This window comes from Trematomus bernacchii, unplaced genomic scaffold, assembly GCF_902827165.1.
Source record: "Trematomus bernacchii unplaced genomic scaffold, fTreBer1.1, whole genome shotgun sequence".
In the NCBI taxonomy this organism is placed as follows: Eukaryota; Metazoa; Chordata; class Actinopteri; order Perciformes; family Nototheniidae; genus Trematomus; species Trematomus bernacchii.
Window position 1 is genome coordinate 9,045,067 of NW_022987582.1, and position 72,089 is coordinate 9,117,155.

The following is a 72,089-nucleotide window of genomic DNA, read 5'->3' on the forward strand; positions in this document are numbered from 1 at the left end:
TATGACAGCCGGAGAAGCGTCATGTCGTTCTCCAGTGCAGTCCTCCCACACTCCTTCACATCTCTTCAGGAAAGCATGCATGTCTTCTCCCGGTTCTTTTCTCAGGCTGTTGAGGCCGTGTAAATTGCGTGTTGTTGGGTAGATGTTACGAATAGCCGCCCAATACCTAGACCTGATTTGGTTGAACGAAATGTCATCTGGAGAGTTGGTGCATTTGGCCTTGGAATCTACTGTTCTTGCCTCTAGTCTTCCTTCTATCCGTCCAAGCAGTGCCCTTATGTCTCCCAGGCACAGGTGGTCTTGGACAGTATATTTCTCCAGATCATTCACCCACTTCTGTCCTCCTTGGGTGAGTGGCGGTAGCTTTGCCACTAACGACTCCATGTCCCTGTGTGTCCATGGTTGGTAGTCAAATCCTCCTCTTCCAGCCGCTATCAATGGCATGGAGGTATGAACACGGGTCTTGGTTCTTACAGGTTTGGGGCATGTGTCAGGGTGCTGTTGCTCGATTTCGTCACTACTACTGTTCTCTGGGGAAGATACAATACTGCTTTGCTGGTGTAACTGTTCTTGGTATGGGGAGTGTCTACTGGTTACAGACTGTGCACTGCCGCCGTCCTGTTCTTGTCCTTTGGAATAATCTTTGTCAGGAGAGTAGTTTGTTCGGCGTGATGTTTGAGCTTCTTCCCATTTGTTAGTTACTCGTTTTCTTTCTTTCTTTTCTCTGTCTTGCCCATGTTTGTTTTGTCTTTCTTCCATCATCATTTCTTGGGATCTTTCATTCTCTCGACGTCTTCGCACCTGACTTTCTTGGTAATCCTCTTCTTTTCTTTGTCTTACTGCCCTCCTGTCATTATATGCCTCCTCTTGCTTTCGTCTTTCTTCTGCAGCTTGTCTGTGTTCCTGTTGATCTATGAACTTTTCCTGTGCGTCTCTCCCTGCCGCTGTTGGTAGTAGTAGAGAGAAAGACGGCATGCCTAAACCTGCCGGCGATAATGCCTCAGCACTGAGAGGTTGGTTGCTGGGCTGGAATGACATGGGTGTTCGCAATGTGCTTTGCTGATCTCTTTGATCTCTAGTCATGTCCTTTATCTCTTGCATGTTTTGTTCGAGGTGGTCAGACTTACTGTTTAGCATTCTTACTTCATACTCTAACTCTTTAACCTGTTCCACTCTGAGCCTGTTTTTCAGGTCTCAGGCTCGAAAATGACATTCCCAGAACAAATGACCATATCTTCCCTTCTAAAAGGGTTAAATTAATAATCTTTTCTCAAAGTAATGATAAACCTGTGAGTTGGATGTAGAAGTGTCAGAATCAATATAAATGTTTTTTATTTTAAAGAAAATTCAGATTTTACATAGTAAAAAACTGTAAATTATAGTGTCCGTCCAAAAATTATTTTTTACAGATAGTGAAAACTACCCTTGGATGATGGGTTAGTAGACTAAAAGCTTTAGGAATCCAAAGTACAACATATAATAAGTACCCTGTATCAAGATTGATGCAAAACAAGTGAAATTTGACCTTTTTAGAGAGATTTAGCCAAAAACTGGGCCATCTGGGGTCATTTGGGTGGATTTGACCTATCTCTGGCCCCCCTTGCTCGATCTGGTTGGTTGACATACCCTTGTGACCGTTAGAGCCAATAGAATCGAAGGAGGAGACTCACATAGACATACATTGTAAAGAAAAAATGTTGCCGCTTCGCGTGTGGAAAGCGAAACTAAACTGGAGGAATGTCTCCTTCTGGAGTTTGGAAACTAAAACGCAGTTGTATTGCTTATGGATTATCAGAAATAATTTCAAAGAAGGCACAGACACATAGGATGAACCTATGGATTAACTGCAGCATCGTTTTTTTATCGTTTTAATGCCATTGAAGACCACTTTTGACCAAGGTGAGCCATATTTACATGTTTAGCTTCTTGGCTCCACATGTGATGATGTACGCTTTCGTTGATAGCGTCGCGAATGTTTATCACTGAGTGTTGAGGTGGGCACCGTTAGATTCAGTGTCTCCAGGACACCAAAAAATAGTGTTTGGTTGTGCATCTAGGATAAGTAATAAGGGAGTTCTGAGTGAGTTTATGTGCCTTTGTCGGTCCCGTTTTTTCGATCGAGGCTAATTCAGAGGCTGAGTGCTAGCATTGTGGGTTTTTTTTGAAAAAAAAAATTAAAAAGATCAGTTAGCTGAGTTTCTTCCCGTTACATGGATATAACACATTCATAGTTTTATTCAATATTAAGATTCCTTAGACGTTGTTTCCTGCAAATGACGCGTTTATCCGCCCGGTACCGGGGGGAAGGCGTGAAACAGGTTAACACTTCTTTCCGTAGGGACCTCGTCCAACTTCAATATTCCTCCTGAGACATTAAACGTTGGGGCTCGTATTGAGGTATGAGAGAAAAGATCTGTTCCTGTCATGTAAGGAGGAGGTGGCTCAGACAGGCTTGGGTAGAGCCTTGGAGTTTGGATCACTGGAACATCTTCTGTTTTGTCTGCTGTGTCTTCCTTTGCTGGCAGACCTGCTTCTTGAATCACATACATGCTGTTTGTCGATTCTTGGCTGACATATTTCAGATGGAGTATCAGAATTGTAACGGTTGTTTTCCTGTTTTCCGCTTTTTTGATAGCGCTTTTTCCAGACTTATGCCAAGAAATTCGTCCTGCTTTCTCCCAATTGTCTTGCTGAAGTAGGTATTCTCCATTTTCATAGTCAACTACAGCTTTTCTATGGGCTTTTGTTGGGCCAGGTTGATCATCTGCTGGAATCAATCCTCTCGTCTGCCATTGATCAAACAATTCCTGTATCTGTTTCCAGATCTTTTGTCTGTCTGATGCATGTGTTGTGGCATCTGATCTGACATGTACCTTTTCCTTGATGTCTGCAGTTGACCCTGGCTCTGCGGGTGCTCCTAACTTAGTGTATTTTGGCGACATATTTCTTAAGTAGTTGGATATAGTTATTAAATGTATCAAAGATGAATCACTAATCTACTGAATAGTACCTTCGCTCCTGATAAAAAATATCCTATGTCATCCGAACTTAACTTCAATATCTGGGATTCTTTTTTTTTTTTTTTTTTTTTTTTTTAAAGTAAATAAAAAATATGCAATTTTTTTTTTTTCAGATTTTTTTTAATAAAACTTGTACAGTGGCTTGGCTTTGAAATATGCAAAATAGAAATCTTGTAAAAATCTAACTTTACTGTGTATAGTGTATTCTAAAGTGCATGAAATTATGCTAATGTCATAAACTATGTTTTTACTTCAATTGTGTGGTGTTTAGATATTCTACAGTCTAGGTTGAAAGACTATTATGTAAGGTTTCTTATCTGAATATCAGGAACCACCTGTGATTCTATCTATGTGTGATGAAGTACGTGTTCATCTATAACACTTGAAAGTAAACTTTAGCATAATTATAATCAATTGGTGTTGTATTTATACGTTTTTCTTTTTACCCCTATTTTTTGTGCAACAATTCTGTACAACCAGCAGAGTGCGCTGCTGTAATTTTTCAGCTTTTTCCACCCTTGGTAGCTCTTCTAAAAACGGACTTCTTTTTAACAAGAAGCTTATTTTCTTAATAACTACCTTTGATATGGGAAAGAAATTCACTTTATGATTAAACAGTCAAACTTAAACCAGCGAATACACTTGCAATCACAATTTTTAGGATTAATGGACAAAGCATAAAACAGCCATCAGCACACACAATTTTTAGGATTAATCAACAAAGCATATCCCAGCCAAACCACATTGCACAGTATAAGCATAAGCAGGTAAAACTCCTTTGCAAGGACTAATATTTCAAAAATCAGATTTGAGCTTTTTAGAAAATACAATAATCCTTTTCTTGAAAAACCAAACTCCAACGGTATAGATAACCTGATTCAGCAAAATGGAATATCTAATTCCAACTTTGACTCAAGAAGAAGGATTTTTTCTACACACTATGGAGGTCATGAATATTGAATTAGCCTCATGTGAGTGAAACTGAATGGATTTCAAAAAAGACAACAACTGGTCCTCTGAATTTGCATTTCACAGAATGGCGACTGCCATGTCATTGTTTGTCAACATGAGGTCAAAACAAGATGGCAACTGATTTCAAATGCTGACCTGGAGAACAAAGAGTTTTTTGCAAGAAGAATGGCTGTCTCTGATGCGTTGAAATCCTGAGGTGTTGATCTCAACAAGGAGACCTCATTCCAGGCTAAACTTCAGAGCAGTATAACAGCACGACGCTCTCAATATGCTATACAATTTAAACAAGTTAATACAAAATAGTTAGAGACCATCAAAACTATTTTTGACGACTATGGTCGTCTGGGCAACTCTCACGCTATTGTGCGACCAAATGGGAAGCCAGTCAAACACTATTAGAAGAATATCGTCTATCTAACGCACGAATTCCGCATTTCTTTCCGTAATGCACACGCAATGATTAAAGAGTATACTTCAGACTTCCACAGACTCTTATCACCAATTAAACAAGAGACCATCTCACTTATTTGGGACAATGAAACAAGACGATTCCATCTGATCTTGAGACTAAAAACGAGACGATACCATCAACTCTCTTTAACAAGAAGAGTCCATCTTTAACTTGCTAATAAAAACGAGAAAAGATACCATCTATTTCTCTGTCAAGAAGATACCATCTGTCTTGAGAATATACAAAACGAGAAGAGTCCATCTATTTCTCGTCAAACACAATATAATATATAAATACCGGCTTAAAAGCACATTAATATATATCCGGCTTGGAAAACACACACATTATAATCATGCAGTTGGTTTAAAAAAACATGCAGTTGGTTAATGAATCAAAGAAAGGAAAATAGACTCACCCTGCTTGCTCTAAAACAACGCCACGTGGTTTGGTTTAAATTTAGATATTTAACATTAAATTAACAGCTGTTCTCAGGATGTCCTGCTCGCCCCAAAACACACACATCTAAATGGTTCTATATAAGCTATTGAAGAATTTGATATAACTGGCTTCTTCTCACCTCTTGTATCTGGGCCCTGTGTGTCTCGTGGTCAGCAGAATCTCCGTCAAAACTAGCGATTCCTCTCCCAGTGTCGATATCACGTCGGGGTCACCAGTTGTTGATAAATCGTGATCTTCTCGCTCCCAGGAAAGAAACTTAAAATAACGAGACTAATGGAGTCTCTGAAAAGGTTCAAATGGGTAGTTTAATTAAGTAACGTGGTTAAAGAACAAGCATGGGTAATGGAGAGACAAAGCCGGTGATGTCTTCAGGGTGGGCTGCAGCGAAGGAAAGAGACTGAGTTGTCTTCCGTCCTCTCTTTTTATCCACGTCTCGTTGTCTCCCGCTGTGCAGATAGTGGGCCATCCCCTTCTCATCTGCTGGTTCGATATCGCGAGAGAACAGATGATTTCGACATTGGTATTCTCTGCCTACTTCCTTAAGCCTTTTCTCCTCCTTATCTCTGTGATGACTTTCTATTTAATACCTTATAAACAGCTGTAATACTTAGTTTAGAAGTTCTAGCAACACTTACGGCACAGTTCTCATTTATGGTAACTCCCTCTGACGTCATAGCTACTCACGTAATGTGTAAACACTCTATGATCAATTGTACCTTCATTTAATATTCAGCAGTAATAATATCTCAACGTCTATCGATGTAGTGTTAAAGTCCGTACGTTTTGGTGTATAACACTCCAAGTCATTTTCACTTTACATTCAGAAAACGTAATATTTAGTCACATGCTAACCGGATAAAGGATTTTCAGAATAAAAGCTTGGCATTGATTTCCTGAGAACTTCCGGGTTTTTCCACAATAAAACAGCTTTAAACTGACGATATGTTTTAGACTGAATTATGCTATTTAACATTGATTTTAATTTCTAACAACGTGCAGTAAATATACATAATAAGGGTGTTATGAGCAGAGATGGGGTCATTACTAAAAAAAAGTAATATATTACATATTACATATTACTTTAAAAAAAAGTAATATATTACACTACTTCGTTACTCTCTACATAAAGTAACTCGTTACTTTACTCGTTACTTTACTCGTTACTTTACTCGTTACTTTACTCGCAGGGCCGGCCCGCCCCTCCCTACAGGCAGATCACGCAGACTGCTAAAGTTTCAAATGTTCTCTTTAGTTCAGTTTTCATTGTCGCATAAGACTGATCCAGATAGCTCTGACTATGGCTGTCCTCTGTCTCCTGCTATCTGTATTTTGCGCAGTATATCTCTGAACGATGCGATGGTGATTCCACTGTGCAAATGGGCAACATTACCTCTACTATGAAGGATGCTACAAGCCTGTCCATCTCTGCTTTGGTTACCGGTCCTCCAAATTCTAATTTGTGCCGCTTCGGAGTCGGCGGCGGCGACTCACAACATCCTCACTCTGGGTTTGGGGGTCCGGTCCTTAGCTATTATCTTCACCTTAGCATGTGTTCTTTGCAGGTGTTTGTTGAGGTTTGACGTGGTGTTTGCAGCAGTGTATAACAGCTTCTGGCCTGGACACAGTTTGCACCTCACCGTCACATTCCTGTCTATTCTTCGGACGAACTCAAAATAATGGGCATACCTCCACCCCTCGAAAGTTATCGCTGACTCTGCCATGTTTATGCAGCACTGCACGTGGATATGTGGACGCGCAAGTCGCGCAGATTACGTACATATAAACCTGCGGCGGAAACCCCTCTTGTCTGTCAGTGTGATTATGACTGATTTTATAAAAGTAACGAAGTAACGCGTGTCGGGGCAATGTTAGTAACTGTAGTGTGATTACTGAATTATAAAAGTAACGCGTTACACTACTCCGTTACCGACAAAAGTAATATTATTACAGTAACGTTACTTTGTAACGCGTTACACCCAACTCTGCGTTACTTTGTAACGCGTTACACCCAACTCTGGTTATGAGTGAGTTTCTGTGCCAAACGCAGTTAGCATTTTTTCGCTCGAGGCTAATTCATAGGCCCAGCGCTAGCTTTGTGGGTTTTTTTGAAAGAAAAAGAAAAAAAGATCAGTTAGCTGAGTTTCTTCCCGTTACATGGATATAAAACATTCATAGTTTATTGAATATTAAGATGCCCTCAGGCGCTGTTTCCTGCAGATGACGCGTTTTCCCCCCGGTGTCGGGGGTGCGGTGTAGAAGAGGTTAAATTAATAATGGCTCAAACAGAGAGCATAACATGTTCGGCACCACCAACAACTATTGGATGCAATCAGTGTTTATGTTTCCTGGTAGTCACTAAAAGACTGGTGAATACAAATTCAGCATGATATAGCCCTGCTTTCACTTAACTGCAGTGTACTAAATTAAAGATGACAGGCGTACAGTACACACACACACACACACACACACACACACACACACACACACACACACACACACACACACACACACACACACACACACACACTCACACACACACACACACACACACACACACACACACACACACACACACACACACACACACAGCAACCATTATGCTGTGCACTTCTCTGAGTTTCTCTGAGCAACCTATAATCCCTGAGGACAAAGGCCAGCGTACTATAAATACAGATAAGGATTCAGTAGTAGAGGTTAATTCTTAGCACCTGATTACTGGTCAACAGTATTGGCCTGTTCACTTACTTCAAAAGTGGCTGTATACAAGAAGATCTTTATAGTTTTTGTTTTGAGTATTTTGCTTTAACTGTAAAACACTTACAATCGTGCAGCTGGTTGAGAAAATGCCAGGAGACAAGTTCTTAAGGACTGTCTGCTCAGACAAACTGTAAACTAGGGTGATGGCACACATGGGATATAACAATGCTATTACAGGGGTGCAAGTTCAAATGCTTGTGTGAGTGCTCTTGGCCATATAAATAAAATATGTGCTTTTGCGAGACGCTCTGTTTGCATTGGTTATTGAGTGAGATGTCAGTGCTTAAATGCACACAGAGAGATACAAGTAAAGGGATTTCTTTTTTTGCAGGTTTCTTTTGCAAATTATTTTTCTCAAAGCATTGCTTTGGGAACAGTCAAATTCATCAGTGTGGTACACATGCTCAATGTGGTACACACTTGTATTTTTAAGGCCTCAATAATTCTACATAGTATATCTTGTTGACGTCAGTATAAATGTGGTCTACAGTAGGCTATATATGACGATATCATTTTCCAATAAAAAACAGCTTGTCAGAATAACAAAATAATGAGTATACTCAGTTTGAGGCATCACTTTAGTTGAGGGTGCAAAAAGAGATACTAGTGATCAAGTAATGAATAATGAATAAGTAGTTAGTACTCATTAGCAACTATGCCGGTCAGCGAAAGTGGACGACATTCTAAATTACAGACATTTAAAAATGAGTGCCTTAAGGTTCTTGTCATTCATCATTATCTACTATTAGTTCAACTCACACTTGTGTGCACTTTGTGTACTGTGTTTGTCTACTTTATTGTTGCTCTTCCTCAATGTAATGCAATCTTTTTGCAATGATTGCCTGGAGTTGGAACTGCTCAGTTTGCCCACAAGAGCTCGCCATTACACATGTTTCCCAGAGAAATGCTGCCACAACTGCTGTCAACTGACATTCACACCGTTGTCATTGGATGACCCGAATCAGCACACTGATGATAAAGGCACCAATTGATGACTAATAGATTAGTGCCTGCCCTCTGCATGTCCAATATGTCTCTTCTAGACAAAATACACTGCATACAATGCAATGTAATCTTACTGTTTTGGTTTACTTTCACCATTCTCGTGACACAGCACTAAACAGCAGACAGACACAGTGAGCGACAATCTTGTGAGCATTTGGCACGACTGACTAATGGACTTGCTTTCATCTGGTTGTCAGAAAAACGAATGAATGCTTATGTTGTTCAGTATCTGCTAGACGTGTGAATAGGCTTCTGTTTACTTACAGTACCGTGTCAACTTAAAAGGTGATGTTGGTGTCAGTGTTGTGTTCCAAACTTGTGGCATGAAAGTCAATATGTGTGACAGAGAGTATCACTGATGATTAGATTGAAACCAGGAAGAATATGGGACCATTTGCGGCAATAAGAAAAGTATATTGTGTCCATTACTGGCACCCAATTTAGCTTTGGGCCAACTCTGAATCTTGGCTCTTTGCTGTATTAAATGTCCTCTAACGTCCTTGCCTTTCATTTGACTCTCCACGCTTTCACTAACTGATCAATTTAGCTGAAGTGCATAATAAATAAATATAATGTATTAAACAAATTATTACTGACTGATTATGATTGTCTCATCATATCAATCTATCATGAATCAGTCAATAGGTCCAAATGCAATTTTGAAAGAATAACCCTCCGTTTCAAAGTATAATAAAAAAAAGTGTACGTAAGTGTACTGTACTGAATTTAATTAAATGTATTATGTCAACACATTTCACACAACTGTATTATGTTAGTTGAAAGCAATAATATTAAGTTGAACCTAATATTTTACAAAGTGATGTGAAATCTGTTGAGATAATACATTTAAATAAAGTCAACGTTTTTTTTTTCTGTGTACAAGTAGTAGTAAGTATAATCTGTGTTTTGTTAATGAAGGATTGCATGAGAAATGTTCCCCTGCAAGTTTGAGAACCCCTGTTTTAAACACTAAACTGTGTACACAATCATTCATGGTGGACAAAAAACAATTCTGACCCAATCTTTTCAGGTGCTGAAAAGTCCCATTGAGCCTGGATGATGCACGAGGCGTTATTGGACTCCCAGTGTTACAGTGGAGTCCAACACATGATTTCCGCTCCACTGTTTGCTTGGCACAAGCAACAGCAGCTTTCAAACATTTATCATATATGAGGTTACTGGTTGAATGCTTGCCACAGACATATTTCCTGGGGATGTCTCTCTGTAATATCACTGGCGGATCTGAGAGAGTGTTTTCTATATTATGTAAAGGCCACGTCATAACCATAAAGAGAGTTTGCCACTGTATTGAGTTGGGTTTGAGGTATAGGGAGCAGGGCTAATGTTGATGCAATAAAAAGGGGTTTGGATTTAAAGTGCACAAGCCCACACATTACAAACATACACAGAGGCATGATGGATTACTTTCCTTCATCATGGCAGGGCAGAATGCTTCAGTATGTATAATGTGTGTGCTCATATCATTTTTTTCACATTTAGACGTTAAAAGATTACAAGGATAAAGACATCCTTTTGCTTATAAACTGTGACTTGAGTGGCTTTTTATAAAGAGTATAATACCTTTGATAACATTGCAATGAGTTTGATAGAAGCCTCATGATAATTACAGTGAATACTTTTCAATACCAGGGCCCCCCAGACAAATATATTTTTGCATGTCCTACAATTAAGAAATACATTGAACAAAGTACATTGCATGTTGATTGTGATTAAGAAGTAAAGTGTGTAATATACAAAAGACCCGCACAGTGAAGGCGTTTGACAAATGTTGAGCATGAGTCAGAAAGAAAGTATACACATAGAGATGGATGCAAACCCCATTATCAGCCGTGGCTCAAATTGAGATATTTGAATAGCAGACGGGGTCTTTCTGCGGATCTGAAGTGCATCTGTCCTCTAATTGATCTGGCTGCAACACCACCACAACATTTCCTGGGCTGTGGCGGAGATTCCTGGGGATGTTTGCTGTACTGTATGTTGAAAGCTCAGAATAGAATGAGACACAGACAATTAGTGAGAACTCCTCTGGGCAGCTCTTCAAATCCCATCGGACTAGTAACAGCCTTAATGCAGTTGGTAATGAGCTGTGAGGCGGATGGAGCTGCACTTGGTTGTTAAGACGACTACATCTTACTATAGTTAAATCTTTAATAAAAACACTTGGAAGTATGAATTATTATATGATTTTTTTCTCAGAAAAGCACACGTTTTTCTTACGGTAAGGAAAATGTTTCATTATTTTTCTTAAAAGGATTGACACAAAATAATGCCCAATTATTGATTATCTGGCAGTACATTTAATACTGGTGATAACTTTAACATTTACGACCAGACAATATAGAATATACAATTCATGTAATAGAAGTAACTTATTAAATAACAATAGGCAACTCAGACCTAGCTTTACTGTTTATAATAAGTATATAATGGAGTAGCTTTAAAGGATATTACAGCTTTACTGCCTAGATTTTATTAATAGGAGTCTGAAGCATTGGGCCGGTGTCCATAGCATCTGAATAAAAAACCTCCCCTGTGCAGATTGATTTATGTGTTGATAATAATGTACAGTGAAAATCCTTGTTATTTGTTTAATGTGTGTATAATTTCATATTTGTTACACATGAGTTCCGTCAGGAATACCAGCTGTCGCTTATTTCCCTTTGCTGGTGGATTTTCTTTTGTTGTTTTGCTAAAATGTTCTTAGACATAGATATCTTTCAACAGGCTTTGAGGTGAATGACATTACTTTGTGTTCCAGCACAATATAACAACTGCATTCAACAAAGATATTGCTCTCACCTGTCTTGTGAAAGAACTTCCCAAAGTTGATCCCCTCATCTTCTTTCTTACTTCTGTTTGTTAATTCTCAAATTAGTACAAGTACAGAGCAGTTTTCAAATAAATGTCAGCAATACAAGAAAGGACACACCTCTGTATCTAACAGGTTTGAAGTACTACAGAAATGTAATGCAATCTATATTCAGGAGGCGTGAAGCACATCAAGTTAAGTAGGAGCTCTCTGTCTCTCTTCTATTTCCTCTCTCTGTACAAATCCAATTTTCAGCGTCCTGTCCGTCCGCTTCATTCAGACCAGCAGGTTTCAGGTCTCACTTTGGGCAGCTAAAAATACTTTATCTTCACTCTCTGAGAACTGAATCAGACATGTAATTCACTTATGACTGGCCCCATAAGTGTGTTCTTTGTAGACAGTCCAGATAACCAGTAGACCACCGACGTGCTGAAATGTTTAGGAATTCACCAGAAATATAGAGCAGCCACATCGATAGGAAGCACTGCAGCAACTTAAAGTCATTGTAAAAGCAAATATGACAAATACAAAATATGACATGGGCCAAGTACAGGATCGAGCACCAGATGTTCACATTCCTAGTTTACTCTCAACTCAGAGGAGCAGTTAACACACAGCTGAGCCTTTGGATACCTGGGTGAACAATATGACCGACTGAGCTCAGTCTAAGCTATTTCATTTAGATCCCTGTGGAGCCTGAGCTTGAGTGTGTGAATGCAATAGCTACACCCACTAAGAATAACATTCAAATGCAAACTATTGCATTAATGAAAAACATTTAAAAATCAAACCTAATTGAACATTAACACAAAAAATATATATATACTGTATGCTCTATTTTTCATACGGGACATTCACAAAGAGTTTGTCTCCAATAAAATGTTAATTCATTGCAACTGAAGCTGGGTTAGGTTTCATTATTGTATTAACGTTTATTACAGCAATTACCTTGTTAAGAGTGCCCTCCAGGTCTTTAGCGTTACTCCCATGATTTTGAAAAAGAAATGTCAAAAGCAGCCCCTGAGGCTGATATATCCTGCCTTTTGGTACCTTTTTACCAAAGTTTTAAATTGGACCCTTTCTGCCTGGTAAACTTTTGTAGCTTTAAAACGTCATGCTTCATTCTTGAAGTGTAGTCTCCAAGCTGACTCCAAGCTGACATGCTTAGGTTGATTTTTACTTGAGTTATTTTCCTCGATGCACTAAGTTCTTCCAGAGCCTCAGTAGAAATGGTTTTCAGAGGCTGGGTATGATCCTCTCGTGACTAGTACATTTACTTTGACATGTATAATTGGTGGAGTGCCTCTTGGAAGTTAGCAGAACATTGTGGTCATGGTAACATTGACAGGTTTTTGTGGCGCCTTAAGAACGTTAATACTTCCTGTATTAGCCTGTGAAAATAAAGCATAAAAGACAAGGTTGGAAACTATGGGGTATGTAAAGAAAAGAGTGAAATAGTGAACGCTATATTGGATAACATACATTTAAATAGAGTGTTTTGTAAAATAGAATGTATGATTGTTTAGATATGATGTCGAAACTGGTTGAAGTTGTTTTGGCCAACAATCTGGATTTTGAAGGGTGATGCATTTAGAGGACCCTCCACCTCCTTACAGTATGTGATTTTGACTAAAAAGTCAAATCCAGCATGTTTTGATAAAATATAAAAAAATATAGTCACATCCCTGCGTGCAAATACAACTACTCACACACGCACAGACACAATGAAAATTACACTATTGGTTATTTACTGTCGGCCGCTGTAAGCAAAAAAAACACTGGATTACAGCACAATCATCCATTCATTTGCAAAATGAATGACTCATGGATTTTACTGTGAGAACTTGAGTTCTCCTTTAAATTTGGAGCTTGCAGGTACCAACACATCCATGTTTGTTGGTACAGTGCTTGATCCTCTACTTTTCATCGCACTTACCTTTAATTCAGGCCTGTCAAATAAGAGCTGACTTTGTGATAACGTGTGCAGCAGATACTCAACCACATTGCACTTTATCTTATTGATTACATCAATTAACTTCAACCCTAGTCAACCTCTCCCTTATTACATTATGTTATGCATACACAACAACACCTTAATCTGTGCTAAATCATTACACAAAGACAGTGAGCGAGGAACAAGCCCTGCATCATTCCCTGCCTGCTCCTACAGGCTGCTTGCTGTGTGTCTTCAGTGCAATGGGATTGGTGAAAACTAGAGTTTCCCCACATTGCTCCTCCCATGTTTCCTCCCTCCCTCACTATCTCAGTTGTGTTGGGGTACAACAGCTCCTGCTCCTGTGGGAAAATCACTCCTTCAATCGCCCACGCTCACAACTGACTCTCTATCTTCCTCTCCCTCCCTCTGCTGATCCCTTGTTTCCTGCTGTGTTTCTTCATCCTTCCTTCAGAGCCACCTCACTAGGATCCAACCAGGATCCACAAACCAGCTCTTCAAGGTAAGAAACAAACAAAGCTACTTTCCTTCACATGCATACATATTTATTTAGCACACACAACACTCTAGAATATTTCAAACACAGTTAAGACTGCTTTACTTTCACTGGGTTTATCTCCTGTGATTATGCTATATGGGTGTGTGGACATGTTTCAACACACACTCCTTTACTCATGAGGACCAGTCCCCACAAGCAGAGGCTACATGTTCAAATGTTCTTGCAGGGGTGATGTGGGTGTTAATTCTTGCTATGCATATGTAAAGGAAATACTTTAGATAACTTTGTTTGCGGTATTGTGTAATTTGTTTACCTTGTGCACAAATGAACTGTAATAGGGGTGTGGTTGTGTATAGGGCTGGATAACAGAGAACTGCATCTATTGAATACAAAACAGTTTTCGGTGTAATATCACAATATATTATGTCCAATTATATGAAACATATTGCTGCTTTGCTCTTATTTTACTTTTTTAGATGAAAATTATTCTTACAAGAAATAAACTCAGAGATAAAATACAGAGTATAGAGATAAAGGCAAATTACAGGAATTTACTTAAAACAATTCTAAAAACAAGTTGCCCATCTCTTCTTAGCTCACTTGCTTCAACTGTGAGTGTCTCCACATTTCAGTATTTGTGATGTAATGTTTTATGGAAGGAAAAAAATATATTTGTCAAATCATATTGAGAAGAAATACTGTTCATATAATAGAGACACAAACCTGAATTACCCCTTCTTTAGCTGTAGTAAAGCACACATCAACCAACAAATTACAATCCCTTTGAGTTGTTGTTTGAAATACTTGGTAGCCTAAACTATTATTATGAAAAGTCACTGGGATTTAAGCAACCTGGACCCAACAGCAGCTGGCCAGTGAAGTCAGAGATCAATGAGCTCATGTTCCCGTGCGCTTTTAGACATGTTTCTCTTTCTTCATGGTGCAAATGATTAAAAAATGGTTAAATAGATTTCAAAAACAGCATATTGATATTTTTTCCTTGGGCACACAGCAACCTTAAACGCCAAACTCATTATACTGAAGCACATATTTAAATCTTCGGGTTACAGAGAAAAAGCTTAAATATTAGAGAGCAGAAAAGCAATCGTAAATCAGCTCTGATTTCTTTCGTTTGTCTTATCTTTCTTATCTTTCTACCCCCTCAAGTCCATGTGTATCACAAGCCTGGGAAAAAGCCATTAATCGCTATAAAAATAAAACACAAAAATATATACATTTCATATATAAAACACCAACAAAGACACACACAAAAGTATTGAGCCGACTAAATCTGCGTCTGAGGATGGTCTGAGACATGTTTGTTGACATTTCTTCAGGTTTTAATCACAACTTGTCTGGCAGCGTTTACCTGGGTGTTTTCACCTGGAGTTGCCGTGGTGACTGTAAATGCCGTGATGTAAAAGATCAACAAATATCCTGTTGCTGCTGGCTTGTTACACTCTACTGAAAACAGAGGTGTCAAATATTTATTTGGGGTTTAAACAGCTTAAAAGATGATTAAAGTAAGAAATAAAGAGGGGAAAAGAAAGAGGGGGGAGAATTGTGTTGCAGCATACCAAATGTTTGTCAGTCTGATAATGACAGGGCTGAGACAGTACCATCTAATAACTGAAGACTGACACAAGGTTGTAACTAGTAGGTTGCATCCATTTATGACCTCCCATTGCCATACAGACAACCAGTTAAAGCACAGGATGGTATTATCCATTGCTGTGCCATTGATTGTTATTTTAATGACTATAAAAGAAATGTATGCTATACAAATGAAGAAATTACATAGCATGCCATTGCTAAGCTTAGTTGTTGTTTTAACTATAAATTATCACCATACACAGTGAAAACTGCACAGCACATCACCAGTACGGAGCTGCCATTCAAAAGTTCAGGTGTCTTATTTTGAAACAACATCCATAACTTTCATCTGGCTGCAACTTAGAAATTATTTATCTAATATATCATATTCCAATCACTTGTTTATAGACTCTTATTGCGCTATTTCACTATTTTACTATTTTTCTTTTTGTATTTACTTGCATACATTTTTTTCTGTTTTTTCTGTTTTATTGTGTTGCACTGTTGGAAGAGCCTGTGACCTAACATTTTCATCGTCATAACTACACTGTAGCTATGTACGTATGACTAATAAAAGCCTTGAACCTTGAACCTTGATACCAATGATACTAGCAAAATGTAAAAAGTATAGAATTGACAGCATGAAAGGAAAAGGGAATAAACCAGATCATTTACAAATAATTTTTTTAGAGTTTGCACACATTCAGATCACAAGCAGCTGCTGTTCAAAGTTTGTGTGTGAACTGTTAATGCATCAATAATGCATTTTACTGAAATACTGGAGTTGTGTGATTCTGGTCTTGTGTGACTTTCCTCCTCCAAAGCACATATGGTGGTTTTAAGTGCTTTTCTCCTCCAAAGCACATATGGTGGATCTGGCGTGAAACACTGTTTTCTGCAATTCAGCAAAAACTTGAAGCTCAAACAGAGCATGCTATGTTTATTAACAAGATCCAAATCTGAGTGAAAAATAGTTTATCTGAGGTTAGGATTTTTCCATTGCCGGATGTTTGACATCAAGTTCCTTTGTTCTGAGTGTTTGTACTCAAGGTCTTTTTGTTTCATCATAGCCATAAAGTAGAATCTAAAACAAAACAAACCTAATGATCAGCAGATTTTCCTATTGGTTTGTGCAATATTGAAATGTGGTAGTCATATGTCATATTGTGTTGGAGTTTATACAAACATCACAACCAAAACGTCAAGGCTAAATATCATGTAAGGCTTTCATGAGCAGAACATTTTCTAGTTGGCTGTTGAATTAAAGCATTGGCCTTTGAGTCTGTGCTCACTTCTTGCCCTTGAAAAACGCTTCCCTTAACTTTGGAAAGCACTGACACCCTCTATAATATCTCTTATATCAAACCCCAAATCCACAGTTCACTTTCTTCAAAGAATCTGAAGCTGAAAGAGGCCTATATTCTCCTCTACAGATCATACAAAAACTTCCCATTTCATTCCATTGCTTTGTATGTATAGCTCAAAGATAATCTTATGGGATTAAAGTATCTCATAAGATTATCATTGCCTGGAATAAAGGTATACATTTAAACTGAACAAGACAAAAAAAGAAAATCTTCAGACAGCCAATCATTATCCACAATTTTCCTCATGATTCTGTTTCCAGTTATATTTGTGTATGTTTTCGATAAACCAGAGGCCTGTACTACGAAGCTGGATTTTCGCTTAGCCGGCTGACTTCAGGGAAAACTCGGGCTTTCCGGTCCTACAACGCTGGTTCTCTTTTTAGCGGGCTAGATCTCCATGGTAACTTATGCTGAGCGGCTAACCTCCTCGGGAGGAGGTTAGGTTGCAGGCTAAGAGATCAACTCAGTGAAAGCACCGCCTGCTGACCAATCAGAGCTCCGTGTGCGGAGTTTAAAGCTATCAAGTCATATTACAGGATAGAGGAAATACAGAAAAACTGCCGTTGCAGGAAAGACGGCCGGCAAAAATCAACTGACTGTGTGAACGTGAAAATTAATAGAATATCCCCTCCCATCTTCAGAGCAATCTGACTATTATAACATTAGCGTTAAGAAAGCTTACTTAAATATCTGCCACGACATAAGTAACCGGATCAGAGTAACATTAGTACAGTCCGCGGCACTGTGAGTGCAGACGTCGATGTGTCCCATTATCATTCATATCATATCACATCATAATGTATCATATATTTCCTTATTTGAGTCAGCTTCTTGAGCCGTATCTGGCCGTGCAACACTCACAGTGTCACATACTGTATGCAGAAGTATTATTTTAAGCAACACATTAAGTTGACGAAACACTCGAGTCAAATGTAATTAAAGTCAGATCGTGTCTTGGACGGGGCAGTGATTTCATAAACCTGTTAATGTATGCATTCAAACGCTTTTTCTTTTACCAGCTGTAATCACCTTGCAGGTGCAGCTATGTGGCTTTTACCCTGGATAAAGTGTTTAAGTCATGGATGTTTAAAGTTTAACTTCTTCATATTTGACTAATATTAAAGTTCACTTTTCATTCAGGAAGTATGACGCTGTGCTGTCAGTACGCTTGTCCATGTTTGTGATTGGTCGAATGCTCCAAATACCACCCCTTTCATGTGAACGCGCACCTAACTAGATAGGACACGGCTGGCTTGAGCGATCCACTTGATATCCAGCGTCGTAGTACAGTTTAGCCAGAGCGCGTATGTTTTGGATTGGGCCAACCGGCTAACTCAAACATATCCAGGTTAGGAAAATCCGGCTTCGTAGTACAGGCCTCAGGCAGACGTTTTGTTTGTTATTATAGCAGCTATCGGATGGAATTAATACATGGGCTGTACAGGTTGTCATGTCTGACTATCACAAGTAGAATCATAATGAAAAATACGCCGGTAAAATGTGCCTGTAGAAAACGGCTTAGCAAGTAGTCAGTTTAGCTTCGGTTGCTATGCTAACATCACCCATGTTATACCAGAGAAACTTTCATAACAGCGTTGTGATGAAAATAGCGTCAATTCAGACTGACACACATTCACTTAAGGGGAACTGGGGATATGTATCAGCTGCTTGTGTGACAGTCAGACAGTGAATACTTTAGAGCCGTGTGAGCTAACCCGGAGCTAACGGGAGAATAAACTCCCGTGGAAGTGCAGCCAGCACTGCAGCGGTCGGTAAATGCCGCTGAAACACATTAATAAACAATGAACCACGGCACTCTGGAGAAAAGTATAAGGTTGGAGAAGTCGTTATTTAATTTAATCTGGCTTCGTATGATTAAAAGCAACACGATCATCGACCCGACGCAGTCCCCGGCCCGTTGTTGTTGTGGGAGAAAATCAGCGACGTAAACTGTGACGTCATGACGCAGCAGCGGCAGCTCTGGGCGGTGTGAACAGAGCGGGAGCTGAAAAGGGAAACCGGAGCTGAACCAGAAAAGCTCTCGCTAGGAGCTAGAAAGGGAAAAGCGCTGGTGTGAAAGCCGCATGATAGTGTTACGTTATTATGAGAGTGCTCTCATACTTGTTTGATTCTGAAATTGTATATATATATATATATATATATATGTATATATATAAACATATATATACCTATATATATATATGTGTGTGTGTGTGTGTGTGTGTGTGTGTGTGTGTGTGTGTGTGTGTGTGTGTGTGTATATATGTCCGCATCTGTAGCCTGTTATTGTCTCATTATACCGCACTGTCAATTAATTAAAAGTAAATGTATAAGTCGTCATGAACACATCTGTCCATCAGACAGAGGGCTGCTGTGCCTCCTGTCATCATTAACGGACGTCTCTTTAAAATGACCGCTCAGAGGAGAGGAGTTCTCATTTCTCTAACCGCCTGCTGCCTCCCCTCCGCTCTCCTCGGTTCCCCACCTCGGCTCCTCCGCTCTCATCTCCTGTGGGCGGGACTAAGGCCCAATCCCAAACCACGCCCTACACCCTACCCCTACACACTACCCCTCCGTTTGCGCGTTCGCGCGGAGGGTCCGCCACATTAAGTGCTGTTCCAAACCAACGAGTGTGGAGAGTAGGGGTGGGCGGATCGATCCCAAAATATCGATACTTCCGATATTACGTTACGTTTCAAAATATCGATACTCGAGCCAATAGGATCGATACTTTTATACTTTTTTCCCCCTCTCCTCTACTCGTCAATTTCATCAAAAACTATGTGCAGACGAACACAAGTAGGCCTATATACGCTCTTTTCTTCTCTCTCCACTGCTGTCCTCCTCTCCTCGAGGCTCGCGCACGCGTCCACCGCTTCATGCGCGCTGTCGGAGCGAATTCGCGTCTGTCCACGTCTCTGCATTGACTTTACATGTAATCGCGCCGCCCCCAAACAGCGCATCGCGTCCGGTGTGAACGCAGCATGACAGCAGCCAGCAGGGCAGGACAGCAGCAGCCAGCGACTCGCGAGTGTGACACACGCGCATGATGGCTGAGAGAAAGAGGAGCGTTGTGTGGAGCTATTTCACAACTGTCAATGAAAACTTAGCGAACTTTGATGTGTGCAAGAAGGCAGTTCGCTACTGTGGCCACTTTGTATTGTTATTTTTCATGTTTGCACTTTAAATTTGCAAAAGTAAAACGTTTATTTGTCTATAAAAACTGTCCTATCTTTAATCATGAAAATGAATTCAGATTTAGTCTATTTATGATGCATTCAGCTCAAAAATCATGTCATGCAGCTCTCCCCTACATGAAAGTACATAAGAAGCTTTTCATTTTAAAAAGTATCGGTATCGGTATCGGCGATACTGGCCCTGAAATACTTGGTATCGGATCGAATCCAGATTTTGTGGTATCGCCCACCCCTAGTGGAGAGGTGTGGAGGGGGAGTGGGCTATCAAGCCCTCAAACAGCGAGTCTGCATCGGTGCTGACTTGAGACTGGTCTCTACCTGACCGGAGTCACACTGGGTGTTTCTCAATCGCGAGTAACGAAACACTCGAGTCAAATTCTCCTAATTAAAGTCAGATCCACTCGTGTCTTGGACGGGGCAGTGATTTCATAAACCTGTTAATGTACGCATTCAAACGCTTTTTCTTTTACCAGCTGTATTCACCTTGCAGGTGCAGCTATGTGGCTTTTATCCTGGATAAAGTGTTTAAGTCATGGATGTTTAAAGTTTAAGTTCTTCATATTTTACTAATATTAAAGTTCACTTTTCATTCAGGAAGTATGACGCTGCGCTGTCAGTACGCTTGTCCATGTTTGAGATTGGTCGAATGCTCCAAATACCACCCCTTTCATGTGAACGCGCACCTAACTAGATAGGACACGGCTGGCTTGAGCGATCCACTTGATAACCAGCGTTGTAGTACAGCTTAGCGAGAGCGCGTATGTTTTGGATTGGGCCAACCGGCTAACTCAAACATATCCAGGTTAGGAAAATCCGGCTTCGTAGTACAGGCCTCTGGTGGTCATACTTAGTCCATCAATACTGCTCATGTTTTTTTATTCTATTATTGCTCGTCATTGCTCAAACCTCTCCTCATGTAATCACTTTGAGTGCTCAAATGCTTTTAGTGAGAACAACACTTTTTCCCCCCCTTTTTTTTAAAAACCCACATTCCTTGTTCACAGGAAATGGCTTCCAAACAGCCAATTGGCTACAAATGTTGCATAGCAGGAGTGCTGCTTCTCCTCTTGGCCAGCGTTGCCGCCCTAGTTGCTGTTGCTGTCATCCAGGACACCTGGAGGTTCAATGACTACAGCTATGAGGTAAACATGAACACACACAATGGATGGTCCCATCAATCTGTGCACTATTTGGCTGCAGATCTTCCTCAATTCAACAAAGAACAAAACAGTTCTCAATACAGAGAGAGGGACAAGAACTGGTTTACAAACCCTTCAGATCACCAACACTCTCATTATGTGAATGTGATGCCAGATGGTTTCCAGATGTTAGGGTAATTTCCATTGAAAGGGGTCATCAGTCAGTGACACTGACAATGTGTTTTTTCAGGGGTGGACAGGGTAACAACAGCCTCTTTATAGTTTAATTGAATGCTTATAGTCTCAGCTCTCTCTCTCTATATATATATATATACACATACAAACCTCTTCATTAGGTGTATTTAACTAATCAAGGTAGAGGGTAAATCAGGTCAAAAGGAAATGAAACATGTGGACCAGTAACAACTAGAAAATGCATTTCCTGCAGAAAATGCGTGCGAATGCTGTAAACTGTGAACATTTGTGGCTGAATTTAGCTGAAAATGCAGAAAAAGCTGAATATGTTATTTGCTGAATGGTAGCTGCTTTTAGCTACAAAAATGCAGAAAAAGCTTAATATTTAAAAGAAAAGGTTTAAAAAAACATGTATAGCCTTGATGTCCTGAAATAGCTGAATAATGTAATAGTTGAATGGTTTCTGCAGCTGAAAATAGGCTGAAGGAGTTAAATATCAGATGTAAGTAGTAGTGAATGAATTTGTATTAAAATGAGAAAAGAAAGTAAAAAGGCTTGGGAAAGCAGCAGAATATTTGAACTACAAACTTTTGAACTAACTTGATGGTGAATTATCTGTCGCCATGGCAACGGCATTTGATGACACCCCATAATACGCTTAGATGTGTTGATGGCTGCATCGTTACCAAACCTGTGAAGTTTTGGGCCATTTCGAGCATTTTCACCGAAGTTATGAGAAAACCGTGTTTCATGGTGAGCATTGTGTTGCCATGGCAACGGCATTTGAAGAAATCTCAAAACTGTCCCGTAGATGTCTTCACGGCTGGACTGTTAGCACACATGTGAAGTTTGAGCACTTTTTGAACATTTTCATAGGAGTTATACATTACATTAGGACAGGGGTAGCCAACACGGTGCCCGCGGGCACTTGGTCGCCCGCAGGGGCAACGTGAGTCGCCCGCGGGGCATGTTCTAAAAATAGCTCGCCAAGCAAATCCAAAATGTATAAAATACACAAAACAAAAAAGGAAATGTAATTAAAAGAATCTACCCTATGCATAAATGAAACCTAAATCATAGCGAACTCTATCTACTTACTACAACTCTATATCTATCTAACACCCCTCCTCCCCCCACCCCCACAATGAATATCGACCAATCACGTTCTTGCTTGATTTGCGGGACCAGCGTTGCAGTCTGGAAGAAAAGCAATGTGGCACCTCCCCGCTGATTTTCCTTCTGGCAGAATCTACACAACACATCAGCCCCATTGAACAGCCTATCATGCCAGCCTATACAGCACATGGGGGGCAGAGCTTTACTCTGCGTGTTGCAACTTGCATATATATTTATTGCACTTGACGCACAAACGCATGGCGTAATTTCCACCTGGGACAGGGGGGAAATGTCCCCCGCTCTTTTCGAAATCCCGTTTGTGTCCCCCCACTTTAAAAATATGTTTATTATTATTTTTTAACGCAAGCCGTCGATCGCCACGGAGGAGCTCACAGCCTCTGTGAGCGAGCGAGACAGAGAGCGAGACACAGAGAGAGAGAGAGAGAGAGAGAGAGAGAGCGAGCGAGCGAGCTAGGGAGAGAGAGAGCGAGCGAGCTAGGGAGAGAGAGAGAGAGCTAGGGAGGGAGTGAGGGAGGGAGGGAGAGAGAGAGAGAGAGCTAGGGAGAGCATACCTTTATCTATTTAATATAGATAAAGTAAGAAATCATTCCAATGTGTACTATAGGACAGTAAAAAAAACAAAAAACTGTTTGAAAAGTAAAATAAGCATACATAAAAAGAAAGAATGCTAACTAGGTAAGATAAGAATAAACCAGTTGAAATGATTTGTTATTGGTTGTGATCATATTCTAAAGATGTTTGGATTATTGAAAAGTATACAGCTCTCTTTCATCTGAGTGTTGAGAGCTGTATCCATCAATTCATGTTGTGCTCAAAGTGCTCCAGATTGATGCTTTTCACTTCAACATTTAAAAATAATCTTCACGGGGGTGCATGCCCCCCGACCCCCCTAGAGGAGGTGAGGACCCCCCTAGAGGAGGTGAGGACCCCCCTAGAGGATGTGAGGTCCCTTGTTTACACCCTTCATTCCATTTAAAAGCAGAGATAGGTACACAATGCCTAGGATAGATGACTTTTCTGTAAGCATGAAAATTAACTATTTTCCAAATATATATATTTTTAGAGATCTTGCAGAAAAAACAGGTGCTCTGGATTCCTTGAAGACTCCATGTATTTCATGTTTGCTTCTGTGAATGCAGGTACCATTCAAGTTTGTATAAAATGTAAAGATGCTTATCAATTTCCTTCTTATTCTCACAGGGCACAGCCAGTGAGGCCACCCTGGTGTCCATGCTCGCCGCCCGCTGTAAAGCAGTCCGCCGCATTCAGGCCTCCAACCCTGAGAAATCAGAGGCTGATATCCTCTCTAAACTGGTGGCTTACACTTCAGAGCAGGTAAGCACAAACAAATATTTACAATCTCACATACTTCCTGTTTAATGCACAGGCCAAGCGTACTTATACTACTTATACAGATTTCATATTTATTATATCTACAAGTGCAACAATCTTGACTTCTGTAGGGTCTTACTTAACATATTGTTCTTGTAAACTTCCATTATTAAAGGTCAGGAACAGTAAAAGAGATTTTCAGTGATTTAGCGAGACAGAGGGTCAAGGCAGTAGCTAACTCTGATCAGGTTTAATACCAGGCTGACTGTGATTGGGTTAGGGAGTCGCCTGAGGGCCACACAGACCTTTACAGGGACAGCAGTTTGTGTTTCTACTGAAGAACACCATCCTTATATCCAGGTGTACATGTCTAATCTATGTGTGTATTTATTTCTGCATACGTGTTGTGAAGTTAAGATGGGTTTATCTTCTAAAAGCTGAAGGAGATTCATCTGGCGTACAGTGCATTTCTACAACATGTTTCAATTACTTCCTCCTTAGGCTCATTCTTCAGTGGAGCGTGCTTCTCTGATTGCTGGAGTGATGATGAAGAAGGTTCCTGCAGACAACAACTATGGTGTAGAAGGAGCCATGCTTAAGAGGATGCTGGAGCAGGACAAAGCAGATGGACTCATCCCTTTCCATGTAAGAAAATAAAACACTATTTATTCATCCCATTTGCACAGAACACATGGACATAAAATACATTTCAACATTAGATATGGGTGATTTTACCATTGAGATACACACATCTGTCAGTACATTGCTTTGCAAAACATGTAACACTAACAAACACACACAACTGAGGGAAAAGCTGCAATGATACAAAGTGTGTGATGATGCTATGCACACCCTGAGGCTTCTGCTGTTTGTGGTGAACTTAATGTATGTCTATCAGGTTAAGGACAATAATCCCTGTCTCAGCTGGTCTCACCGATCACTATCAGTGAACAACAGTAGGCTGAAATGGTCCAGGAGCACTAAACCATCAAAGATATCCAGATTTAAATGAGGATATAAAAGGAATTAGATAAAAGTGATATTGCACAGTACCTGAAATAAGTGTGAATTTGTAATCTTTACATTTATATTATAGAGAGTGCCATTATTGTGACAGTAAAAATGAAAAAATGTTGTACCAATTTTTGAAATTGCTACAGGTAACAAAGCACTTCGGGACGTGAATGATTTGTACTGTATGTCTGTGTCTTTTTCAGTTCTGTGCGACCCTTGGCACCACGCCATCATGTGCTTTTGATCACACCACCGAGCTGGGGCCAATATGTGAGTCAAGCTCACACACACAATTTTCTTTTGTTTTACAACAGGAAATGGATTGTAAGCTTTTGTGTGTGTGATTGAGAAACAGACAGACACAAAATGATTTAGTCTGTCAGTTTACCAAACATTCAGTATCTTCCTTCAAAATTCAGTACAAATGATATGCAACTCGTTTCCAAATATATATCTTGGAAATTCATGAATCATATTTTTTATATCTCAGGTTATTAAATCTTGATTGTCAAAAGTTGTTATTTTTAAAACCTTAATAGCCTCTCTGTTTTGTGTCTGTTCCAGGTAATGAAGAACAGATGTGGATGCACATTGATGCAGCATATGCAGGGAGTGCATTCATCTGTCCTGAATTTAGGCCTCTGTTGAATGGCATTGAGGTGAATGGCATATAAAATATCAAAGCGTTCCTGTTCAATTAGTAATGATGTTTAGTTACTCAGTTTTGACATGGTTTGAATCTCGATCATCCCAATATGTGCAGAACAGACTTGATATCGTGTGGTCAAAATTTGAAGTGTGCATCCACCTAAATACAAGCTGAAGGAGAAAACAGCCTATTTCTGTTCAATTAGTTGTAAAATATCTCTCATTCGATCTATAAAAGGCAACAATAACTGCATGCTGATTATATCCAGCTGCTTTATTTTTGTTTCAAAATATCATGACGTTAATGTCAAGGAGGAAGCATGCACGAGTGAGTAATAGGCCGAACAATCGGCATTGGTGCAGGAGCATCAATCTGCCTTTTGAAGCTGCCGAGGAAGCTGTTGCTCGCCGTGCAGAGACGCAGAGATAAGGACAGAGTAATTTCCTGAGGCAGCGTTAGACCTTTATATATCACTGTTTATTAGCCACACAAGTTCAAACAATGTTGGTGGGAAGACTCAGAAATCGACTTGACTGTAAAGACCAACTGTGGTTGCATCTAAAATTATCTATTGGAACACATTTCCCTCTTATACTTGCAATTTTACATTTTATTGGAATTAGTATTTAGGGTCCTTCTATGAGGAAGTGGTGAAGGGATTACTTATTAGAAAAGCCTACTAATTGTATCCGCATGCTGTTATATAAAGTATATTGTAGTTATAATGTAAACATTTGGAGCCAAAAAAGGTGAATTTGAATGATCCAATGAGAAGATGGTGTGTGTTTTAGGATGAGAGTGCAGCCCTGCTGGAGGGCTGGTTGCTAGGATATGACTGATGGGCGAGCAGGAAACCAGCCCCCTTTGAATCAGTCAGCATGGCAACAGTCAGCCAGGAGTCTGCCTCACATTGTCTCTCCACGCTGAGTTATTGCATTTGTGGAGGTGGAGAAAAGGATATTACAAAAGATAGCCAACATAGAGATGAGAACAGATTGGGAAAGGTTTGTTTCTCTTTGAAGAAACGCTGCCAGGAAAGGGTTACTTTCCCTGCGCTCTGCAAGCTGTCGGCTGAGTGTTCCTCCTTTGCATTTCAAATATACTGAGGATGCTTTAGTCCAGATAACGCTGTTGGTGAAAGGGTGTCACTGACTGCGTCAGTAATGGTAAATTAAGATGTAGTAAGATGTGTGTTTTGGTCAACACACATTTTTCAAGTTTAACTAAAGATACAGAAATAATATTAATACTTTTATAACCATTAATTTCATGTATTTTGTTTTACTTCCTAAAAATATTAAGCAGTATATGCACACAATGAAATACACTGATATTTAATGAAATCATAAATGTTTTATTTAGATTTTCGTTATTTCATACATACATGTTAAATCAAACTTGATTCCTTTCTATTGTTTATTCTCTTTTCTTCTAAAGTTTGCAGACTCATTCAACTTCAACCCACACAAGTGGCTTTTGGTCAACTTTGACTGCTCTGCAATGTGGTAAGTTATACATTTCATTATAGCGTGTGACACTAAACCCCGAGATTTATCATCCCTCTTTTTAGCATTTAGCATGGTGTGTTTGTGAGTGTCCAACAAGGACAGAACTTAAATGTGTTATAAAAGGCCACAGGGCTCATATTACCTTTGTCACATTTAAAGAAAACATACAGATATGAGGGTGTCTGATACAAAATTATAGCCAATGACGTCAACAAAAAGGAGGTTGTTCAAGTCACACTATTATATACTGATGTACTGTAATGAACTACAGTGTGAAGAATAAGACATTTAAAAAGGGCATATGAGTAAGCATTTTTGACATAATAATGTCAGTATATATGTCATATCAGTATACTTATTATTATTATTATTATAATAAACTCAATTGAGGATCAGTGTGTTATTTGGTTTGATGAAAATATTACAAAGATGTGGAAGATCCTGTAGACTTCTGGCCCAGCTGCAGGTTCATGGGCCATGACAATAACACCTTCTGTATTTTGTCAGATTATTTACCAATTTAGCTCAGAGTGACTCATTGCCCCATAAAGTAACAAAGAGTAATCCATTTAAAACCGGTTTCCATCTACACCTCAATCATTTGTAGAGTAAAAATAAAACTACGCCTCCCATCTGCCCTTCTGTCAGCAGCAAACAAAACGAGACATGCTCTGAACAAGATGCAAACAGAGGTGAATCAAATCTGACAGAAGGGGGCGGGAAGAGGGGATAAACCCTTTTTCCATCAGCTCTGGCTCAGCCTGTCACTGCTCACAGGATAACTGTTGACTTATATTTATTTATTTAATGCAGTATATTTAGACACTAAGAATACCCTATACTGTGTAAATCAGTACACCATACTAATAATGTAGTGTATTACTATCAGGTTATTTAAGACACATGTCATATGTAAAATACAACAACACTAGGGGAACACTAAACTATTACTAAACATAATATATGATGGTGCCAAATCTATAAGATTCCTTTGCCCTTATTAAATGGTCAGTTAATATTTGATGTAAACATTATCTCTGCTTGTCAAAACCTATCAACAGGGTAAAGAAGAGAGAGTCAATTATTGGAGCCTTCAAGGTGGAACCTCTTTACCTGAAACACGAAAACCAGGAGTCAGGTTAGATCATTCACTTATAGTATTTGAATCAATGATCACAGATCAGGTTGAATTGACTTTGGCCTTTACAGCAGAACATGACAACAATGAACACCTTTTACCTTGTTTACTGTTTAGTTGTGAATAGGGCAGTTAGTTTGAGCCATATTTCCGATTAAACATTAGCTGCTGAAGCATGCACCAACCTCTTAAAACGCAGTGTTGTGAAGCCTATCCAGCTTAAATAGGCATGAAGGTGAATGTCTGACAACCAGACAGTTGTACAAGAGTGTTCTTGTAAACCTATGTTTGTGAGCACATTTTCACAACTCGATGCTAGCTGAAGTTACGTTTTTACCTTTGTGACCTCACATAATATATATACAGCCCAAAAACATAATCTCGAAAAATGTCAACAAGACCTAACATAGAAAATAATATATAATATGCATCAATGTCTGTGTGTTTGTCTTCTGTGTGTATTCTTTACATGCTATTAGCCTGCAGATGGGCTCAGAGCTGCTCTGTAATTTGTCTGTCACACAAGCACACAGAGGGAAAGACAAAGCTACCTCACCACACTGAGGCACCTCACGAAAAGCCATTCGCTTACAAAATGTGGGTTCTTCCATCTAATGAGTGGTTTCTAGCTCCAGCTAAAAAGAGATGAGCTATCTGTAGCCAGTAGCCTGTGTGGGCTGACTGAGATGTGGGTGGGGGGCATGGGGGGCACGATGACACAACATCTGGACGGTGGAAGGCAATGCCAAATACAACACCTGACAATAGATCATTTTCTAAAGCGAATAATGTTTAATGTCAATGCTTTGTTCATTTCACTCTATACAGTACAGTACACTGTAAAATGTTTGGCTGTAAAATTACAGTAAATTACTGGCTACTAGTTGCATGGATTTCACAGTAATTGACTGTAAATATTTCACAGTAAATTAGAATAAAAGTACAACTAAATACTGTGACTTTACAGTTGCCATGCCCATGGAATTACTGTGATATAGCAGTACAGAGCTGTGGTATTATGGTACCTTGCAGTACCTAAATTACAGAAATTACCTGTATCTTCACACTTTTACTGTAGAAGTAATACAACACAGTAGCCAGTAATTTACTGTAAATATAAAAATGTAAATAATATGATAATATATTGTAAATTTGACTAGTTAACTGGGATTTTACCATAACTACACAATTCAATCAGCTCAATCAACAAAGAAAACAAAGAAAATGCCCATTTTAACTTTCTATTACTCCATTGAAGTGCAAAGTATTTCACAGTGTCTTGGACATGTTGTTACGGCCCCAACCTCTACTCCGCGGTAGTGGCTCGTGCTGAGACCCGCAACATGAAAGAATACATGCAATAACCGGTACTTGGTAACGAGCATTTATTGATAATCAGCCGTTTGCTCACACAAGCGAAACGGGAAACAAAAAGAGGTCAGGAGGACTGGCCAAATGGAACAAACAGAAGGAGGGAACCCGAGCCAGCCACACCACGGACCGTAGGACCCAGAGCTTCCCCCCCCCTAACCAGAAATCAAATATAAACCCTATGGGAAACAAAATAAAACCACGAAAACTGGACTACCAGGTCCTCCAGGCTAAACATAAACACATCTGCACAAATATGGCCTACAGCTCAAAATGGCAAAGAGGTATTCTAAGGAGAGTGTCTCCCTGCGTTAGGATAGGCGACACATCCTTCTCCTCCAGCTTCTCTTTATATATACACGACTGAGTGGAATTTGGAACACCTGGGCAGAGGCGGAGCCAGGGGCAGACCAGGTGCACCTGGGCAGAGGCGGAGCCAGGGGCAGACCAGGTGCACCTGGGCAGAGGTGGAGCCAGGGGCAGACCAGGTGCACCTGGGCAGAGGTGGAGCCAGGGGCAGACCAGGTGCACCTGGGCAGAGGCAGAGCCAGGGGCAGACCAGGGCCCGTTCTCATGTCATCAAATGTCCCTCCTCGACTCCTCGACTCCTCGGTTCTCCGGTAGTGACCCGGAAATGAATTTTAGCGCGCCATGTTGAAGGACATCTCAGTTCTCTAAATGCACATCGAGGACCGAGCATCGAGCGTAGAGGAGGCTCTCTGGAGGAGCTATAACCGAGGATACACTGATGGGTCCTCCACGGTCCTCCACGGCTCCTCCGTGGATGCATTTCCGGGAACAGAGATGTTTCAAAGAGTCGTGACGCATGGCCGGTGTAGGTACCATATGTGTTCGGCCTACCAGATGTGTTCGGGGTCCGTTACGCTTACCAATGACGTCACGCATTGGCTGCACGGTAACTCAAGAGGACATTTTACACGGTCAAATTCCGAATGTATTGAAACTCCAGACTCAACGTAAGAGCTTGAGCCTCTTCGGGGGGTGCTAACATTTAAACATACACTTCATTCTTTACTTTGTCCGTTATTATATGTAGAAGATATTACTTTTTTCCCCGTTTTTTTTTCAAATTGAATTTATTGAAATCTCCAATATCAACGTAAGAGCTTGTGCCTCTTCGGGGGGTACTAACACTTAACCATAAACGTTATCGTTTACTTTCTCCGTCTTTATATGAAGATATTACTTTTCTCCGTTAATCTCTGTCACGTTGTTTCCAAAGCAACAACAACTTCCTGTCAACTGCGCTAACTCTCCTTCAAAATAAAAGCATGTCCATATTACACTTAAGACATATACAACTGCAACGAAAAGTAACAAACACAATGCGATATCCTTTTCAATTTCAAAGAACACAAATTGGGTTACATTAACAAATAACTATAAAACAACAATACTGTAGAATAACAAAATGAATGCCGTGAATACACCGAAATACACGTGTTGAAGCGGTTCGCTGCTGATTACTACGATTACCGTACAGCCAATCACAATGGGTGACGTCATTGGTAAGCGACGGACCCCGAACACATATGGGCCCTTTCTCATGTCTTCAAATGTTCCTCCTCGACTCCCCTCCTCGACTCCTATCCTCGAGACTTACGGGCCGTCTCCACGGCAGCGTTAAAAAATCTTGAAACGCTTCTGCCCATTCACTTTGAATGGGGTGACGTCACTTTTTTTCGCTTTCGCCGAAATGCATTGTGGGCAGGCGAGCGGAGATTCTCAGGATTTTCAAGATCCAAAGTTGAACAATGTTCAACTTTTGAGGCTGAGGTGGAAGCGTCAGCCAATCAAATCCCGTGTACGCAAATCTGACAGTTCAAGCTCTAGCCAATCAAACGGCGTGTATGCTGGGAGAGAAATACCGCAGGTCATTTCCTCATATTCCAAAAAATGGAGGAGAAATTAGCGGTAGCGAATCAATCACCCGGTGCTTTATGACCAGACCTACCGGGATATAAACCGGAGGAGCCAGGCATGGAGGGAGGTGGCAGAGACAGTGGTAGGTTTTCGCCTGTTTTGGGGAGTTTATATCCAGTTTACTTCGGGCTTTTTTGCTTCGTATGTCGCGGGCGGGAGATTCATGTGATTGGTTGCTCGCAAAAAATCCTCAAGCTTCAGATACGCCCACCTCCAAGATTTTTTTAACGCTGCCGTGGAGACGGCCCGTTAGTCCTGCAGGCTCGAGGAGCTAGCATCACAACTAGCATCACAACTAGCATCTCTTCCGCTACAGCAACAACTACGCGACGACAACAGAGACCATGGAGACAGCGGAGACCGAGGAATCAACGGAGACTTCGACATTCCCCCGGGGACGCCTCGGCAGACAGACACGCATGAGGCAGTGACGAGAGGAAGAGAACCGAGATCCGAGGGAACAAATATCCACCATGTTGTTAGCCACCCTGCTAGCATATCGACGGCTAAAGCTACAACGGAGCCTCCCTCCCCCCACCACCCCACCGCTCCAAGCACCACGGCAGGCCGCAAGCCGTTTGCTGTAACGGACAAAGACAAATATCTTCAAGCTGACGACATTATGCATTTAAACAACAAAAATGGACTACATATTTTTCATCTGAACACTAACAGCCTGAGACACAAACTGGCTGAACTCAGGCAACTGTTCATGAACGGTAAGGCAAGCATATTATGCTTTTCTGAGACCAAATTGGACAATTCCATTACAGATTCAGAGATTGAAATTGAAGATTATCTTGTAGTGAGAAGGGACAGGAACGTGAATGGAGGTGGTGTCTGCATGTACATACATAAAGACACCAATTTCAAAAACCGTACTGACCTGCATCATGAAAATATTGAATCTGTGTGGGTTGAAATTCTTTTTGACAATGCTAAATCTGTAATAGTCGGGACAATCTATAGACCACCGGAACAGAGTGACTTTTATGATACATTAGATGGGTGTTTGGCTGATGTGGGGGATGTAGAGACAATTATTATTGGAGACTGGAACACGGATATGCAACGTAAAGACACGTCCGTCTTCAAGTCCTTCAGTAGGATTTGTGATCTGCACGGCTTCAGCCAGCTAATCACCCAACCCACCCGGGTATGTGAAACAACACAAACTACCATTGATCTCATTCTGACCTCTGACAGGTCCAGGATCTCCAGTAAAGGGGTTATAGCATGCGGTTTAAGTGATCATTATATGATATTCTGTACCCGCAAAAAGCTAAAACAAAAGGCCGGCTGTCACAAAACAGTCATATCTAGAGACCTCAAAAACTACTCTAGCGAGGCCTTTAACCTAGAACTGGAGAGCCTGGACTGGTCAGATGAGCTCAGTGGTACACAAGTTGAAGAAACATGGCTTGGTTTCAAAAACAAATTCTCTGCAATACTCAATGATTTGGCCCCCCTAAGAACAACCAGGGTAAAAAATCGCGCTGAGCCGTGGATGCACTCCGGCATACTGACCGCCATGAAAACCAGAGACAAAAAATGCTCTGAGTTTCATAAAAGTCAGTCAATGCTTTCCAAAAGCACGAGCAGTGAACTCCAGGCCCACGTGACTGAACTAAAAATTGAAAGAAACAGACTAAGAAATGACGTAAGCTCCATGATCAAAACTGCCAAAAAGAATTTCATCAATGACAAAACTGAGGAAAACAAAAATAAACCCCGTGAACTTTGGAAATTACTCAATAACCAGCTTGGCTGCAGTAAAAAACTCAAAACGAGATTTTCAAACTTAAACATAAAGACAGATAACAGGCTCATCACAGACAAACTGGATGTGGCCAAGTACTTGAACATTTTTTTCACAAACATAGCCACAACTCTTGTAAATAAATTACCCTCCCACTCAGGGCTTTTTGGAGTAGATCACATCATGACCTACTACAAAAACCTAGGGGTACGCAAAGATGATTTCAGTCTAGCAAGGGTAACAACAGCAGAGGTACTCATTAAACTGAGCGCCCTCAAACCTAACAAGGCCACTGGCCACGACAATATCCCCTCCAAATTCCTCAGAGACACAGCAACCGCCATCTCACCAGTCATAGCTCACATAATTAACCTCTCCATAAAACAGGGAAAAGTACCCAAAGACTTCAAAATTGCAAGAGTAACCCCCCTGCACAAAAAGGGCAGCAAATTGGACCCAGGCAACTACCGCCCTGTTTCTATACTTACCTCCATCTCGAAAGTCATGGAAAAAATAGTATATGAACAGGTCGAAAAGTACCTCGCAGAAAAGAAACTAATCTATGAATTTCAATCTGGCTTTAGAACATCCCACTCCACTGACACATGCCTTCTTTATTTGAACGACCACATCAAACAAGAGGTGGACGAGGGTAAATACTGCGGCATGGTGATGCTGGACCTACAAAAGGCTTTCGACACTGTCAATCACCCCATTCTGATTGACAAGCTAAAAGCAATTGGTTTTGATAAACTATCGGTGAGCTGGATGCAATCCTACCTGGAGGGGAGAGAACAGATGGTGGAGGTAAACGGTACTCTGTCCCCCCCCCCTCCCAGTGAGCTGTGGTGTTCCACAAGGAAGCATATTAGGTCCGTTACTGTTCCTAATTTATGCAAATGACATGTCATCAGCATGTGACTGCAACTTGTTCCTGTTCGCGGACGACTCAGCCCTGCTGGTCTCTGACAGGAGCAGATTGCAGGTTGAAAAAACCCTCAGCTCCGAGCTCGGCAGAATCTGCACCTGGCTCGCCGATAATAAAATAATAAATTATCATTACACCTGGGTAAAACAGAGTCCATTCTCTTCGGTTCGAAACATAATCTCAGCAAATCCGACGACTTCTCAGTTGCAGTGGGTGACATTATTGTCACAAGTAAGAAGGAAATTACATACCTAGGATCTATTCTTGAGGCAAACCTCTCCTGTGACAAAATGGCATCCAATGTAATAAAAAAAGTCAATCAAAGAACTAGATTCCTATACCGGATCTCCTCTCTGGTAAACAAAAACACCCTGAAAACTCTGGCAGGAGCACTCATTCAAGGGTACTATGACTATGCTTGCACGTCATGGTACCATAGCACCTCCAAGGCGCTAAAAATAAAACTTCAAACATCGCAAAATAAACTGGTCAGACTACTGCTTGACCTTTCATCTAGAACCCACCTCACCTCTGCCCACTTTGACAACCTAGGATGGCTTAGAGTAGACGACAGAGTACAGCTACTTGCAATGGGCCTGGTCTACAAGATCCACTACACCTCTATGGTACCCATGTACATGTCAAAATTCTTCCCAAAGGTCAAGGAATACCATGATCATAACACCAGAGGGAGCTCCACAAATCATGTAAAACCCAGATTTGGGACAAAAAAAGGGGAATACACGTTTCGCAATTATGCCACATCAAGGTGGAACGCTCTTCCCACAACTGTAAAGGAAAGTAAAACTATACTTACCTTCAAAACCTCTCTTAAAGAGCACCTTCGGGGGAAAGCATTGCAAAACTGGCCCCGGTAATGGTACAAATCTCAACCTGTCGTACAATGGACAGCTTCCCCCCCCCATCTATGTATATACTCGCATTTTAGACTCTGTTACTAACTGTATATCTGTAGACTTGGTATGTCTTAAATGTTAGGATGTATTAGAACGAAATCTAAAATGAAAATTGTAAATAAGCCATCTGTATGTAAAAAACCACCTGTATGTAAATTGTAAATAAGCCATCTGTATGTCAAATATGTCTTATATGTCTTAAATGATATGATGAATTGGAAATGGGGGACCCTGATGTAAACAAGACGAAAGTCTTTCTCTGGTCTGCATCCCCTTAACAATTGTATGTTTTGAGCTGTACTGTACTGTACCCAATATACAAGCTGTTAATAAACTTTTCAATCAATCAATCAATCAAGTCCCGCCCACAGGAGATGCGAGCGGAGGAGCCGAGGAGGGGAACCGAGGAGAGAGGAGGGGAAGCAGCAGGCGGTTAGAGAAATGAGAACTCCTCTCCTCTGAGCGGTCATTTTAAAGAGACGTCCATTAATGATGACAGGAGGCACAGCAGCCCTCTGTCTGATGGACAGATGTGTTCATGACGACTTACATATTTACTTTTAATTCATTCACAGTGCGGTATAATGAGACAATAACAGGCTACAGATGCGGACATACACACAGACACACACAGACACACACACACACACACACACACACACACACACACACACACACACACATATGTATATATTTATATAAATATATACAATTTCAGAATCAAACAGAGCACTCTCATAATAACGTAACACTATCAGAGACTGGATATATCCCCCCCCCCCTCTCTGGTCGCTACAATGAGGGAAATAAATGACGGGCCAAAAGTTTTATTTACAAGTATTACAAGTAAGCAGAGGACACCAAACCAACTGAGACCTGTGTGTCCGCTGCATCTACGCACACACTGTACCACACACACCTACACCACACACACGCACCAACAGCTCCTAAAGCATATAATCAGGCTACAGCCGTTGTGTATTTTATTATGTGAAGCACTAAATGGTTTTAGAAAAATATCGACTCTTTGTTTGTAGATATCTACTACTAAACTAAAGCAAATAAAAAGAGTAGGCCTGTTATACTGAGTGATATATATTATACACACTGCTCTGCTTTCTGCACGGACCTCACAGCTGTTCTCACTGTAAACATCGCGTCGCGATCGGTCGCGATGAGAGCAGTTAATAAAATAATATCCAGGGGATGCATGCAGAGCTGTCATTGGCTGAGATAAGTCCGGCCGTGCGTCTCGACTCTTTGAAACATCACTGTTGCCGGAAATGCATCCACGAAGGAGCCGTGGAGGAGCCGTGGAGGACTGTGGAGGACCCATCAGTGTATCCTCGGTTATAGCTCCTCCAGAGAGCCTCCTCGACGCTCGATGCTCGGTCCTCGATGTGCATTTAGAGAAATGAGATGTCCTTCAACATGGCGCGCTAAAATTCATTTCCGGGTCACTACCGGAGGACCGAGGAGTCGAGGAGTCAATGATGGGACATTTGATGACATGAGAAAGGGCCATGGTAGGGCGAACCATAGATATATATAAACACTAGATGGCTCATGGGAGATTTTCCAGCGTAGCTCACCGGCCGCCATCTTGCTACAGTCAACAGCTACTCTGGTACGCGCTATGGTAGCTGTTGTAAGGTGAGTGATCTGCACAAAAATACTCTTAACTCGCTGAAATCTTGATTGATTTACAAACGGTTTGGTTTATTATAAACATTATTAGCATGGCTATGATACAGGATGCTTGGACATGTTGAAATTGCAGCTTTTCTTTGTGTATGTGTGGTTGTATTTATTAGCTGGCTAATAACAAGAGGCTGTGAGTGAGACCTAGTATTACAAAGTTGACCCAGCAACTTTACACCAGTGGGAGAGGCAGAACTGCTCTTTCTTTTCAACATAACTTAAGTTACACATGATTTCTTCCAAGTGGTTTGGCTTGTTAAAAACATCTTACATTTAGATACATTATGATACAGGAAATTGCTGGCTTTGTGTTTACAGAAGTACCTGACTATGCCGGACTTTTGTGCAGCCTACGGATGCTCTAATCGCCGCAGTCTGGAAACAAGAATCCGTGGAATCACCTTTCACGTGTAAGATATGACAATATTATGACTATAATTAGGATAATCGTTAATTACTTAGTGGATGTATGTACATTACAAGTCCTGCTACACAGGATCAGTGGGGCTATGTGAGATAATAGTATTGCAAGATTGTTGTTGACCCAGCCTCTTTAGAATATGTTGCTACCATTTCTTTACACAATTATTTAATGTTTCTTTTGGACACCTTTTTTTATAACTCTTAGTGTGGTTGTCTTATTCTTAAAGTATACATACAATTACCCCAAAAATATGATAATTTCGGTGTGTATTTGTGTCCTTACCCTTAATGTTAAAGGAAAGAAGGGAGGAAAATGTTGACAATAATTGATATATCTGGCTACCTTTCTCATGTTTTTAAGGTTTCCCAAAACCGGAGAGAGGAGGAGGCAGTGGGAAGCTGCCCTAAGAAGGCAGGACACTGCTCTGCAGTGATCACTTCAGTTGTGAGGACTTTGACAGGACGGGGCAGACTGTCCGGCTTAAAGATGGTGTTGTGCCAACAGTATTCAACTTCCCAGCTCATCTTCAAAGGGTATGTGTATCATTGGCCAACAGGAATTCAAGGTGTGGTGAGTGGTATATAAATATGTGATTAAATGTCACACTTTCTGCACGTTTAGGAATAAATAATGTGTTGTGTATTACAGCACATTTTAAACACTCAAAATGTCTTTAATTATGTTTATTTTAGCCGGAAGCAACAAGAAGCACAACCACTTATAGAAGAGCGGAAGATGAACCTCAGCCTAATGTTGTGAGTATTCTGAATGTGGCCAAGACCAGAGAGATGGTCATTGATTTCAGGAGGGTGAGGACGTCTCCTCTGCCCCTGTGCATTCTGGGAGAGGATGTGGCTGTTGTGGAGGACTACAAGTACCTGGGAGTGCACTTAGACAATGGGCTGAACTGGAGGATCAACACTGACGCTGTGTACAAGAAGGGGATGAGCAGACTCTATTTTCTGAGGAAGCTGAGATCCTTCCACGTGTGCAGCAAGATGCTGGAGATCTTCTATCAGTCTGTGGTGGCTAGTGCACTCTTCTTTGTTGCGGTCTGCTGGGGGGGCAGCATCAGAGCCGGTGACACCAGCAGGATCAACAAACTGATCAGGAAAGCTGGGTCAGTCATCGGCATCAAGCTGGACCCCTTTGAAGCTGTGGTGGAGAGGAGGACACTGAACAGGCTGTAACCCCACCCATCCTCTCCACCTGCAGCTGGACAGTCAGCGGAGCTCCTTCTCCAACAGACTGCTGCAGCTCCGCAGTGGGCAGGAAAACATTCCCACACTGCCATAACTCTGTACAACAAATCACCTCTGGCTGGAAGATAACTCTCTGCTCCATAGTTTATCTTGAATATAACCACGTTGTACATTTTACACATATATAATCTGTTCAATATTTAATATTTAAAGGTGGGGTAGGTAAGTTTGAGAAGCCGGCTCGAGATACACTTGTTGTTATATTCCATGGAATGCTCTTAACATCCCGATAGCAATGAATATCTGAAGTGCATTAATATTCCATATGCCTTATATTTATGTATATGTATATTAGATGTATATAATATCCTGCCAAACTCAACATGTATATTATTTTCCTTTTTCTTTATTTTTCTTGCTTATTTCTAATTTATTGTAAAATGCCTTGTCCCTTATGCTGCTGTAACTAAAAATGTTTTCCCAAATTGGGATCAATAAAGTACCATCTTATCTTATCTTATCTTATTTGCATGTGGAATGTCACTAACAAATGAGAGCATCATATGGCTTGTCATATTAAATCCTTTATCTCGGTGGTACCCAGGAAGGTCTATGATGGTGTTACTAGGAGAGCCCAATATCATTTGAGGTGGTACTCTGTGTAAAAAGTTTGAGAACCACTGGCCATCTCACTTGCTTTATGTCACTCATACACTTGAATAAACATGTGCAAACATTGAAACTACACCCAGGGGTTGGCAACCTTTACAATCAAAATAGCCATTTTTGTCCAGAGCCTCAAAACATATTTCTGCCTTATAAGGGGACAAGCCTATTAAGATCAATTTCTTAAAAGTACGCTGAGTTGTGTTTTCTGTTGGAGAACGTAACCTTTTTTTAGGAGAATAGAAACCACACCAAGTTGTTCTTAATAATACATTTATTTTGGGGGGCTGCCTTTCATAACACCCAAGGACACATTACAGGGCATAGGGGCAATATAGGGAACAATTAAAACTGGATTTAGTGAGATATCAGCCGGGGTAAGACAAGACAAACAACAGTAAATGGACTACAGAAGGACACAAAATGACTACAAGAACTCAGCGCACCGTGCTGTGAAGTGGTAACGTATTTCAAAGGTTCTGGATTTGTTTACAAATCTAGAAACTAAATACAAAACTAGGACGATATGAAGATCTCATGTCAAAAATAATTGTGATAAACGAGACAGAACTGGCCTGTCTGTGGGCTCATTTTATGTTGGTTTGGTTCTTCTGATAAAGGTGTGAATATCTAAATAATATACTGTAGTGCTGAGAGAAGGGAGACGGAGGCGGTGCATCGGAGGTGCAAATCTCTCTTTATTGGGGAGCAGAAATCGACGTGCTGTCGGGTTGCAGGAAAGAGGAGAAGAGAAAGTGAAAGAGGAGGACACACAGTAGGTACCCCGGAGGTACCGTCAACATATATGTCCGGGCGGAAACAATACCCCCAACCTGTAGTTCCCGGATTGAATTATGTAACCCCAGTGTATGAATCAGTGATCACTACACAAGCCCCCCCAGAATTCAACCATGGACACAATCCTCGCGTCGGGAGGAAGCACCACAGGGGCCGAGGAGGGCGGGCCATGGAACGGGCCGTCGGAAGGGGGCCGCAGGAGAGGGTAGGGGCCCCAACGAAGGCGAGGGCATCCCCACCGGAGGTTCGGGTGGCGGGCCGGAACGGGCCGTCGTCAGGGGGCCGCTGTGTCGAGACCAGGGGACGGGCGTGAAAAACCCGGTGGTCCCCAGCAGGGAGGAGCGCTGCCCGGCCGCAGGCGAAGGCACAGCGGCGGCGGGCACGAAGTCCTCGGGAGGAAGGAGCCGTGTCCCCGGGAGGAAGGAGCCGTGGACAGGGGAGAGGCCAGACGGGGCGCCGTCGAGGCGAACCGTGAGCCGCGGTTAGAGGTGAGGCCAGGCAGGGTCCCGAAGCGCGCCATCCACGGGCCGATGAAGGCATGGGCGACGTCCGGAACCGCCGAGGCGAGGGAAGAGGCGAGACGGGGTCCAGAAGCGCGCCACTGTGTGACGTCCGAAACCGCCGTCGAGGTGGTGATAAAGCGAGAGGGTCCACACGAGGCCGACCAGACATGGCCGAACCTCCTCTCAAGCACCAGAAAAAGCTCAAAAATGGTCGTCCCGTCCACGAACAAAAACAGGTGGGCGAAATAGCGAGAAGATCCACGCGAGGCCGACCAGACTTGATCGAACCTCCTCTCCGGCACCACAAAAAAACAAAAATAAAAATAAAAAACAGTCGGATGTCAGCCGCTAGCTGCTGTGGCTAGCCGTTGCTAGCTGTTGCCAGCTGCTAGCCGTTAGAAGTCGTGGCTAGCTGATCTCGACGGCCGTTAGTCGCTGGCCGGACATGCAGCCGCATGTCCCGAACCAACCCGGCACGGTCGCGTACCGGCCCCATGGAAGGCTTGCCGTCCCCCAGAGCCAAAAAGCCGTGGAAATGGCGAGCGTCGTCCGCGTCCATTCCGTGGGGCGCACCGAGCCACAGTCCGAGCGCACGTGGCAGCTACGGAGGTCTCCAAAAATCCCCGGCATTTCGAGAAAAAACAAGAGTCTTCGCGAGACTTATGTCAGGGTCACCAATGTAGTGCCGAGAGAAGGGAGACGGAGGCGGTGCATCGGAGGTGCAAATCTCTCTTTATTGGGGAGCAGAAATCGACGTGCTGTCGGGTTGCAGGAAAGAGGAGAAGAGAAAGTGAAAGAGGAGGACACACAGTAGGTACCCCGGAGGTACCGTCAACATATATGTCCGGGCGGAAACAATACCCCCAACCTGTAGTTCCCGGATTGAATTATGTAACCCCAGTGTATGAATCAGTGATCACTACAATACCACCATATGCTATTGTCATTAGTTGTGTCCCTGTTCTTCAAGCTAAGGCATTGCTAAATTAACAACTCTTGGCTTACAGAGTGGTAACATGAGACCGATTTTTATATATAAAATATAAATATTTTAATTTTATAATTTATTTTAAATATTAACAATATAATAAAATAAATGGAAATATATACACCGGCAAATATTTAATATAAATACCTTGTGTGTGTGTATAGCTATTGCTTTATCTGCTTAATGTTATTTTCATATGAAAGTCCATGATTATAAGTATGCAGTATCATAACTACATCTTTGATGTTTATAAAAAACCAAACCGTTTGAAAATTGGTTGAAAATTGAGCAAGCTATGGTTATTTAAATAGTAAACCATAATGTTAATGAGAGCACTGCCTGTAGCAAGATGGCGGCCATGTGGCAACGTCGGTCTCCATTGGCCAGCAGCGCGGGTGAGTCATCTAGTGTTTATATATATCTATGGGGCGAACACATATGGTCTAGTGATGGGAATTATGGCTCTTTGAAGGGAGCCGGATCTTATGGCTCCGTTCCTTTCAAAGAGCCGTTCAAAAGAGCCGTTTTTTTAAAAAGGGGGCGGGGTTACTAGGTTTATCTGCGAAATAATCACCAGGATAATGATTGACTGCATTGCCAGACCTAATGTCAATAATCTGCATTGTAAACATGACACAAGGTGGCGCCATATCCATGTCATTCATGTCAGTGAATGTACTTTCAATGTACCCTCTGCATGTGTTAAGTAAATAAAGTTGCCTTGCCTTGAATGAAATTCACGCAACTCTTAATATTAGTAGTGTGTTTTTAAGTGGCGATGGAGATTATTTGTTGACCCTGCTTTAAAGGATATTTTGCCTTTACAAATGGTGCTCTTTATCACTGCCTGGGTTTTGGTTGAAGTGCATCCAAATGCTGCTGCGTTTTCGCATTTGGCTCATTTTCCATCCGAAAAACACGTCGTCTATCTGTCCAGTACCACTTGTTATGACTTCTCTCTCACGTATTCCGTTAAGACCCACCCCACCTAACTCCTCGTGCTGAAACCTACCAATCAGAGTAGGGGCGGGTCTTCACAGAATACGTTTGGGGAACAAAATCAAGCTTTTTAAAAGGCGAGTGAATTTTGGCAGGCAGTGAGTGCGGACCAACTTTGATTGAACGATAAGAAGAACGGCTCTCACCAAGTACGACTCGGTTCCCCTCGTTCGTACCAAAGAGCCGTTCAAAAGAATCGGCTCGTTCGCGACCGACACATCACTATATGGTACTGACACCGGACTTATCTCAGACAGCTCTGCATGCATCCCCTGGATATTATTTTATTAACTGCTTTCATCGCGACGCGATGTTTCCAAAGAGAACAGCTGTGAGGTCCATGCAGAAAGCAGAGCAGTGTGTATAATATATATCACTCAGTATAACAGGCCTACTCTCTTTATTTGCTTTAGTTTAGTAGATATCTACAAACAAAGAGTCGATATTTTTCTAAAACCATTTAGTGCTTCACATAATAAAATACACAACGGCTGTAGCCTGATTATTATGCTTTAGGAGCTGTAGGTGCGTGTGTGTGGTGTAGGTGTGTGTGGTACAGTGTGTGCGTCGATGCAGCGGACAGACAGGTCTCAGTTGGTTTGGTGTCCTCTGCTTACTTTTAATACTTGTAAATAAAACTTTTGGCCCGTAATTTATTTTCCTCATTGTAGCAACCAGAGAGGGGAGAGGGGGGGGATATATCCAGTCTCTGATAGTGTTACGTTATTATGAGAGTGCTCTGTTTGATTCTGAAATTGTATACATTTATATAAATATATATATATAAATATATATGTGTGTGTGTGTGTGTATGTGTGTGTGTGTCCGCATCTGTAGCCTGTTATTGTCTCATTATACCGCACTGTGAATGAATGAAAGTAAATATATAAGTCGTCATGAACACATCTGTCCATCAGACGGGCTGCTGTGCCTCCTGTCATCATTAATGGACGTCTCTTTAAAATGACCACTTTTACCCCTTTCACACCGAGGCTTTTCCCCTTCTAGCTCCGTGCTAGAGCTTTTCTGGTTCAGAACCGGTTCTTCGGTTTAGCGCCGGCTCTTTTCACACCGCTCAGAGCCCGACTGGTGCTGCCGCTGCTGCGTCATGACGTCACAGTTTACGTCGCTGAGTTTCTCCCCAACGGAGCTCACCTCACAACAACAACGGGCCGGGGACTGCGTCGGGTCGATGATCGTGTTGCTTTTAATCATACGAAGCCAGATTAAATTAAATAACGACTTCTCCAACCTTATACTTTTCTCCAGAGTGCCGTGGTTCATTGTTTATTAATGTGTTTCAGCGGCATTTACCGACCGCTGCAGTGCTGACTGCTCTTCAACGGGAGTGTATTCTCCCGTTAGCTCCGGGTTAGCTCACACGGCTCTAAAGTATTCACTGTCTGACTGTCACACAAGCAGCTGTTACATATCCCCAGTTCCCCTTAAGTGAATGTGTGTCAGTCTGAATTGACGCTGTTTGGTGTCAGTCTGAATTGACGCTGTTTGGCATCACAACGCTGTTATGAAAGTTTCTCTGGTATAACATGGGTGATGTTAGCATAGCAACCGAAGCTAAACTGACTACTTGCTAAGCCGTTTTATACAGGCACTTTTTACCGGCGTATTTTTCATTATGATTCTACTTGTGATAGTCGGACATGACAACCTGTGCAGCCCATGTATTGATTCCATCCGATAGCTGCTATAATAACAAACAAAACGTCTGCCTGCTCTCCACAATGATCAATAACAGCGAACGGATGGTCAAAGTAAGGTACAAATAAACAGAATCACACGAAGCCTGGTTAGTGTTGCCTGACTTTATAAAGCGTGTTTTTTTTTTACAAGTGTGTGGTTGCGTTCTAGTCACTTTGCTCAGCACTACTGCTGGTTACAACTTTTATTTGCCGTACTCGCCTTAACTGTTATCTCAGGTTAATCTCGCCCCCCTCCGACGTAAGCGGTTCTTGCTTCTACACGGACAACTTTTTGGTGCTCGAAACGAACCGGATTCCGGAGCTTAGAGGCTGCTCCGCTGCGGTGTGAACAGGAAAACCCGGTGCTTTTCAAGCACCAGCACCGAACCGGCCCCGAAACACCGTTGGTGTGAATGGGGTATCAGAGGAGAGGAGTTCTCATTTCTCTAACCGCCTGCTGCTTCCCCTCCTCTCTCCTCGGTTCCCCTCCTCGGCTCTTCCGCTCGCATCTCCTGTGGGCGGGACTAAGGCCCAATCCCAAACCACGCCCTACACCCTACCCCTACACACTACCCCTCCGTTTGCGCGTTCGCGCGGAGGGTCCGCCACATTAAGTGCTGTTCCAAACCAACGAGTGTGGAGCGGGGTGGAGGGGGAGTGGGCTATCAAGCCCTCAAACAGCGAGTCTGCATCGGTGCTAACTTCACCTGCTGCCCTACCTGACCGGTCTCAACGCTGTGTGTGTGTGTCCGTCAGGAAACACGCTGTTTACAAGTAGTTCCAGCAAACATCCACTGATAAATTGCGATGTTAACAACCTCATGATAACCTCATATTTTTTTAACTTAGGATCATACCTGTGTTTAGTCTAGAAAAAGGTAAATGTGTGCATTTTATTATAAAGTTGTGTATATTTACAGACTGTTGCAAAAACTAAGAAGCTTATAAACATCAGGTTTAAAACTAAAAGAGCTTTACAAATAAGTAACACAATGAAAGATGTTTGGAGTTTTATTTGAGTTATTAATTTACATTTTTTTGTCTAAGAGATGCTGATTTGAAACCGTTGTTACATACAGTTACGGCATTTCCTGTTTCTGCCGGAGAGAGGGGAGTTTGTCCCAAAGCTTGCCGCTGTATTTACTCCCTCCATCTGACAGGAGGGAGCCTCATTCAGCTGCGAGTGTGGCTACAGACGGAGTGAACTCCGTCACGGAGGGGTAGGGTCGAGGGAGTGGTTTGGGATTGGGCCTAAGTCTCGAGGATAGGAGTCGAGGAGGGGAGTCGAGGAGGGACATTTGATGACATGAGAACGGGCCAATGTGCACCTGGGCAGCAGGGAGACAGAAAAGAAAACAAGGAGGGGAGCACGTAACACATGTCTACACAGACATCCACTCAAAGTCAACCATTTTTCTGAAGAATGTGCTGACATGGGGGTTTAAATTGCCATGCCTCTTTTTGGCTTTCGAGCCCGTCTCAGGATTAATGCCCAGGAAGCACCTGAAAACAATAAGCCAAGACAACAATTTCAATTTACATAGATGTATATGTTGCATCGTTTATTTTAAGGCACATGCAATTTCAATTTAAGTAAAACCTGCACCAAAGAAAGAAATTAGTATTTAAAGCCAAGCAAGAGCGATAAAAGCAAGAAAATCATGTAATTTGTTGTGTTATCACAGAGGATGGTCTGAATACAGTATTTTACTATGAAATAATACAGTAACATGTTGTGAAATCCTGGTAAAGACTGTAAAGTGGTAAAACAGTAATTTATTGTAAAATATTACAGCTAAATATTGTGAAATCATGGTAATATTTTACAGTGTAGGTGCCAGTTGTTGTTGTCTGTTGTTTTCAGCATTTTTGTTTGGATGTCGTGACCAGAACACTAATCCCTAAATATCTTTTTATAACAAGTTGCTTTTAAAATGTAAACTATAAGTATATGATGTGACATTTTTAACTGAAATGTTTATTCTTTCACAGGGGTGATCACAGATTATAGGGTAAGATAAAAGTTCTTTAAATAAGTTATTTCCACAATTTACAAGATATAAAATGTTCCAAATTACCCAAAAACGTGCAGAGGGTTAACCCTATATATTGGACTCTCTACCTCCTGTGCCCTGTAGCACTGGCAGATTCCCCTTGGCAGAAGATTTCGCTCACTCAAGATGTGGTTTGTCTTCCGTTTGTATGGGCTCCAAGGCCTACAGGATCATATACGCAAGGTAGGACACCAGCTGAATAATCCATCATGTATCATTGCTCTTACATTTCTTTAATGGTCAAAATCTTAACATTTATCTCTGAAAGTATTAAGAGAAATTCAGTTGATAGGTTCTGTTGATTCATGACCTTTAAAATATTATGTTTTCATTTCTCTAACCAGTTAATTGAGGTAACAATAGTTTTATAATAAATGCCATCCCATCCGTCCATCAAACGCCTCGGCCAACATAATCTTCCTTAGCACTAAAGTCTATTCCCTGCCCTCATCTCTGCCTCCATCAGCGCATCCTGTCAGTCTTATACGTCTGGTCTGCATCTTCTTTTTATAGCAACATTTCTCCTCCAATGCCCATCCTTTTCTCCATGCCTCTCTCTCGCCCCTTTCATATTCCTCTTCCTCCCTCCAGTCTACTCTGTCAATCAAATGAGTCTGTTTTGCGTTTACTTCCATTTAAAATGAAGCGGCAGCAGCAGCAGTGAGCCCTGCGGCCATAACCCATGACACACTGCTCCACTGTGCATCCGTCCTCTTGATTAGATACAACAGTTTGATCCGTATTTTTTATCCTTTAAATATAATCAAACAATATTTAGCCTACAAATTGAAATACAGAATGCGAAACAAACTGAATTGTCTTCTTTCCCAGTGGAGGAAAACATTTACTTTGTTTATTTACGAATACCTAATGATGAATCTTCCTTCCCTGAGAAAAAGTTGTAAATTAAGCATTTTAATGTCAAAGGCATGTGGAATGTGAGTCTAACTAGCCTACAGTAATTAGAAATGAGGTCATTATAGTATATTGGCTTGTAAACATCTCTGAGTGATGGTGAATTACTGGCTGGGAATGAGAACACAAGGTGGTGGTCAATCCGTTGGTCATTCGTAACTTTCATCAGCTTTATAGAGAAGCAGGAGAGTGGAGGTCCTCCTTGTTATTGTGATCAGATGCAAGAATACAGGTTTAGTGTTTCACCATTCTTTGATCATACGTGAATTAATTAGGTTTGTGTTGTATGTATGATCATATTTTGCCATTTAAAAAATGTGTAAAAAGGAGTGCACATTATTTGATGGAAGCAGAATATGATGCAGACTATTTCATGGTTAATGGCAGTGCTTCTTATCAGTTCTATCCTGCAAAAAACCCTTGAATCAATGGGGTTGTTTATCAATCGTTTCAAATGGTTCCATTGAGATTATAGTAAGGATATTACACTATAAGGTATATAGACTGAACCAGTTGGAAACAGTTTTCTTATTTTTTTTTTTTACCAGTGGGAAAAAAAGGCTCTGATCTGTATGACTGAAAGCCATTATAATACAGCACTGCCATCTAGTGAACATCATTGAAATTACAACATTTAGCAGAGTTGCTTGTCAAATATTGTCTTGTTGAGGTTATCTGATATACTTTAATCTACATGCAGAGTAAATTATAAGGTACATTTACCAACCTGCAGTTGGTCATAGCAGATTACAGTTGTGTATTCTCTTTACAGCAAGTGGCCCTGGCCAAAGAGTTTGAGAGTCTGGTGCGAGCAGACAACAGGTTTGAGATCTGTGCAAAGGTCGTCATGGGACTGGTCTGCTTCAGGCTCAAGGTAAGCACATCCAACATCTAAGGACCACATGTACTTGATCCATGTGTTCCTCTTCTGTTTGTGAAAGTGTGGCTGTATTGTTGAATATATATTATTCAACATTGTTCTGAGTGAATATAGACCTCCCAGTTATCAACAAAATTGCAACATGATACATATTTTAACCCAGTAACCCAGTGTTTAGGCAAGACCAAATTCCAGACTTTGGTATATCTTCTCACTGTGATAGGTTTGTTCTTCCTTTCCCCCTCCTTTCAGGGCTCCAATGGGTTGAGCGAGCTCTTGCTGAAAAGGATCACCAAGAGCAGAGAGATCCACCTCGTGCCTTGCCAGCTCTCCGGCCGCTTTGTCCTGCGCTTTGCCATCTGTGCACGCAGTACTGAATCAAGACACATCCAGCATGCATGGAAGCATATCACGAAGCTCACCTCTGAGATGTTGGAGTAGAGGCATTAACCAAAAAAGATTCTGAAAGGAGGACCAAAGTTAGTTCAAAACATCTAAATCATTTTGCAGGTATAAAAGTCATAAAGGGAATGAACAATACTTCATAACTCACTTAGCAGTCAGGTTCTGTTCTGTTCTGCGGAATTTTGAAAATGATTGTATGTGAAAATAATTATATTAGAAATCTACAAAAAAAATAAAATGTGTATAAATGAAAGTAATGCACATTCAAATATTACATTTTCAATCTGCAACTTCTCCCTCCATTGACTTCGCTTTAACTGTCACTGTTTAATGAATATGTTATTGTCCTCATCATAATGCAGCCATCCTGAGATAGACCTGTTTTAACTGTCAATGCCGCTTCTGTGTCTTCTACATACAAAAAAGGTGATTGGAATGGAGAAAGGTTTTGTGTTAATATTGCACATTTTTTTGTTTGATTGAGTTTTTTGAGTATATGTCTAATTTTCTATTGGTGGTGCTTTTTGATGTTGTACGCTAAAAAATAAGGAGTTGTTATGGTGTGAAAGAGTTATTTTATCACATTGCTCATGTTGTTTGGCGATATATTTTATGGAGCACTTCGAAAAGCCTGTAAAGGTAAATAAATTGTTGCTCCTACTAATCAGGTAAAACCCTTTTACAAGTGCATTCATTTATTCATGACCTTATCGGCAAAAGTACTTATTGTAATAGATGATGATAGGCAAGGTTTTATAATAAAAAATTTAAAAAGATGATATTCTATTCTATTATTTCAATAGTGTCTTATGCACAGAGTGTATTACTGAGTGTATTCCCAAACATTACAGTGAGACAGGGAATTTATTTGTGACACAGATTTAACATAATCGGCATGTACTGTATTGTGTGTTCCAGTAATCTAGGATCCTTCACAACATCCACATGTATCTCTCCCTAAATACTGCTTGTGTAAGCCTCAAGATAAAAAAAAGATTGTCATGATTTACAAATGTAAAACTTCTAAAACAAGGCTAGTCTCCTGTCTGTCAATAAAACGTGTCACCATGGTGTCTGGGTTGCTAATCCCTCCTATTTGTCTGCCAGGGGAAGACCTGCATATCTGTGGTGTGACCTCATCGAACCTTGTTGTCAATTCATTTGAATGTTTCAAAGTATACTACTTTCTGACTTGGCGGTGCAATGGTATGGGTTTGTTTCAATAAAGTCTTCTCTAGTCTGCAAAGTGTTTGAATCTCTCTTTTTAAATAATCATTAAAGGTTTATAATATATCAGGGTCACTATGTAAATATTGAAAAGTGGTGTTGTGGTGTTTTAAAGTTTTGGGAAAAATCTGGGCTACATTATATAGTATGAAAAGGTTCTGTCTGCACATAACTGTTACAACCTGTTAAGCCCCAAGCCTGTTTTTCAGGTCTCAGGCTCGAAAATGACATTCCCAGAACAAATGACCATATCTTCCCTTCTAAAAGGGTTAAATTAATAATCTTTTTTCTCAAAGTAATGATAAACCTGTGAGTTGGATGTAGAAAAGTCAGAATCAATATAAATGTTTTTTATTTTAAAGAAAATTCAGATTGAACATAGTAAAAAAACTGTAAATTATAGAGTCCGTCCAAAAATTATCTTTTACTTATAGTGAAAACTGTGGGGGAAACTTCTGTGTAGCAATGCAGTGGGAGTCACAGACTCAGGAATGAGACACTGGATTAGAGCTGGAGCTTTGATGTCAAACACTGATGGTTTATTAGGAGCTTCGGCCGGAGAATTCACAAAACAAGTCCAAGAGCCAGAGGTTCTGACTTCACGGTAGAGTTGCCACGTCAATTCTGAAGAACTCTACCCCAGACCCATGTATTTAGCTAGTTCAGAGAGAATAATCAACATTGTGCATAACAGGTGCGTGTGCTCAGTCAGGACAGTATGAACCAGAGGTTGCGCTAGACTTTTTCGGTACCCGTCATCACACGGACAGGATCGTAACATTTCCGTCAAAATCCAGTATTACCCGTCGGCCTTTACACAACTCTGACGAGGGTGGGGAGAGAGATAAGTGTCAACCGAGGGGGAAGAGCACGCTCGTGCCATAACGCAGTGTTATGCATGCCCACTGCACCTCGTGGGAGCGTGCACAGCGTAAAGCCAAAACTCACAGACATTTCACTGATTTGTTCGGCAAAGTAAGGTTTGGAAACGGTATCATTTCCTTTTTGGCGGGCATGCATAACACCGGAGCCTCGCTGCGGGGAAACTTTGGCACTGTTCCGAGTTTGTTCTAATCAGTCAAAATGACGGACTGCTTTCAGATTTGTCGGTCATTGTTAAAAAAATGTTGTCATAGATGGAAAATATTCGGTTAATGCGACCTCTGGTATGAACTGATAAACTGGGTCAAAGTCATGGGCCTTGGAATATATTTCCCCAACAAAAACTACCCTTGGATGATGGTAAGGTAGACTAAAAGCTTTAGGAATCCAAAATACAACATATAATAAGTACCCTGTATCAAGATTGATGCAAAACAAGTGACATTTTACCTTTTTTTTTGCCTAACCCTAACCCATTTTTTTAGAGAGGTTTAGCAAAAAAAAATCCAACTCTGAGGTGATCTGGGTGGAAATGGCCTTTTTTACCGTTTCTCTGGAACCCATTGGTCGATTTTGGTGATTGACATCTCTTTCTGACCGTTAGAGCCAATAGAATCGAAGGGGAGTTTCCACATACACACCAACGTTACCATTGAGAAATGAGAGCTATGCGCACGCAGTTTTGCATGAGAGTGAACCTATCTCTCGCTCTGACATCTGAAAATGGAAAAGCAGGTTTATTGCTTATGGATTATCAGAAATCATTTCAAAGGGACACAAACACATCGGATTAACCTAAGGATTAACTTCAGCAGCGTTTTTATCGTTTTAATGCCTTGAAGACCACTTTTGACCAGACAACGACACAGGTAAGCCATGTTAGCGTTTTTAGCTACCTAGCGCCACATGTTTTGATGTCTGTTTTTGTTTATAAAGTCGCAAGTTCTTATCATGGACTGATGATGTAGGTACCGATCGATTCTGTGTCTTCTCACGATGCTAGTCGATATGTTGGACGTGCAGTAAAGATACATATAATAAGGGTGTTATGAGTGAGTTCGCTCGAGGCTAATTCATAGGCCCAGCGCTAGCTTTGCGGGTTTTTTTGAAAGAAAAAGAAAAAAAGATCAGTTAGCTGAGTTTCTTCCCGTTACATGGATATAAAACATTCATAGTTTATTGAATATTAAGATGCCCTCAGACGCTGTTTCCTGCAGATGACGCGTTTTCCCCCCGGTGTCGGGGGTGCGGTGTAGAAGAGGTTAAATTAATAATGGCTCAAACAGAGAGCATAACATGTTCGGCACCACCAACAACTATTGGATGCAACCAGTGTTTATGTTTCCTGGTAGTCACTAAAAGACTGGTGAATACAAATTCAGCGTGATATAGCCCTGCTTTCACTTAACTGCAGTGTACTAAATTAAAGATGACAGGCGTACAGTACACACACACACACACACACACACACACACACACACACGCACGCACGCACACACACACACACACACACACACACACACACACACACACACACACACACACACACACACACACACACACACACACACACACAGCAACCATTATGCTGTGCACTTCTCTGAGTTTCTCTGAGCAACCTATAATCCCTGAGGACAAAGGCCAGCGTACTATAAATACAGATAAGGATTAAGTAGAGGTTAATTCTTAGCACCTGATTACTGGGCAACAGTATTGGCCTGTTCACTTACTTCAAAAGCTAAATTAAGATTGTTCTGCAGGCTGTATACAAGAAGATCTTTATAGTTTTTGTTTTGAGTATTTTGCTTTAACTGTAAAACACTTACAATCGTGCAGCTGGTTGAGAAAATGCCAGGAGACAAGTTCTTAAGGACTGTCTGCTCAGACAAACTGTAAACTAGGGTGATGGCACACATGGGATATAACAATGCTATTATAGGGGTGCAAGTTCAAATGCTTGTGTGAGTGCTCTTGGCCATATAAATAAAATATGTGCTTTTGCGAGACGCTCTGTTTGCATTGGTTATTGAGTGAGATGTCAGTGCTTAAATGCACACAGAGAGATACAAGTAAAGGGATTTCTTTTTTACAGGTTTCTTTTGCAAATTATTTTTCTCAAAGCATTGCTTTGGGAACAGTCAAATTCATCAGTGTGGTACACATGCTCAATGTGGTACAGACTTGTATTTTTAAGGCCTCAATAATTCTACATAGTATATCTTGTTGACGTCAGTATAAATGTGGTCTACAGTAGGCTATATATGACGATATCATTTTCCAATAAAAAACTCTTGTCAGCTTGTCAGAATAACAAAATAATGAGTATACTCAGTTTGAGGCATCACTTTAGTTGAGGGTGCAAAAAGAGATACGAGTGATCAAGTAATGAATAATGAATAAGTAGTTAGTACTCATTAGCAACTATGCCGGTCAGCGAAAGTGGACGACATTCTAAATTACAGACATTTAAAAATGAGTGCCTTAAGGTTCTTGTCATTCATCATTATCTACTATTAGTTCAACTCACACTTGTGTGCACTTTGTGTACTGTGTTTGTCTACTTTATTGTTGCTCTTCCTCAATGTAATGCAATCTTTTTGCAATGATTGCCTGGAGTTGGAACTGCTCAGTTTGCCCACAAGAGCTCGCCATTACACATGTTTCCCAGAGAAATGCTGCCACAACTGCTGTCAACTGACATTCACACCGTTGTCATTGGATGACCCGAATCAGCACACTGATGATAAAGGCACCAATTGATGACTCTAATAGATTAGTGCCTGCCCTCTGTATGTCCAATATGTCTCTTCTAGACAAAATACACTGCATACAATGCAGTGCACTATGTCAAGGCATTGTTACTGTAATTGTGTCTTAGACTTCACAGTCGTTAAGGGTGCCAAATGTCTTTTTAATTTAAAGTACATTATAGTGCCCCGGGCAAAGCAGTTAAACTTCATTGTTATGTAACTGCTGAGAAGTCTAATCTAAAGGCCCATTGAGATGCAGTCAGTTGACTCCTCAGGCTATACACATATGGCTTTCACAACTTAGTCACACTTTATCTGCATGAACCAGAACAGTCAGGGAAGTCAGTTAGATTTCAGAGTTTTTATCATTTTTAACATGCAAGGAGCTCTTCTTATATTTACTACTAACACCTTTAGGAAGTAATGACCAGCTGCTGTATGTGGCTGTTGAATATATGAGTTATCTGACCTTATTTATGTTTTTATATCGACAACGATGGATCACATTACTACTTACAAGTGAAAGGGCTCGCTCTTAGTGAAAATAATCAATCAACTCCGCAGTTCCCCTCAGTTCTTCTAAGCTTTATGACGCTTGTTGTTTTGGTCTTCTGACCAGTAATCTTACTGTTTTGGTTTACTTTCACCATTCTCGTGACACAGCACTAAACAGCAGACAGACACAGTGAGCGACAATCTTGTGAGCATTTGGCACGACTGACTAATGGACTTGCTTTCATCTGGTTGTCAGAAAAACGAATGAATGCTTATGTTGTTCAGTATCTGCTAGACGTGTGAATAGGCTTCTGTTTACTTACAGTACCGTGTCAACTTAAAAGGTGATGTTGGTGTCAGTGTTGTGTTCCAAACTTGTGGCATGAAAGTCAATATGTGTGACAGAGAGTATCACTGATGATTAGATTGAAACCAGGAAAAATATGGGACCATTTGCGGCAATAAGAAAAGTATATTGTGTCCATTACTGGCACCCAATTTAGCTTTGGGCCAACTCTGAGTCTTGGCTCTTTGCTGTATTAAATGTCCTCTAACGTCCTTGCCTTTCATTTGACTCTCCACGCTTTCACTAAGCTGAAGTGCATAATAAATAAATATAATGTATTAAACAAATTATTACTGACATGATTGTCTCATCATATCAATCTATCATGAATCAGTCAATAGGTCCAAATGCAATTTTGAAAGAATAACCCTCCGTTTCAAAGTATAATAAAAAAAAGTGTACATAAGTGTACTGTACTGAATTTAATGAAATGTATTATGTCAACACATTTCACACAACTGTATTATGTTAGTTGAAAGCAATAATATTAAGTTGAACCTAATATTTTACAAAGTGATGTGAAATCTGTTGAGTTTTTTTTTCTGTGTACAAGTAGTAGTAAGTATAATCTGTGTTTTGTTAATGAAGGATTGCATGAGAAATGTTCCCCTGCAAGTTTGAGAACCCCTGTTTTAAACACTAAACTGTGTACACAATCATTCATGGTGGACAAAAAACAATTCTGACCCAATCTTTTCAGGTGCTGAAAAGTCCCATTGAGCCTGGATGATGCACGAGGCGTTATTGGACTCCCAGTGTTACAGTGGAGTCCAACACATGATTTCAGCTCCACTGTTTGCTTGGCACAAGCAACAGCAGCTTTCAAACATTTATCATATGAGGTTACTGGTTGAATGCTTGCCACAGACATGTTTTCACTTGGGAGGCATCAGATGGGAAAACATTACAATCCAGCAGCCATCAGCACATAACTCAATCTGAAGTCACAGCTACACTTGAGACCTCCGAGATCAAGTTACATTACAAGCATTTAATGCCTCATGTTGAACTGTGCACTGATTGCTGTTAACACTAAAACTTCCAATTATATTAGGATGAGTGTTTCCTTTCTGATAATTCAATAGTAGGGTGATGAGTGTTATTTTGCAGCTTTAGTATGCAAGACATACCGGGTTGTGTTACATATTTCCTGGGGATGTCTCTCTGTAATATCACTGGCGGATCTGAGAGAGTGTTTTCTATATTATGTAAAGGCCACGTCATAACCATAAAGAGAGTTTGCCACTGTATTGAGTTGGGTTTGAGGTATAGGGAGCAGGGCTAATGTTGATGCAATAAAAAGGGGTTTGGGTTTAAAGTGCACAAGCCCACACATTACAAACATACACAGAGGCATGATGGATTACTTTCCTTCATCATGGCAGGGCAGAATGCTTCAGTATGTATAATGTGTGTGCTCATATCATTTTTTTCACATTAAGACGTTAAAAGATTACAAGGATAAAGACATCCTTTTGCTTATAAACTGTGACTTGAGTGGCTTTTTATAAAGAGTATAATACCTTTGATAACATTGCAATGAGTTTGATAGAAGCCTCATAATAATTACAGGGAATACATTTCAATACCAGGGCCCCCCCAGACAAATATATTTTTGCATGTCCTACAATTAAGAAATACATTGAACAAAGTACATTGCATGTTGATTGTGGTTAAGAAGTAAAGTGTGTAATATACAAAAGACCCGCACAGTGAAGGCGTTTGACAAATGTTGAGCATGAGTCAGAAAGAAAGTATACACATAGAGATGGATGCAAACCCCATTATCAGCCGTGGCTCAAATTGAGATATTTGAATAGCAGACGGGGTCTTTCTGCGGATCTGAAGTGCATCTGTCCTCTAATTGATCTGGCCGCAACACCACCACAACATTTCCTGGGCTGTGGCGGAGATTCCTGGGGATGTTTGCTGTATGTTGAAAGCTCAGAATGAGACACAGACAATTAGTGAGAACTCCTCTGGGCAGCTCTTCAAATCCCATCGGACTAGTAACAGCCTTAATGCAGTTGGTAATGCTGTGAGGCGGATGGAGCTGCACTTGGTTGTTAAGACGACTACATTTTACTATAGTTAAATCTTTAATAAAAACACTTGGAAGTATGAATTATTATATGATTTTTTTCTCAGAAAAGCACACGTTTTTCTTACGGTAAGGAAAATGTTTCATTATTTTTCTTAAAAGGATTGACACAAAATAATGCCCAATTATTGATTATCTGGCAGTACATTTAATACTGGTGATAACTTTAACATTTACGACCAGACAATATAGAATATACAATGCATGTAATAGAAGTAACTTATTAAATAACAATAGGCAACTCAGACCTAGCTTTACTGTTTATAATAAGTATATAATGGAGTAGCTTTAAAGGATATTACAGCTTAACTGCCTAGATTTTATTAATAGGAGTCTGAAGCATTGGGCCGGTGTCCATAGCATCTGAATAAAAAACCTCCCCTGTGCAGATTGATTTATGTGTTGATAATAATGTACAGTGAAAATCCTTGTTATTTGTTTAATGTGTGTATAATTTCATATTTGTTACACATGAGTTCCCTCAGGAATACCAGCTGTCGCTTATTTCCCTTTGCTGGTGGATTTTCTTTTGTTGTTTTGCTAAAATGTTCTTAGACATAGATATCTTTCAACAGGCTTTGAGGTGAATGACATTACTTTGTGTTCCAGCACAATATAACAACTGCATTCAACAAAGATATTGCTCTCACCTGTCTTGTGAAAGAACTTCCCAAAGTTGATCCCCTCATCTTCTTTCTTACTTCTGTTTGTTAATTCTCAAATTAGTACAAGTACAGAGCAGTTTTCAAATAAATGTCAGCAATACAAGAAAGGACACACCTCTGTATCTAACAGGTTTGAAGTACTACAGAAATGTAATGCAATCTATATTCAGGAGGCGTGAAGCACATCAAGTTAAGTAGGAGCTCTCTGTCTCTCTTCTATTTCCTCTCTCTGTACAAATCCAATTTTCAGCGTCCTGTCCGTCCGCTTCATTCAGACCAGCAGGTTTCAGGTCTCACTTTGGGCAGCTAAAAATACTTTATCTTCACTCTCTGAGAACTGAATCAGACAAGTAATTCACTTATGACTGGCCCCATAAGTGTGTTCTTTGTAGACAGTCCAGATAACCAGTAGACCACCGACGTGCTGAAATGTTTAGGAATTCACCAGAAATATAGAGCAGCCACATCGATAGGAAGCACTGCAGCAACTTAAAGTCATTGTAAAAGCAAATATGACAAATACAAAATATGACATGGGCCAAGTACAGGATCGAGCACCAGATGTTCACATTCCTAGTTTACTCTCAACTCAGAGGAGCAGTTAACACACAGCTGAGCCTTTGGATACCTGGGTGAACAATATGACCGACTGAGCTCAGTCTAAGCTATTTCATTTAGATCCCTGTGGAGCCTGAGCTTGAGTGTGTGAATGCAATAGCTACACCCACTAAGAATAACATTCAAATGCAAACTATTGCATTAATGAAAAACATTTAAAAATCAAACCTAATTGAACATTAACACAAAAAATATATATATACTGTATGCTCTATTTTTCATACGGGACATTCACAAAGAGTTTGTCTCCAATAAAATGTTCATTCATTGCAACTGAAGCTGGGTTAGGTTTCATTATTGTATTAAAGTGTATTACAGCAATTACCTTGTTAAGAGTGCCCTCCAGGTCTTTAGCGTTACTCCCATGATTTTGAAAAAGAAATGTCAAAAGCAGCCCCTGAGGCTGATATATCCTGCCTTTTGGTACCTTTTTACCAAAGTTTTAAATTGGACCCTTTCTGCCTGGTAAACTTTTGTAGCTTTAAAACGTCATGCTTCATTCTTGAAGTGTAGTCTCCAAGCTGACATGCTTAGGTTGATTTTTACTTGAGTTATTTTCCTGGATGCACTTAAGAACGTTAATACTTCCTGTATTGGCCTGTGAAAATAAAGCATAAAAGACAAGGTTGGAAACTATGGGGTATGTAAAGAAAAGAGTGAAATAGTGAGCGCTACATTGGATAACATACATTTAAATAGAGTGTTTTGTAAAATAGAATGTATGATTGTTTAGATATGATGTTGAAACTGGTTGAAGTTGTTTTGGCCAACAATCTGGACTTTGAAGGGTGATGCATTTAGAGGACCCTCCACCTCCTTACAGTATGTGATTTTGACTAAAAAGTCAAATCCAGCATGTTTTGATCAAATATAAAAAAATACAGTCACATCCCTGCGTGCAAATACAAGTACTCACACACGCACAGACACAATGAAAATTACGCTGTAAGCAAAAAAAACACTGGATTACAGCACAATCATCCATTCATTTGCAAAATGAATGACTCATGGATTTTACTGTGAGAACTTGAGTTCTCCTTTAAATTTGGAGCTTGCAGGTACCAACACATCCATGTTTGTTGGTACAGTGCTTGATCCTCTACTTTTCATCGCACTTACCTTTAATTCAGGCCTGTCAAATAAGAGCTGACTTTGTGATAACGTGTGCAGCAGATACTCAACCACATTGCACTTTATCTTATTGATTACATCAATTAACTTCAACCCTAGTCAACTTCTCCCTTATTACATTATGTTATGCATACACAACAACACCTTAATCTGTGCTAAATCATTACACAAAGACAGTGAGCGAGGAACAAGCCCTGCATCATTCCCTGCCTGCTCCTACGGGCTGCTTGCTGTGTGTCTTCAGTGCAATGGGATTGGTGAAAACTAGAGTTTCCCCACATTGCTCCTCCCATGTTTCCTCCCTCCCTCACTATCTCAGTTGTGTTGGGGTACAACAGCTCCTGCTCCTGTGGGAAAATCACTCGCCCACGCTCACAACTGACTCTCTATCTTCCTCTCCCTCCCTCTGCTGATCCCTTGTTTCCTGCTGTGTTTCTTCATCCTTCCTTCAGAGCCACCTCACTAGGATCCAACCAGGATCCACAAACCAGCTCTTCAAGGTAAGAAACAAACAAAGCTACTTTCCTTCACATGCATACATATTTATTTAGCACACACAACACTCTAGAATATTTCAAACACAGTTAAGACTGCTTTACTTTCACTGGGTTTATCTCCTGTGATTATGCTATATGGGTGTGTGGACATGTTTCAACACACACTCCTTTACTCATGAGGACCAGTCCCCACAAGCAGAGGCTACATGTTCAAATGTTCTTGCAGGGGTGATGTGGGTGTTAATTCTTGCTATGCATATGTAAAGGAAATACTTTAGATAACTTTGTTTGCGGTATTGTGTAATTTGTTTACCTTGTGCACAAATGAACTGTAATAGGGGTGTGGTTGTGCATAGGGCTGGATAACAGAGAACTGCATCTATTGAATGCAAAACAGTTTTCGGTGTAATATCACAATATATTATGTCCAATTATATGAAACATATTGCTGCTTTGCTCTTATTTTACTTTTTTAGATGAAAACTATTCTTACAAGAAATAAACTAAGATAAAATACAGAGTATAGAGATAAAGGCAAATTACAGGAATTTACTTAAAACAATTCTAAAAACAAGTTGCCCGTCTCTTCTTAGCTCACTTGCTTCAACTGTGAGTGTCTCCACATTTCAGTATTTGTGATGTAATGTTTTATGGAAGGAAAAAAATATATCTGTCAAATCATATTGAGAAGAAATACTGTTCATATAATAGAGACACAAACCTGAATTACCCCTTCTTTAGCTGTAGTAAAGCAGCTGGCCAGTGAAGTCAGAGATCAATGAGCTCATGTTCCCGTGCGCTTTTAGACATGTTTCTCTTTCTTCATGGTGCAAATGATTAAGAAATGGTTAACTAGATTTCAAAAACAGCATATTGATATTTTTTTCTTGGGCACACAGCAACCGTAAACGCCAAACTCATTATACTGAAGCACATATTTAAATCTTCGGGTTACAGAGAAAAAGCTTAAATATTAGAGAGCAGAAAAGCAATCGTAAATCAGCTCTGATTTCTTTCGTTTTTCTTATCTTTCTTATCTTTCTACCCCCTCAAGTCCATGTGTATCACAAGCCTTGGAAAAAGCCATTAATCGCTATAAAAATAAAACACAAAAATATATACATTTCATATATAAAACACCAACAAAGACACACAAAATTGTTGAGCCGACTAAATCTGCGTCTGAGGATGGTCTGAGACATGTTTGTTGACATTTCTTCAGGTTTTAATCACAACTTGTCTGGCAGTGTTTACCTGGGTGTTTTCACCTGGAGTTGCCGTGGTGACTGTAAATGCCGTGATGTAAAAGATCAACAAATATCCTGTTGCTGCTGGCTTGTTACACTCTACTGAAAACAGAGGTGTCAAATATTTATTTGGGGTTTACACAGCTTAAAAGATGATTAAAGTAAGAAATAAAGAGGGGAAAAGAAAGAGGGGGGAGAATTGTGTTGCAGCGTACCAAATGTTTGTCAGTCTGATAATGACAGGGCTGAGACAGTACTATCTAATAACTGAAGACTGACACAAGGTTGTAACTAGTAGGTTGCATCCATTTATGACCTCCCATTGCCATAAAGACAACCAGTTAAAGCACAGGATGGTATCATCCGTTGCTGTGCCATTGATTGTTATTTTAATGACTATGAAAGAAATGTATGCTATACAAATGAAGAAATTACATAGCATGACATTGCTAAGCTTAGTTGTTGTTTTAAGTATAAATTATCACCATACACAGTGAAAACTGCACAGCACATCACCAGTACGGAGCTGCCATTCAAAAGTTCAGGTGTTTAATAGTCTTATTTTGAAACAACATCCATAACTTTCATCTGGCTGCAACTTAGAAATTATGTATCTAATATATCATATTCCAATCACTTGTTTATAGACTCTTATTGCACTATTTCACTATTTCACTATTTTACTATTTTTCTTTTTGTATTTACTTGCACTATTTTTTCTGTTTTTTCTGTTTTATTGTGTTGCACTGTTGGAAGAGCCTGTGACCTAACATTTTCATCGTCATAACTACACTGTAGCTATGTACGTATGACTAATAAAAGTCTTGAACCTTGAACCTTGATACCAATGATACTAGCAAAATGTAAAAAGTATAGAATTGACAGCATGAAAGGAAAAGGGAATAAACCAGATAATTTATAAATAATTTTTTTAGAGTTTGCACACATTCAGATCACAAGCAGCTGCTGTTCAAAGTTTGTGTGTGAACTGTTAATGCATCAATAATGCATTTTACTGAAATACTGGAGAAATGCTTGTGTGATTCTGGTCTTGTGTGACTTTCCTCCTCCAAAGCACATATGGTGGTTTTAAGTGCTTTTCTCCTCCAAAGCACATATGGTGGATCTGGCGTGAAACACTGTTTTCTGCAATTCAGCAAAAACTTGAAGCTCAAACAGAGCATGCTATGTTTATTAACAAGATCCAAATCTGAGTGAAAAATAGTTTATCTGAGGTTAGGATTTTTCCATTGCCGGATGTTTGACATCAAGTTCCTTTGTTCTGAGTGTTTGTACTCAAGGTCTTTTTGTTTCATCATAGCCATAAAGTAGAGTTTAAAACAAAACAAACCTAATGATCAGCAGATTTCCCTTTTGGTTTGTGCAATATTGAAATGTGGTAGTCATATGTCATATTGTGTTGGAGTTTATACAAACATCACAACCAAAACGTCAAGGCTAAATATCATGTAAGGCTTTCATGAGCAGAACATTTTCTAGTTGGCTGTTGAATTAAAGCATTGGCCTTTGAGTCTGTGCTCACTTCTTGCCCTTGAAAAACGCTTCCCTTAACTTTGGAAAGCACTGACACCCTCTATAATATCTCTTATATCAAACCCCAAATCCACAGTTCACTTTCTTCAAAGAATCTGAAGCTGAAAGAGGCCTATATTCTCCTCTACAGATCATACAAAAACTTCCCATTTCATTCCATTGCTTTGTATGTATAGCTCAAAGATAATCTTATGGGATTAAAGTATCTCATAAGATTATCATTGCCTGGAATAAAGGTATACATTTAAACTGAACAAGACAAAAAAAGAAAATCTTCAGACAGCCAATCCACAATTTTCCTCATGATTCTGTTTCCAGTTATATTTGTGTATGTTTTCGATAAACCTGGTGGTCATACTTAGTCCATCAATACTGCTAATGTGTTTTTATTCTATTATTGCTCGTCATTGCTCAAACCTCTCCTCATGTAATCACTTTGAGTGCTCAAATGCTTTTAGTGAGAACACTTTTTTCCCCCCCTTTTTTTTAAAAACCCACATTCCTTGTTCACAGGAAATGGCTTCCAAACAGCCAATTGGCTACAAATGTTGCATAGCAGGAGTGCTGCTTCTCCTCTTGGCCAGCGTTGCCGCCCTAGTTGCTGTTGCTGTCATCCAGGACACCTGGAGGTTCAACGACTACAGCTATGAGGTAAACATGAACACACACAATGGATGGTCCCATCAATCTGTGCACTATTTGGCTGCAGATCTTCCTCAATTCAACAAAGAACAAAACAGTTCTCAATACAGAGAGAGGGACAAGAACTGGTTTACAAACCCTTCAGATCACCAACACTCTCATTATGTGAATGTGATGCCAGATGGTTTCCAGATGTTAGGGTAATTTCCATTGAAAGGGGTCATCAGTCAGTGACACTGACAATGTGTTTTTTCAGGGGTGGACAGGGTAACAACAGCCTCTTTATAGTTTAATTGAATGTTTATAGTCTCAGCTCTCTCTCTCTCTATATATATATATATATATATATACTAGGGCTGTCAAGTTAACGCGTTAATAACGCGTTAACGCAAAAAAAAAATGAACGCCACTAATTATTTTAACGCGATTAACGCATGTGTATTTTTTGTCCTCGGCCGCCGTAGTTTCAGAGCGCATCGAGTGTAAAATACCATCGACAAGCTGATGCTGACAGCCTCGCTCCTGCCGCCCGCTTGTGGCAGACCACACTTCCACGCTCACCGGCAGGCCCGGACTGGCCATCGGGAGGACCGGGAGGGAGTGTGTATGTGTGGCGCGACTCGCGCGAGCGAGGCACACCTTACGTGTTGTTGTTGTTAGCATCTGGTGCTAGCTAGCTGCGCTAACGGATTTAAGGAGCTGTTTCAATGACATTTCGCCGACAACTGCGCCGAGCACTTGACTTTATGCAGGTAGCCAGACAGTGGGACATTGTACGAAAAGTCAGCACACTCAGCACGGATAGTACGCGCAACATGATTGCAGCGTCCAGGTAGCTCCCATTCGAGCATATATGCCTTGAGCTGCACATAGCTCCAATGATTCATCACAGTGTCTACACACACACACACACACACACACACACACACACACACACACACACACACACACACACACACACACACACACACACACACACACACACACACACTCACACTATTATTGTATGAAAGAGGTTCCAGGTTGAATTGAGGCGAATATTTGTAATGTTCAGGTTGTTGTGTTTAATATTCATGAGAATATTTGTCATTGTTCAAATGATAATAAACAAACATATAAAGCATATTTGTCCACTCATATGTTGATAAGAGTATTAAAAACTTGAAAGATATCCCTCTAAGGTACATTTAGAACAGATAAAAAATGTGCGATTAATTTGCGATTAATCGCGATTAACTATGGACAATCATGCGATTAATCGCGATTAACTATTTTAATCGACTGACAGCCCTAATATATACACATACAAACCTCTTCATTAGGTGTATTTAACTAATCAAGGTAGAGGGTAAATCAGGTCAAAAGGAAATTAAACATGTGGACCAGTAACAATTAGTTTTTCTTTTCAGTATGGCATCGTGATAGACTCAGGTTCATCACGTTCCAATATTTACCTGTACAAGTGGCCGGGGGAGAAAGAAAATGAAACAGGAGTGGTGACTGAGCAAATGAACTGTAAAGTTGCCGGTGAGTCATGGTCTATAAAAAAATTCATCTTCTGTACTTAATAGTTTTACATTTTCAAGAATTAAGTTAGAAAAGAGAACATTGACAAAAGTCATAGTGAGCATTTTAAAATACTCTGTTTGAATAATACATCTTAAACACGGCCAGAAGGTTTTACTTTTATTACATCTGTATTAAAACTGAATCTGAATCTGATATGAATAAGTTAACTATATATCAAAATAACCTAAAACTCATAATTTGTATACAATTCAACTCTTCGTTCTCACTAAATGGGTCATTGCTGGGATCAACATTACATAACTTTTCTTTTTCATTTTAAATAATTATCACCCTGTTTACCTTACCCTGCTCAGAGACCTTTATCAATGCATACTGTTATCCCGTTGGCTCAAACTTTTCCTAAGCCCATTACTGCTTTCCAACAATGATTTTTCATTCTGTTATCCTATAGTAATAACAGTTTTATTACAGACGTATATGGTAGTCAGTTGATATCTTTGTAACTGTGCTTGAGAATATGATTTTAGCTTGGCCCTGTTCCTACAGGTGATGGTATCTCCGAGATGAAAGTTGACAAGGAAAAAGATGCCAAGTCAATGGCGGCATTTAAAGTGTGCATTAAAGACATCACCGAAGCCATTCCTGCTGAAAAATGCAAAACCACAACTCTTTTTCTAGGAGCAACTGCTGGAATGAGACTGCTACAGTAAGAACGTGTTGAAATAAGTTAAACACAGGATATTCTCTTGACATTACTTACTATGCCAGAAGGATCAGAGCAATTTAAACCCATTCATGCACCACATAATTCTTCCCAAAGCCCTCTGAGGCACAGGTCAATGGCTATTTCCTCTTCCTTTCAGTCTCCATGTTAAGCCAAGCTAACCTCCTCCTGGCCAGCGCTAGCTTCACATGTACTGTAGCATACATACACCAGAGTAACAATCTGATTATCTCACTCTAGGCAAGAGAACAAACAGAGGTCAAGTGAAATCATGGAAGATCTTAGGGAATACCTGTCGTCTCTGCCTTTCGTCTTCCAAAACGCTTCCATTATTTCTGGACAAGAAGAAGGGCTGTATGGGTGGATTACTGTCAACTACCTGATGGGGAACTTACTAGAGGTAAGGCCACTGGCATTGATCTATCTGGTCCAAGTGTACTTATCATTTTCAAGGGATATTACACCCACAAAATGACCATGTGTATATCATTTTTCACCCTGCATTGAGTTCTTGTTTTTTACTACTACTACTCTTTACTAACTCTACAGTGAATGAAGAATAAAAAACAAAAGTCTAATTGATTAGAAGTAAATGGCTGCCCCATTAAACAAAATTCAAAGTACGTATATAAACAACACATTCTCACTCCCAGCTCGGCCTATGTTGACGTTATGTCAGGGTCCCTGTCGTCACTTTCCAACGCAAGGGGGGGCCCTTTAGCGTCAAGTTTCAACTATCAGGGAGTCCCATTGACTTGCATAGAGCTCCCTGAACGTTGGTAATAGACGAGTTGGGATCGCGGAGAAATGCTCTCCGCAGATCGATTCTCACAGCGTTTATCAACCTTTTTCTTACTCAATATCAAGCCACACTTATTGTTTTTACTTCTTTATTTTAATTGAATAATTTCGGGCTTTTGTTGCCGTCAGTTATGGGGAGAGTACGGGGCTCAGAATACTGAAATCTGTATTGTTTCATCGTTTTTTTCTTCTAATTTTGTATTATTTTCTAACTACACACTGTTATTTACTCAACAATAAGACACAATTATCCTTGTGTTTATTTATTTGTTTGATTAATAAACACAAGTTGGAGTCCGTCAGGACCGAGGGTCGGAGCAGCTCATAGTAGTTGCTTTAGAGAATTTTACACCCGGAAGTAAGTATTCTCTCCGCTTCGCTTGACAAACCCCGTGATTAGTCCTCAAGCTCTGTGATTGGATGTTTGAGTGTGCGCCGAGGGTTACGCCGAGCGTCGAACAGCACTTTGAAATGGGATGGAATCACGGCAGACTGTCCAAAACTGGATTTGAACGCACACCGTCCCCCCCTCCCCCACCCCGTCCCCAGAACTACACATGCTGGCTATTGTGTGTTTCGCAACATGTTCTATGGCACGTCTCTGCTGGGAATTGTAGTTTTAAAAGACGTTTTCGTATTTCCCACAATTAGAAGTTGCCAGTATTAAACTGTGTACATCCCTGGAGGTTTAGGGGATAGGAAACACTCAAATTTAAAACATATAATTAATAAATGGGTGAAAATTGCTTGTCTCCATAATGGGCAGCATTAATATACCCACATGACAGCTAAGGTCAGAAGAGCTTTATTTAACAGCTGGTCTTATGTCTGTGACCCCTCCTGTTGTTCATTGATAAACCTGAAACATGCACTTGTCAAGGTTCAGAGGCACATTTTGCAAATATGGCAGTAGCCATCGATCGTCTTAAGATAAGATATACTTTATTGATCCCAAGTTGGAAATGTTTTCGTTACAGCAGCATGTGTAACAGTAAATTATTTAGTATAATCACACAAATTCTGTGTTTTATATTGAATAATTCTGTGTTCTTTATTTATTGAATGTTCAATACCTGACAAGGTCAGAGATGAAAAACTTGGGTCGCAGGTTCCTCAACAGTGCATTACAAGACATCTATCGATATGTGTATACCTCCACCATTAAACTGTCATATTCTGCACATTTCTTATTCTATCTACAAACATCTTATAAGAGTTTAATACATATGTATAATATCAGTTAAAATAAGTGCTTCAACATAGTTAACATTGCAGGAAAGTTGATTGCCAAGTCCCAAAACGAATTATGCAATATATTAGACGTTAAGTACTTTGTCAGGCTTAATATTTATCTGTTGATACCCCCAAAGCTTTTTTCTTATTCAAAATAAGACCTTAACCTAAAGTATTCTTTAATGTTTAAATAAAGCCTAATTAGTTTGTCTGTTTTGCACATCCTCCTATTAATATCTTTGGACGTCCTGCACTAAACTGTTTTATTGTAGAGATCACTTACAGTATCTTATTGATATGTTCTATTCTATATTTCTATCATTGACCTTTTACTTTCCCCCTATGAAAGTATGTACTCTTAATATTTGTATGTTTTCATCAAATATAACGTATCAACAAAAAAATTCAATAACATGCTTTAACCACTAGGCGGTTAAAGCACTCACTGTGTTTATAGTGTTAACACAATAAAATATACTGCTGTTTCCAGTTTAGTTTATGGTGGATGTATTTTGTTATCCACACATATATTGTTTTTATATTTGTAACACCAAACCGACAGAAAAGATGGTCTTAACATGACCCAGTGGTCTAGTTAATAAAAAATATATTATCAAACATAATATTAAAATGAACTCTTATTTTGAAAATACAGCTTCCTGTGTTCGAATGAGCTGCTCCGACCCTCGGTCCTGACGGACTCCAACTTGTGTTTATTAATCAAACAAATAAATAAACACAAGGATAATTGTGTCTTATTGTTGAGTAAATAACAGTGTGTAGTTAGAAAAGAATACAAAATTAGAAGGAAAAAACGATGAAACAATACAGATTTCAGTATTCTGAGCCCCTACTCTCCCCATAACTGACGGCAACAAAAGTCCTACATTATTCAATTAAAATAAAGAAGTAAAAACAATAAGTTTGGCTTGATATTGAGTTAAAAAAAGGTTGATAAACGCTGTGAGAATCGATCTGCGGAGAGCATTTCGCCGCGATCCCAACTCGTCTATTACCAACGTTCAGGGAGCTCTATGCAAGTCAATGGGACTCTCTGATAGTTGAAACTCGACGCTAAAGGGCCCCCTTGCGTTGGAAAGTGACGACAGGGACCTTGACATAACGTAAACATAGACCGAGTTGGGAGTGAGAATGTGTTGATATAAAAAGTTCAAAATATGTATATAAAAAGACCTGTTACAAACTCCCACACAACTGATGAAGTGTAATCCATGTCTCTTTTAAATAGTCGGCCTATATAAAATGCACTACTCCTCATTGCCAGTTTTCGTAAATAATTCCAGGTAAGACAGGGTGAGTAAATAGTCATATCGTGGGTGGATTCTTTCGTTAAACTTGAAAAAAAGAATGCCAATTTACCAAAAGGGTGATCACATGGTTTTTCATATGCTGTACTAATTAATCACCTTATATTTACAGAAAAACACATGGAACAAATATGTGCGCCCTCAAGGGGAAAAGACTGTAGGGTCCATGGACCTTGGTGGAGCTTCAACACAGATCGCATTTGCTGTCCAGAGTAATCTCAGTGGGCCGGACTACTTACCTGTCAAACTGTACGGTTACCCTTACAATGTCTACACACACAGTTTCCTCTGCTATGGCAAAAATGAGGCTGGGAAGATGGTTCTGGACAAAGTAGTGCGGGTACACAGCTTATCCTTTGGTCTTTTCTGAGTTCCCTTCCTATGTTCATGTTTAAATGCTTGTTTGTGTTCCTGGTGCATGTGGCAGTGGAAATGTAGGTTGTTTTTCTTTTGCATGCATGTACAGGCCAAATTCCATTAATGCCCATTTAAGAATTGATTAGTGAACGCTTATGTCCCTGAATTGCTAACAGGCAAGGGGAGACCAGTCAAGAATGCATTATGTAATTAAGAATATTGATCGAAGTGCGAAAGTACTCAAACAAGTCTGCTAGAAATGCATTATTTCTGGTAGCCTATAGATTCTTCATATATAGTAATTGGCGCAGGATACATAAGCCTAAAAGTGAGAATGTGTTATGGGTATACATTTGCAGGAGTGTCCTGTAAATGCTAACATAAAAGCATGTATGTACATCAGTATCTGCATGTGTTCATGTTTAATTAATAAGTAAATAATTCCTGGTTTGTATATTTAGATGATGTCTGTTAGTAAGAATGTTGTCAAACCCTCTTATCTCAACCCCCATGTCCCCTCTACTGTATCTCATAGTTTTATTTCTTCTTCATCCTACATTATTTCTTTTGACATGTACCTTCTTCTCCTCATATCCCAGGAGTCATCTCACCTAAACTACATTCCTAACCCATGCTACCCTAAGGGTTACAACGTCACCTTGAGCGCATCATCCATTTATGACACACAGTGCACTAAGATACCAAACGACTACAAACCAGATCAACAACTCTTCTTTGTGGGTACTGGCAACTCGGACATGTGCCTAAGCATGGTGAAGAGGATCTTTGATTTCCAGACATGTTCTTCAACCCAGTGTTCCTTCAATGGGGTCGAGCAGCCACCAGTCACTGGAGAATTTATGGTAACACAGAGAGCAAATAAAACATGTGCAAGAAGAGAGATGAAAATGAAAGCAACTTATGATTTGTCTTTACTGTTTCTGCCAGGCATATGCAGGATTCTTCTATACTAGTAAGGCGATTGGGTTGGAAGGGAAATCCGATCTCGATCAATTCAATGCTTCATGTACTCAATTCTGCGAAGAAAAGTGGACGGTGGTAAGTGTTTTCAATTGGTATAAAGCTTAAGTAATAATAGGAGGAGAAAATGTGGAACAGGAGGGTAAAAAGAGAAGAACAATAATTTAATATTGTAAAGACAAAGTGAATTGTGGGAAGAGCAAACAAGTAGAAAAATTAGAGAACATATACAGTGGTGTGGCAAACTGTAGCACGTAAAGCACAACGGCCAACCACATTCCACAATAAATCTGCTTATGAGGAAGTAAGAAGAGTTTTTTCCCTAGGGCAAAATAACTGATTTAAGATAAACACCTGGAGATGATCCAAGCTGTGCTCTCATCAAAACACCATGTCAAAACTGAAGCTTAACTCACAAAGGAAACAACTTTGTGGAACACATACATATAAACATATACACTTACACATCCTTGGTGGATTTTGTTATTTTTGACTGATCAGCTCAGGGATTTGGGGATTCCTACTTACAATAATGTTATCAACTCATTGAATGGCCATTATCAGTTCTCAATACTAACATTTGAAAGGTTAAGACGAGGTGAATGAGCACCCAGCGTTTACTCGCATGTTGCTATAACAATAGGTGAAACTTAATGGTAGTATTTTGCAACAAGTGCTTAATGTTGGACATTAAGACAGCTTTAGAAAGCAAAACTACCTGGAGAGGTTTAGGAAAAGATCATGTGTGTGTCATCAGTGTGTTGTTACTTCAAATAAGTTTTATCAGCCACAATCACTGGGCTCCCTGGTTAAAGTCCAGTGTTTATTGACCCATGATTTCACCCTGACCTGCTCCCTGAGGTGTTATATGTTGCTTTTCCTAAAAAGGTGCCTGACTCCTTCAATGAGATTACAACAACCTTGTAAATGTTGTAGTTTAACCCACTGAGGCTGTTAACCACTGATAATGGCAATCAAATGGGCTGATACATGTATTTATTACATAATACATTTGAATTCTTCCTCTTTCTATCACTGGACACTTTCTTGATCTCTGTTTTCTTTCTTACAGTTGAAGGAAGAGAAGACTGGGATCAGTGACAGATACCTTAGGACCTATTGTTTTTCATCTCACTATGTGTTCACTTTGCTGGCAGACGGATACAAGTTTGACAAAGAAACGTGGAAAAACATTAACTTCCAAAAAGAGGTTGGTTGAACAAAATAAACTCCACTACACCGCTTGCTACTACTGCTGTTCTTTACACGGCTATGAAGCACACATATCACATTTCTTTATTTTCTATTTCAAAAAATAGGTTTGTTTTAACAAAACTATCAGAATATACCTTTGGCAATTTAATGAGAGTTTATATGCTTTAGCTGCCAACATATCTGAGTCACAGGCGGTTAGCATAGGCCACCCAAGAGATAAACGGCAGACATACCAATCATCTGCAGTCAAAAGGTTGAGGGTAGCATGAAAGACAGCCAATGTATTTCTGCGGGATGCCTTGAGGACAGGGAGCAGCTTTAACAATGGAACTCCCTGAACAGAAGGGGATTCCTGTTCTGGAACACACAATCTATAAGACATGAGTCATGAAGACAGTAGCTGTGGAAAAGCCGCACATTACAGCCGTAGTTTCCAAATTGCATGGCGGTTTAAACTTCAGACTTGAACACAAGAATGTTCCTTAACAGCTGGCGATGCTCCAAATCGTCAATGCAGCCAACAAGAGGGTCAGTGTGCTGTTGAGCGCCTGAAGGGTGACTAGGAGTCTGGTGGTTGGGCAGGTCCTTTCAGAGGAAATTACAGCACAGAGACATTTGGGTTATAAACAGGGATGATGTCAGGGTGTTATTACTCATCTTTTGCCCTAGAGCTGTAATTGTGAACTATACACAACAGGAACGTTTAATATTATCAACATCTCTATAGACATGCAACGATGATGTATTAGATGCATTGAAAAATACTGTGTACATCATTCAGATTCACTGTGACCAAATCATTATGAGAACTCTTCTCCTCTCTTCTCTCTCCAGGTAAAGGACACCAACATTGGTTGGAGTTTGGGTTACATGCTGACTTTGTCCAACATGATCCCGTCTGAAGTGAAAGAAATCCTCCCCATGACAGATCCCCTGTTTGCCGGTCTTATCTTTCTATTTTCAGCACTCATCATCATAACTGTTGTTTTAGTTTTCATCTTCCTCATTCGCACCTGCTACTGAGAGAAGTGTGAGAAAGGGAATGGCCATTAGAAGCCTTGTGGGTTGCTGTTATCCTTTAACTAGAAGGAGAGCACTACAGCAGCATGTGCCTGCCAAGACAATTGCGCCGAAAGTAACTAAGGGGAATTTTCTAGTTTGTGCCTTTAACTGCCATCTGTGTCAATTGTGAGGGTTTATAAAAACGTAAGAGACTCAAAAATGAAATAAAATCATCTCCAGTGTATCCCGTTAGTGACTTTGAATAGACTGGTTATAATAAAACGGTAAAAAACGTATCCAAAGAAGACTTTCAAAATGTTACAATTGACACACAGGGTAAGTAAAAGGATGCAAAAACTGGTGACACAGTGGTCTATGAATGCTGCAGAGATA

The 72,089-nt window shown here is 40.3% G+C and overlaps 2 protein-coding genes and 1 long non-coding RNA gene across 3 annotated transcripts in view; all 3 read left to right on the forward strand.

The window, feature by feature from the left end:
• Positions 1–13,769: 13,769 nt before the first annotated feature.
• On the forward strand, positions 13,770–49,616 carry LOC117480719 (aromatic-L-amino-acid decarboxylase-like). The gene is made up of 12 exons (XM_034128152.1): positions 13,770–13,950; positions 21,109–21,246; positions 23,776–23,910; positions 24,409–24,552; positions 25,125–25,191; positions 25,486–25,580; positions 27,008–27,075; positions 28,140–28,216; positions 46,109–46,128; positions 46,255–46,353; positions 47,858–47,959; positions 48,218–49,616. Exons 2-12 carry the CDS (start codon positions 21,112–21,114, stop codon positions 48,404–48,406), a joined length of 1,131 nt encoding a protein of 376 aa, XP_033984043.1. The 5' UTR covers positions 13,770–13,950; positions 21,109–21,111; the 3' UTR covers positions 48,407–49,616.
• Positions 36,644–38,118, forward strand: LOC117480721. The gene is made up of 3 exons (XR_004555671.1): positions 36,644–36,788; positions 37,621–37,793; positions 37,953–38,118. It is a non-coding gene; the product is annotated as an uncharacterized LOC117480721 (long non-coding RNA).
• A 9,310-nt stretch (positions 49,617–58,926) lies between the features above and the next one.
• Positions 58,927–72,089, forward strand: part of entpd3 (ectonucleoside triphosphate diphosphohydrolase 3) — a 13,496-nt gene continuing 333 nt past the window's right edge. The window contains exons 1-10 of the mRNA XM_034128017.1: positions 58,927–59,085; positions 62,397–62,534; positions 63,935–64,052; positions 64,602–64,761; positions 65,020–65,179; positions 68,254–68,481; positions 69,098–69,361; positions 69,447–69,557; positions 70,552–70,689; positions 71,529–72,089. The exon at positions 71,529–72,089 is cut by the window's right edge and continues 333 nt beyond it. Of these exons, the coding sequence (XP_033983908.1) occupies positions 62,400–62,534; positions 63,935–64,052; positions 64,602–64,761; positions 65,020–65,179; positions 68,254–68,481; positions 69,098–69,361; positions 69,447–69,557; positions 70,552–70,689; positions 71,529–71,717 (1,503 nt within the window). The 5' untranslated portion in view covers positions 58,927–59,085; positions 62,397–62,399 and the 3' untranslated portion in view covers positions 71,718–72,089. The remainder of the gene's footprint in view (positions 59,086–62,396; positions 62,535–63,934; positions 64,053–64,601; positions 64,762–65,019; positions 65,180–68,253; positions 68,482–69,097; positions 69,362–69,446; positions 69,558–70,551; positions 70,690–71,528) is intronic.

Excerpts from the sequence above, each read along its gene's own strand:
- LOC117480719 (XM_034128152.1), top strand. The coding sequence starts at position 21,112 with ATGGCTTCCAAACAGCCAATTGGCTACAAATGTTGCATAGCAGGAGTG. Across the intron at positions 24,553-25,124 it reads ATGGACTCATCCCTTTCCAT|TTCTGTGCGACCCTTGGCAC; the intron begins GTAAGAAAATAA and ends TGTCTTTTTCAG. Across the intron at positions 28,217-46,108 it reads ACACGAAAACCAGGAGTCAG|GGGTGATCACAGATTATAGG; the intron begins GTTAGATCATTC and ends ATTCTTTCACAG.